Source organism: Erithacus rubecula (genome assembly GCF_903797595.1).
Source record: "Erithacus rubecula genome assembly, chromosome: 2".
NCBI classification, from domain to species: domain Eukaryota; kingdom Metazoa; phylum Chordata; class Aves; order Passeriformes; family Muscicapidae; genus Erithacus; species Erithacus rubecula.
The window spans coordinates 91,187,679-91,259,767 of record NC_136685.1 but is presented as its reverse complement, the minus strand read 5'-3'; the positions used below and the strand labels follow the sequence as shown (position 1 = coordinate 91,259,767).

The 72,089-nt window shown below is 38.9% G+C and overlaps 1 protein-coding gene across 2 annotated transcripts; it reads right to left on the bottom strand.

Annotated features, from left to right (window-relative positions):
* Positions 1 to 42,385: 42,385 nt before the first annotated feature.
* LYPLAL1 (lysophospholipase like 1) lies at positions 42,386 to 66,721 on the bottom strand. 2 transcript variants are annotated; one of them, XM_079299073.1, is made up of 5 exons: positions 66,462 to 66,619; positions 63,625 to 63,724; positions 53,470 to 53,639; positions 43,260 to 43,375; positions 42,386 to 42,640 (listed from the first exon to the last, which is right to left on the bottom strand). In XM_079299073.1, the coding sequence occupies exons 1-5, from the start codon at positions 66,544 to 66,546 to the stop codon at positions 42,401 to 42,403; spliced, it is 711 nt and encodes a 236-aa protein (XP_079155199.1). In that variant the 5' UTR covers positions 66,547 to 66,619; the 3' UTR covers positions 42,386 to 42,400. The 2 variants fall into 2 exon arrangements, with proteins under 2 accessions (XP_079155199.1, XP_079155198.1); XM_079299072.1 differs by lacking the exon at positions 63,625 to 63,724 and having other exon boundaries at positions 66,462 to 66,721.
* Positions 66,722 to 72,089: the final 5,368 nt, after the last annotated feature.

Here is a 72,089-nt window from a genome sequence, read left to right as displayed (position 1 = left end):
CCAAAGTGCAAGGTTATTTTTTAAACTCTGCAGTTCACTCTTCCAAAACCAAATGTCCCCATTGAGCCGCTTCCTATTAAGGGGCTGCTTTTTAAATTTGACTTTTGCATTATGACCCATGGTAGAATCCCCTTCAGCTTGGAATAGACCTGTCCACAACTTGGAGTCAGAGAAGTCTCAGGGGAGGCCCTAACTGTCTCTTCTGCTTGCTTTGAAAATCTATCAAAGCATAAAGATATTAAGAGCCAGTTCTGCTCTGGAATAAACTGCAGTGAGTGGCATAGTGTTTACCATGTCAGTGTTTCCACTTGATATATGAAAACTTCCATATTAATGTCCTTTTTTTTTTTTTTTTTTTTTTTTCTAAGAGGAGAGGTAACCTAATGAGTACAGGCTGGTTTAAAAAAAATTGAAAATTTACTCTCTTCTCATGCTGATTGCCAGCTGACAGGTGCTACAGCCCACACTGTTCACCCTTTCCATCAGAAAATGCACACTGCCTCCACCTGTACCAACAGAACCACGTTTGCTAGAAAAGGAAAGAAACATGATGCTCAGAATTCACACTGAGAGGAAGTCTAGCTGGGATGAGACCTCTCTGTCCAGCAGCCTAATCTGAGTTGTATAGAGACCTCCAGCTTTTTGCTTACAGCTCTCCTGGAAGGGAAGTCACCTGCAAAGGGCAACTGAAAAAGGAGCCCCGACACAAATGTGCCCCAGGAAGCTGCTGAGGGGCATTAAAGGCTCTCTGGCTGCTGCCTCTGCTTTCATCTCCTTCCAGAGAAGGCCAGGCTCCCCAATGCTGTGTGGCTGGCTCATGCTCAGCCTGTGGATGGTGCCTTCCTCTGAGGAAGCCTGACTGCTGATGTGGCTTCTCCAGGTTTCTGGTCAGAGCTGCTGAGATGGAATGTTTGTGACGAGCCCTGCACTTAGTCCTTGCTGCCAGCTGGTCATAGACAAGAGCACAATGGGACTGAATTCCCTATTTCCATTTCTGAGCTAGCCCAGGACCTAGGGTGAACTCAGGGGATAAGCTTTGCTACCTCTGCTTGCCTGGAAATAGGAGTTGCAAGAAGTTCCTTTTTTAAAGAAACCTGGAGCAAGTGTGAGGGTTTCAGGAGCTGGGCTGATTCTCTCACAGCTGAAAGAAGTGGTTAAGAGGTTAGCAATGCCAAGACTCAGCACTGGAAGATGAACTCACACGTGACAGGAATTATTTCATTTGGCAAAGATGAAGGAGGCAGAGGAATGAGCAACCCCAAAGCCTGTGTACCTGATGTGGACTTGCAGGTCAGCTGTTTCCCTGAGATGCTCTATTTGCTACTTGGAAAGAGAAGGAGCTGGGGGTGGAGGGAAAGGGAATGGCCAAACTTAGACAGCTGCAATGAGCACCTGCCAATTTCTATATGATCCACTGTCCACCCCCAGCAAAAGATGTGTGAAGGAGAAGGAACATCTGCACTTCCCTCATTCTTATCTCACCCTCTGGGACTCATAGACAGTTGGTCTAAAGCTGTTGTGACTTATCTTGGGTGAAAGATCAGCACATACAAGCTGCAACTGGCACCCAAAGTGAACCCAACTTGGTTTTGGCTCTCTCTGGTGAATAAGAGAAGAACTTTGATTTTAATCCAAATAACACCTCTCTGTCACTAACTTGAGTCTGCTCAGATGAACCTAATTGTAAACTTCTGTAAAAAAGTAGCCAGTGAGTTTTTGCCAAAACCAAACACACTTTCCTCCCTGGGTAATTCTACTGTTCAGCAATGGAAAGTCATGAACACCTCATCATGCATCTCATGGATAAAAAGTGACATGCTGTGAATCACTGGAATCCCCTGGTCTGCTTGAATATTTCATTTTTATCAAATGTAACACAAAATGATGATACAGATCTTTCATTTTTTTTTTCTCCAAAATAAAAGGCTTTGTTTACAGATAACAGACATAGTTATGCATCTTATGTGTTTGCTTTGTTCTTAAGGCCATGGTATGTCTTTTCAGCCACACTTCATATCCTTTTCCACATTTCCTCTTTTTTGTTTTTTTTTTTAATTTGCCATAAACATGGTGCAAATTTTTTCTTTTAGTGCACTGTTTAAAAAGAAGGCCATTGACAACAAAACACATCTTCTTTCACTAGTGATCTTCAGATGTAAAATACAGCAAAAGTAATTGTTTTTCCAATGATAAGAAATCTTTTTAAATGTATCTGGCACACGGGGAGGTTGCTATATAAACCTTACTTTTTGATTTATTTTACTTCACAAGTAACTTGTTCATTTTAAAATCCCAAGGCTATTTTCTTCAGTGGAGAAGGTCATAGGAGGTTCAATAATGGCTAAAACATCAGCAATAATTAGGAAAGTGTACTGTTCTCTGGAAATAGTGAGCCTTAGAAAGAAACTGATTTTGAAAGTCTAGGGTACTTTAATACTGAGGTTAGGATGCAGTTATGGAATAAACTTAAAACCAACATCACAATTCTCAGCATGACTAATAATTAGCCAAAAAAATATAACTAGTAGTTCATCAAGGCTCTTCTTGTGTTTAGAACAAATACAAGTGCCAGGTTTATTTTTACTTCCTCAGGCATGATGTAAGGTTTCTTCCATTGGAAAATCCCCTATTAGTATGTTTGTCTGGATTATATAATACTGTCCATGGGGCTTTTTCTCCTTCTGATGACTTGTACCTACGGAATTCACTTTACAAACAAAGCTCTCAGAGTGTGGCTTCAGTGGTTGCTGTGCTAGGAGTGACCCCTCTGTGACACACTGTGCCCAAGCTGCCCAGTCCCTGCCGGGAGCAGGCTGCTGGCACTGCCCACAGAGGTCTCTTGACTCACACAAATGGACTCACTTTCAAGTGCCTCTGCTTGAAATTTGTTGAGAAAGACTGAAGGAAAATGTGCCAGCTGACAGTGGCCCACCTTGTTCCATGTCTGACTCGAGTTTGGGAGATGACAGATGAGGAGGTTGGACACAAAAAGGGGTTGCAGTGGCTCTTCTAGAAACAGGGAAGAGGCAGTAGGTACTCCAGGGAGGATGGCTGCTTGTGCTAGCTGCAGGATGGGCTGCTTTTCCAAAGAAGCAAGACCAGAACTGGGCTGAAGAGACTGGAGATTTGGTCTGCAACAATAACCCAGCCCAAACAAAAAGCTTGAGAGGGTATTAAAAACTCTATTATATACAGTGAATAGTGTACCACAGTACTGCATTTTTTACACAACCTTTTTTACAGGTGATCTTAAAAGGACCTTTCTAAGATCATTTATAAAAAAGCATTTTCCCCCAGACTTCACAGGTCAAAGTTAAGAGAAGCCAGGGTTTTTTTGCATTGCATTTTTTTGACTGTATATCAGGATGACAGTTCTTCATATCTGATCACCAGCTGTACTGTGCTAGAATTGGGGAATTATGATGTTAAATTTTAAGAGACATAAAAGACAGGATCATAGCTATCTCTGTTTCACTGAGTTTAATCATGAAAAAGAGTTATGATCTTCAGAGGGAAAAAGTCAGTTTCTGTTTTCTATAAATGAAAGGGGAAAGTGTGTGACGTGGTCCAGATAGATCCATTCTGTTTTCATGGTGGGTGGAAAAGGGTCCCTTTCAGCCTCAGCAGTGGCAATGAGTCACTGTAGCTCTGCTGGATTACTGTGACCTTGGGTTCAAAGGCTAAAAATCTTTTTAGTTCCAGATGCAGGACTCTGGCAAGAAGTGCAGTAGGTTACTTATTTCCATTGTAGGAATAAATGTTTCCAAATGCAACTATTAGAAGCTGCAGGTATTTAACAATCAGATGAGGATGGCTGTGATAACTGCTTTGCATGACAGATCTCCATCTTCTCCCTGCACTGGTTTGCAAAATTTTCCACTGCAAAAGCCTGAACAAGTGTCCTCATAATAAAAAGTTGCCTTTGGCCTTGCCTCTAGGTAAGACCAGCAGAGCCAAGACTGTGGTTTTGCCACATGTCCTAGAAAAAGAGTAGCAAAACTGGGCCATTTTAGGGCTAGTGACCAATTTGTTTCTCAGTATTTCCTTCCTCCTCAGGAAGGTGAATAATTTGCCCCAAACCTGGCCAGCTGCATGATGTTTTGGGCAGTGAACCTGAAGCCTTTTCCTTGTCTGCCTGGGGGAGTTTCTCCTTTTGGCTCCCCTACAAGCCACAGGTGCCCTCAAAGCCAAATGCATCACAGACAGCAAGGAAGATGATCTGCTTTCCATGCAAGGGCTTTTCCAGAGAGGAGAGAGACAGGAAGGCACAGTTTCCTTTCCCTCCACTGCTGCCTTGAGTCCTGAGAACACAAATCAGAGAACTGCTAGCTCAGGTTCTGCCATCCACAAACCCACATGGGGCAAGGGAAGGTCAGAGGTGAGGAGCACCCCACCCTCAGGGCTCCCCACACCTACCAGCAGCAGGGCTGGACCCAAGTGGGTCTTTAAAGAAGGTTTAGGCATCCCCAGGGATGGTGCCATCCCCAGCAGTGCCCATCTTTGTGAAGCAGAGCTCCCACTGCCCTTGCTCAGCCACCACAGGCTCATGAAGCTCTGGCAGGACCCAGAGGCACAGCTTGACCCTTCCCTTGCACTCTGGCCCAGTTGTGATGTTTCCCTCCATTGCAGCACTGGCTGCTTGTCATTTATCACCCTGGTGGTCATTCATTAAGGTTGCATCACACCTCCCCTTGCCCCGGAGCACTTCCCTGGAGAGTGATGCGTGCCCCAGCAGTGCAATAAAACAATCTTTCCCCCCCTTTTCTGTGGGAAAAGAAAGTGTTGTCCCTGCCAAAGGACATATTTCATGACTGTGTACTAGGAGGGGACTCATAGGCCTGGTGATTTTTTATTGAGCACTAGTGAGAACACCCCAACCTCCAAGTGTTGAAATAAATTTCCAAGGAAAAGTTTGCTGTGCACATCTGCAACCTGCAATGGGCCCTCCAGGTAAGACTGATGCCATTCAGCTCTCTGTATTTGAGCCTGCAGGAGAGCTAGGAGGGTGGAATGGGCTCCCTGAATCATTCAAGCCCCACCTTTTTTGTTTAGAAAAACTAACTGGGCTGTGCAAATACTTTGCTGATCACAAAATCTACTGGCAAAATTCTTGTATTCTTCATTTTGTACAAAAGGGAAAACAAATGCTGGCAAGGATCACAGTGTGGATATTTATGTCAAATCCAATAAAGGCCAGAAAACCACAAGCACTAGTCAGCATCTGAACTGATATGAAATCAAAAGTCATTTTTGTTAAAGTTGGTTGACATAACCTAGAGTAATTCTTAATAAATCCTTTCAGCCAGAAAGGGGTAACGAGTTCAGTTCAAACTGCAGGGGATTGCTTCACAAGAATAAGAAAGAAAAACTGAAGTGCAGCACAGAAGGTTCTATGAAAGTATAAAAACCAAGAATGAATAAAGGTGTTTTAAAAGGGAAAGGGAAAGAGCAGTGACAATGATAGGAATTTCACCCATGGAATAGATGTTTCTCAAACACACGGGTAACATCATGGTCATAAACATTGCATCCATTTTCCTGGGGGGGCTGGGAAAGGTTTACAATAGGAGAAAACATGTTGTAAGTGACCAAAATGTGAATGTTCTTTCTGTCCCACTGCAGTTCAGGCTGGTTTACCTTGGCTGCTCAGCAGATGCTGCACTGCAATTACTGCTTTAGGTTTCAATACTGTGGGATAAAGCCTTTCAATTGCCCTTCCAGCCAGAAAGCAGCTACTGCCACCTTAAAAGATCCAGCTAGGTTACATCTGATGAAGATCTAACCAACTTTTGTTTCAAATCAATAGAAAAATTTGCTTTGCAATTTAAATTCTTAGTTTTTTGAGAGAGATCAGCACCCTGCTTCCATCTTGTTTTTTCCTTAGGTGTGACACTATTTCATGGGACCTGATGTTCAAACTCAGGACAGAAAATGGAGTGTTTCAGCCTCAGTCCACTGAATTTAAATATTTGAATTTGTTAGTTCTTAAAAAATTCTCAGTTTTTCCAGAAAATGTATTTTTGTGGTGGGTTCCAATTATATCCACATACTGACTGACACTTGGGCAGAGTCACCAAGGAGGGGATGGCATTTGAACTGCCTTGTGACTAACCCTGGCAGCAGGAAAAGTTCATTGTGTCCTAATCCATAAGTCATCCTTGTTTTTTTTCTGGAGCACTTCTTCCCAAAGACAAACTGACTCGACATGATGATAAATGCTCCTGAACTTAAATCACAGAAAGGAAAGTACCTTTTAGAATTCTTTTTTAAGACTCAAAGAAAAGCAGATGACCTTTCCAAAGTCCAGTGGGATGAGGTTCATATACCTCAGAAACAGCTTGTCCTTTTTTAAGATAAGTAGGTAGGCAGATGAAGAAACCTACAAATCCTTGTCCAAGATGTATAAATTTATCAGTTATGATATAAAGAACAAAGATTGAGCAATATTTTAAATTACTTTTTTACATAATTGTGATCTGTGCTTCTCTCCTAAACTTTCTGTGCTCCACATCCCATTGTTTTTTTGTTTGTTTTGTTTTTTTTAAATAGACCAAATGTTTAGTAGGACCTTTTTTTTAAATCTGTGACTAACCCATTACTAATGAGCCAATGTGCAATACAGAAGATAAGGGTTTTTTCCTTTTTTCTTTTTTTTTTTCCTTTTTAAATTAAAAATGCATCCTCTTACTAGACAAAACTAAGAGAGAGGCAAGGGAATTTCTGAAAACCACAGCCACAAAAGTTCAGGTTCTTGTTACATGCACATATATGTCTCCCTGTCCAGATGGAGCTGCTGTGAGCTAAAGCTCCTCTAAAGGTTTTAGTCAGTGGGAGTGATATGTGCAGCTCTATGAATTTGCTGGGAGAGGACTTTTCCTGCCATCTTACCATTCTTCAACTTTAAACATCTTTAAATCAGTTGAGTATGAATCTTCAGCTAGATATGGCTATAAATTGTGGGGAATCCCTTTTGGGACACTGCATTTGTTGATGCAGGGCTAAGTGACTCAATTTGTTATTTATTTAAACATTCCATTCACCAGTACATAGCCACATAAAATGTGGAATCACATTCTTGTGAAAATCCTAGAGGACAGTAGGCCCCTGACCCATGCCAAATTTCACTTGAACCCAAGCCAGATTTGTTCAGCTCACAAACACAATGGATAAAAAAATTAAATCCACAAGTTACAGTAGATACTCAGCAACCTAAATGTATTTAACATGTATCTCAGATTAGGGTCAAAATATTCCCCTTCTTCTCTGCAACCATCTGAGAATGAATGAAGAAAAAGGAAGCACAGCTTAGAGCATTTCATTAAAACCAAGGCAAGATTTAATACCAGCTAAACTTTTCTTGCAACCTGCTCCTGAAATTCTGAAGTACAGCAGCATTCTGCTGCTAGACAAGGGCAGCCCAAGGAACCCTCCTTTTCTGGAGAGAACCTTCAGTGCAGACAGCACCTCTTTCCTAGTATTGCATGACTTAAATACATAAATGTTGTTTGTGAGGTGTCATCCTTCCTCTGTAGGTTACTTTGGTGCAAGACTCCAGAAAGTATTACAAAAATAAAGTCATGTGCTTGGCAGTTTCACTAAAACAGTTGATGAAATACAAATTTTAGAGAGCATTAAAATGAGTGAAATATTTAAGATCTCCTCACAGGACTTTCTATTATTTAATCTGCTCAAGGTAGGGAAAGATCATTCATATGCTTCAGTAACAATTTTAAACAAACAAACAAATCAGTTAATCTCCCCTTCTATAGAAGCTGTTAATTATTTTGCTTTTCTTTTGTCAAAGAGATAATTAAAACATGCACTTGCAGAGCAAGACATTGCAACTGAAGTTAGAGAATGCTCTGAGGGAAAGCTTTAACTTTCAAGAGGGAACTGTTTTCAGGCTGGAGAGTGTGAGTCCTTTTGAGCTTCTAGGAAGGCAAAAAATGTTCTCACAGTGTAAGACATGCTCTTAATAGTAAGTTTCCTTCATCTTTAAAACTCCAGCTATAAACACATACTTTCAAACAGGGCAGTGCTTCCCTTGCCAGGGTCTGCCAGGTGGGAAGGCAGTTAGCAGACACAGACTCAGGAAAGCACTATGTGAATCCTCTGCTGTTGTAGGACTTGCTTGTTAGTCTGAATCCTTAGAATGATTTACAGACATTTCACAAAAATTTAAAATCTGGTCCCAGGATCTTAGAACTCACATTTGACTCTCATCTCAAGGATCTAAACATTAAAAGTATATTACTGCCTTATATTCTACACAAACCATATTTTACAACAGGAGGTACAATATCAAAAGGTTGTGACTTTATCTTTCAAAAGCCAACCTCCCCATTTACATTTCAAGATCATTAGAAGTTGGTTAAAAAGAAAACACATAACAGAAATTGAAGTAGAATATGAGCTAACATTGCTGGCAAATAAATACACCTTCATTAATAACACTTAAAAAATGCAAAATGTGGGAGAAGGTAGTGGGAAAATACAAGAAAGACAAACAAAAGTAGCATCTCAAAATGCAGAATTTTGGAAAGTGGTATAGACTCACATCAGAGAGACAATATAAACCTGCAAGAAGAAATGAATTGCCTGATACACTGAGGAGAGAATTACAGACAGGTATGACTGATTAGGAGTAGAAGAGGTAGGGTAGGCAATTTAAAGAAAGAAAACCAGTTTAATCAGAAATGTCTGGCCAGATAAAAGTATCACCCAGCAAGGTCTAGTAGCTGTAGAGGGTGAATTGTCTCCTGGAATGGGGAAAGTGGAAAGAAGCCCAAGGTGCTCTGGAAACAGGAAAATTTATAAGTTAACAGAATTACCTTTGGACGCTCTCTAATAGTTTAATATCTTTCTTACAGGGTCTTGCCCAAAACTGCACACAATATTCTAGGTGAGGCTGCACCAGTGGGAAAATCACCTCCCTGGACCCACAAGGTGTTACTTGTTTTGGTGTCAGTTCAGCCTCTGTTTCTCTTGATGTTTCTGCTCAGTGATTGGAACTGAAGAATTTCAGTGCAGTCTCCTCTTGTGTGTTCTGGCAAGAGAGCTGATTGCCATGGGCTGTGTGGGAATTCCAGCCCATGGGGGAGCAGGGCAAGGCCAGTAGTCAAAGGAACTGAAGAGATGGAGATGCTCTTGAGGGTGCTGGGCAGGTGGCAAACTTCTACCAGCAGCTTTTCCAAAATCTAAAGTGCAGGAGTTGAACAGCTCCCATGGTGGCAGCTTATAGCCCCATATAAATGTACTGGCAGAATGTTTTTCCTAACAGGTTCCAAACTGCTGTACTTCCATTTGAAAGATGGAAGAAGCCAGTTTCTCCTCTGCTCTCAACAATATCAGCTTGTAATACTTGGTACACACTTTTTACATACCTTACACTCAACTTACAGAGATGAAGGTAAAAGTTATTTTGAATAAAAATAATTTCTGTAAAGTAGCTCTGCTTACACCTTTCTTCTCTGACTTTCTCTGGGAAGTGTGACACGACCAGCTCAATCTTAAAACGTCCTTCTTAGATCTGGGTGATCAGATCAACACTTTAATTGTAACAACAACAAAATCCTACTTTTCTTCCTTTATCAAACACTCTTTGGGCTCCCAGATTAATCTTTTAATTCACAGAATAGCTGGTGCACTTCATTCTCATGACTTCATCCTTAGGTCATACATAGCAAGCAGCTCTTGGACACCAAGAATTTTACACAACTAGGAACAAGGAGAGACAGCCTTGCTCAAATATCTGCCATTGTCAAGGGTTGGTCATCATGGCATTTAGAAAATGGTACAATTTGTTACAGAAATCATCATACACAGGTTTATAAAAGTGATCCTTCCTATTTGGATTTATACAGAGATATAGAAATAGTTGTATTTTAAATGCTTTCACTTCTGTGAGTTTTTTTTCCTGTCAATATGAAAGATGTTGCAGTATTCCTAATGAGTCAAAAGTGCCTTGTTTCCTTTATATGGAAAAGTCATTTTAAAAAAAGAGCACTCACTACTGTAAAGATCAAGTGTCTATCTCTGGGAGATTGTTACATTCCTTTTTCAGGAGCCAGGGCTTAACAATGCTGTAGGAAAAAAAAAAAGGATCTATATGGCAAATCTTGTAGTACAAGTTTTTGTGGTTAATCGAGGAACATGTCATGAGTCAAGCCTTTGGAAACAGTTTAGTAATTAAAGACAAATGCTATGACATAACCATTTACATGCAGCAGAAAGATTTTTAGATTAAATCTGGCCTGACCCATTGCTCAGCAAGTGTTATCTGGGATACTTGAAAGTCATTCATTTATTTACATATTAATTTGGCCCACATGTTTTATTAAAAACAAAAGCCTACATTTCTCAGTGGAGTGAGCTCTAGTCCAGGTCTGGTTAACGAATTTGGTCAAGCAAGGTATGGACCTGTTCCAGTGGGTGCTATTTGAAGAAACTCATGAAGCAGCTGAGAAAGTTTTGGCTTTCCTCCCTTAAAATTTATACTCTTTAAGTGCATTTATTTCAGGTAGATGCATGAGTCCTGTTTAGTGACACTACCAATCATGCACTTGTGCTCTACACATGGTACATAAGCTGGTCCATAAAACTAAGCTGTGGAGAAAACAGTTAATTTGGTTAAGGCAGCTGGGCCCTCCTTGAAGGGGAAAGAAGTGTTTGAATATAACCACCTGATACCTCTTTTGTGCATGTCAGTATATTGCTGGATGCAAATACTGCTCCATGTAATCATTGAGTGCAAATCTGCTTCCCTCTTGTTCAGTCAGAATCACCTAGCTACCAGCTCAGCTATGTGAATTCCTTCTGCTGGGGATGTGCTGAAAAGAGGAAAAAAGCTTTATATGGATGGGGTTTCAGAAAGAAATAATGCAACACTTGCTGACAGGAAAACACCAACAAGAGAAGATCAAGGTGCAAGATCCTTCTGACCTGGCATAGACAGAACCAGAGAAGTAAAGCTGTGAGATTGATGACTAAAAAAATTTGAATAAAAATAGAGAAAGGATTTTGGCTGCTGGACTCTGGGCTGCCTTTCTCCCCTGCTCTGCTCTTCTCTTTTGTCAGTGAGATGAGCAGTGTGAGCTAATGGAAAAGAAGTGACTGGAAAACAGCAAAACACAGGAGATGAAGGAGGACCAAAATTGATGTTTCTGCAGAATAGGGAGTTTTTCCAGATGAAAACAAGTTGCCCAAAAAGCTTTTTGCTTTCCTAGCCAAAAAGTGATCATGCTCCTTTCATGCAGGGCAGTGAATTTCTGAAGCAGTGCTGCAATCAGCTGTCAGGAAGGAAAGGTTAGACTTTATTGTAAGTTGGTACTCACACATAAAACAAGCTTTTAATGACCTGTGCAGCTCCCTCCCCTCAGCCAGTGCCTACTTCCACAGAGACACAGACAGAGCAGCACACTGATGCTGAGCAGGCACCCTTGTGCAGGCAGCCAGGGTGATCTCTCAGCAGGCCTTGGGGAGCACCAGCTGCCAGTGCTTGTGTGGGAAGAGAAACACTTTAGGAGATTGTCCTGGTTTGGAGGACAGGTGTCCGCTAAGTAAGGCAGGAGCCTCTCTTTGAAATGAAGAATGTAAACCCCCTCTCTCCAAATTATTATAATTTTGAAATTAAGTCAAAGATGTGGGAAAAAGGAATAAGAGTTATTTACTAGGAAAATTAAAATAGAAATACTGTATTACAAAGAACAATCCCAAAACACTGACAGAGTCAGAATACAACCTGAACCCTGTCAGTCAGTCAGGGTGTTGGTAGCAGTCCCATTCAATGGTGGCTGCATCCTCCTGCAGTGGCAGATGTGGTTCAGCTGAAGCAGTGCTCCTGTAGAAGGTGCAGTTTTCCTCCGAAGGTCCAGGGATGATGTGGAAAGGTGCAGCTTTCCTCTGGAATCCAGTGGGTAAGGGCTGCTTTTGTATTCCAAATCTCATTTTTTATCAAGGTAAGAAAGGCTTAGCTCTTCCCCCTGGCTGGAGCATCTCCCAGTGGGATGATGTAATTTTATCAGTCACACAGTGGGACTCAATGGCCCGTTAACAGAAGATATCTTCCTGGAGGGAGGATGGGTTGTGAAAATATAAAGATCACTGCCCCACCTGGTTTCAGCAGATGGTGATCAAATACATATTTTTGGTCACATCTTGTATTGCAACCTAAGACAGAGACACAAGCTGAGTAGGAAAAAAACCCCAAACATTTCTCCATGTACAGGTGAGTGCACAGCTGGACTTGCCCCTGGGATTGGAGCTGGCTGCTCATTCCTGCTCACGGTGAGTGGAAAGCAGCTGGCAGGGTTGAAGTCACAGGTGAGGACAGAGAAATTATTTCCCTCAAGCCCCAACCTGTTTGGACCTTTTTGCCCTTAGAGCACTGCAATTGTCCCCCCTTAGCCCCGAGGCAGGTGTGCTGGCAGCAGCCGTGACTGGGGACACCTGGCTGGGCAGCTCCAGCACCCCAAGGCTCACTTCAAGTTAAAAGAGGAACCCCACTCTTCAGAGCAGGTGTTTTTGCAGGACCACACTGACACTGGCACAACTCTTTGAGCAGAAGGGTTCTTGACTCCAGAGAATCACAGAATGGTTTGGGCTGGAAGGGACTTGAAAAATCATCTAGTTCCAAAAGTCAGGACACCTCACTGCAGTGTGTGCACACTTAAACTAGGGGCCCTAGGCCTAAAACTTCACAAATGGCTATGAAAATGATTGCAGCATAAGGCAATATCTTCTAACATGTGTTTTTCACCTTTCCATGCATCTGCAGATCAAGCAGAGGGGCAGGAGAGTGGCTTTCCCTATTAGACAGTGCAAATTTTCTTTAATTTATTTGCTTAGGAGAGGTGAAATCTGATTCAAAGATGCTTTTGCCATTAGTAAGTGCTTGGCAATAGTATTTAAAACAGCTCTTTTCTATCTGTGGCAGCTTTTACCTTTGCTTAAACCCAAGATTTACAAGCTAATGAACACTAACTGACAATACATGGATGATACCCTGTGCACTGGCTCTTTGGTGTAGATAACTAAGGCTTGTGAGTTTACTCTCAAACTCACTGCCTAAGCCTGGATATCTGCTGAGATACTTTATCCTTTTATGAGGGTGAATCCAGAGTGCACTGAGTAATGCATAATAAAATTAGTTTGAGAGGGGAAAAAAGAGAGCAAAAAAGATAAGCACAGTAAAATAAGCTCAAATGACTTCACTGTTCAGTAATGACTCCTACCAAATAACTGCATTGTAGTTTTATCTTTCCAACCAAGACTGTGTTAATGCTCTAAAATTAAATCTCTTGTGAAAGTTATCTGGAATTTCTCAAACAAGTTTTAAAGGGGTTTATTTTTTCATCAGAGGTCATGCCTCAAGAATTTGTAGGAATTCCGCCTGGAAAGTAATAATCAGTGGAAACTGGCAGTCAAAGCTAATTTATATTACTCTTCCAGATAAAAATTCCTTCCGTCTTAGACCTGCATTTCAAAAAAGATGATTATCACTCTTGAGAGAATAGATCAGTGAAAAAAGAGAAGGAATGACTTAAGAGATGTCTCCCCTGCATCTGTAGATTTGGGGTTTAGGGTGGCATTTTAAAATCTTTCCCTCTGAAATGTGTGAAGGACAGGCAAAAGAGCAGGAAAGGGAGAAGGAGAGGTATGTGTGAGGAGACACCTAAGCAAGCTTAAGAAATCAGCTGTCAGGTAATTCCCCAGAAATTTCATAACAGGTGACTTCAAAGCAGATTCTAACACTCTTCACCAAATAGAGAAGCTAGAACCTTTTTTTTTTTTTTTTTTTTTCTAAATTATTGGGGTTTTTTTTATTCTTTTTCTCTGTGCCATACCATGTCTGTCATTACTGTATCTGCCTTTCTGGCAACACTCAGTTTGATAGGTTATCTGCTGCTAGAGGAGAAGTTAAACCACCTCTTTTCACCTTAACAAAAATTTCCAACTTCACATGCTGGTGGGACACTTGTCACTCAGCATCTTCCCTCTACCACTGGCACCCAGCAGAGGCTGAACTGGAAAAGCTCCTGATGCATTTGGAGAGCAGATCCAGGACCTGTCTGACCCTGTGTGTGAATGAGATGCAAAGGAGTGTGCACTCACAGGGTCAGAAGAGCAGGAGTGGGGATGAAATCAAAATGACAGCATCTTTGGCAATGACACCTTAGAGCTCTGTCACTTGCCTTCTCCTGTGCCTTTTCCATGTGCTGGCCCTGCTGGCAGGCACTGCTGCTTTCAAAGTCCCAAAAAGTGGCAAAAGTGGCATCAGTGCACTCTGGTGATGTGCATGCTCTCCAGGAGGGCAGCACAGGGTGATGGGCAGAGCAGCTTGTCTTGGCTGGTCAGCAAGAAGCTGAAACACTGCTCAGCTGACAGCAGCACCAGCTAGCAGGATCTGCTTGCAGAAGAGCATTTCAAACAGCCCCACAAAAAGGCAGCATGAGGCTGTTTGTTCACAGGATCTTAGCCTGAGGTGCTGCCAAATGCTACACAGCTCATGTGCACATTGCAAAACAACAGGGTTTTGCTGCTCTCCTGCACAGTCATGCTAGATCACATATTTTCCTGTTCAATCTCAAAGCAGAATATTTGTGAATATAGGAAACCATCTATTTATTACAAATTTAATCTTTTCTATTGTAATATTTCAACAAGTTTTTTGGTTTTTTTTTCTTTAAATCTGTCGGTGTCACACACATATGCATGTGTATGTATTTATTTTTTCCACAGAATTCCAAATCATAATTTTGGTGTAAGGCCATCAATAACCCCATGAGCTTCAGAGAGTAGGTAATCCTTTAGGAGTGGAAACAGAAGACAGATTTGCTTCCAATGGTGAGCTCATTCCTAGGTCACCATTGAAAGCTGAGAGAGAAACATGCTCCAAAATAAACAATGGTTTGAACTCGAAAGCATTTTTCTTTTTAGGGTGCCCAGCTTTGCATGAAGGAATTCCTGTGAATTCTCCTTGACTGTTTTGAGGGCTGTTTTGTTTTCTCAGGTCATTAATGTGCATTTCCAAAAAACACTGCAATGATGCACTGACTCTGTGATACACTTTGAAAAAGAGCATTTTAAGGAAATATGTAAACAGGTCCCTCACAGTTGCAGCTACTTGGGGGAGTGGGAACAGAGGGGTGAACACAAAACCAGCTAAGAACAATTCAAAGAAAGACCATGACATAGTGAATGAGATAAACCTCAGTGAGTGCCAGGCAGTTTAGTTTCTTCTAACCTAGAGGTCAGCAGCAGCTATTGGCTAGCAGATAACTGTGTGGACTGCATTTTTAGACACCTGGAATTCTTTTCCAATAAATAAAATATTAAACGAGCTGTATTGAATGCAGACTCAGGTAGGCAGCATAGAACCAACTTATGAAAATTCAAAATTGGTTGCCATTAATAAAGCAAGAAAAGGCACCTGCTTGTGAAGGCCACTCATGTGAGGAGCTCCAGGCTGTGCAGCACCATGTGAGGGCTTCCTGGGTGGATTCCTTACCAGACTGGGTGATTTCTGTGGCAAAAGAAATCCCAGACATTAAAAAATCAGGCAGTTTTCCAGTGGCCTTTTGGAATTCCAGGTCAGTGACTGGTAGGATATGGTTTTAAGGCAGATAGTTGAAAACTAGGAAGCAGCAGGAGAAACCCCCACTGGCAGAATGAAGTGTTTGGTTTCTAAAGAAGGAGAATAAACATTTGGATGAGGTCAGACATTCCCAGTAGAGGACTAAAATACAGAGAATGGGTGGACTCATCTGCAGTGACCAAGCAAATCCATCCTTGGTAATTGAGGTTAGGCAGGAGCCAGGATTCACCTCCAGACCAGCACAGACAGTGATTGTGGAGGAGTTATGGTCCTTTCTCTGAAGGGACAGAGGATGGGAGGGAGTCAGCACACAAGGAACTAGGTGAAAGGTTTTTTACCTGTATTTTTAGGTGTTTAAAAATTAAGGCACTTAGATGCTGTTTGGAAATAGGCAGTCTTTAATTTTTCTTTAGAGTTGGATTTCAAATTATGGGAGAGCTCCTTTCAGAAAAAAAAGCAGATGTTCAATGATGGTGTTCCACTGATTTGTCTTGGCTTTATGAAATTGGTCTTGCTGATTTTTTTTCTGAAGTTGATGTATTTCTTTCCTGCTAGTTTTGAATGAAAATGTTTTATTATTTGATAAACAATACTGCTTTTCATTTCAAATATCACCTACTTTTAATAAACTAAAAAAAAAAGTGTATTTGAAACAATGGAAAAAGAAGCCAATGAATAAGAAAAGTTATTCATACATTTGTTTCAGAGACCTTAATCTCAAATTACCCTCCTGACTCATGCTCAGCTTTGTCCTGCTTAGGCAAAAGAATGCTTATGGGGTTGAAAGCTGGGTCCACTGGGGGCCTCCTTCCTCCCTCCTGAATGGAGGCACAGGAAACTTGTCTTGAATGTATTTCCTCTCATCCATCCATCTGCTTCAGAGACAAAAGGTGGCCTCCATCCAACTCATTCAGTGATCTGCTCTCAAAGGTCTTTTAAAATATGCTGTCTAATAAACAGATTATTTAACTCCTGTTAATCAAATCAAAAAACGTGTAACTATCTTTAAAAAAAAAAAAAAAACACTTTCTCACATAGTGATTTCTTCATTCCCAGCTCTCTAATTACACCTACCATCACTGTCTGCCCCTGGCAGAGCCACACAACTGCTGGAAGGAGGGTGGATTGTCTTTGCAGTCACTGCTGGCAAGGGGAGAAGTACCATAAGGTGATGACTTGCCACCTTGTCCTTGCCTTTTTTATTTTTTGGGGCTTCCTTTGTCACCAAGGTTCCGCACATTACTGTCAGTCATGATTAGCTATTTTTTATTGCCTCACTTTAGACAGCAATCAACCTTCTTTGAAACATTCTGATCACAGGAGCAAATAGTCATGGCAAGACTGGGTAGACACACTTTGAATTTCCCAGTATATGATAATTGGTTGGGTTTTGTACCAGTTGCAATTTTCTGGGGTAAAATGGAGACACCAGCCATGACTAATGATCTTTGTAGGTTCTTTGTAGACACTGGGACTGTGGGCTGGAGACCTGAGCTTCAACCCAAGCTCTCATTTCTCCTGCTGCTGTGCAGGTCTGGTCTGCACCCCAGGGGGAGCAGGAAGAGGCAAAGCAGCCTCTCAGATAGGCAAATAAAAATGCTGTTTTGGGACATGTTTGCAACAGGTTGTTACTGCCACAAGCTTTGGATGATCATATAGAGGATTTAAGAAGCTTGGTAAGTCTAACAAGCAGTACAGACAACATCATGGTGAACATTCAAAAACCCATTTTAAGTGTGTTTCTCTGTTTTCATAGAAGACAGCATGTGGGACTTTTTTGCTTTCTAGAATTTTCTTTCTTCATTCTCTTCCCTGAGTACAGTGAAAAAATACACTGAACTCTTCTTGTGCTGGCCTCCCACTCTCCAGAATGTCCAACTTTGACATTTGTACCTGCCTTCCAGCAGAAAGCTGGACAGTCAGCTGAACAACCTCTGTTCTGTGTCTATTTACCACCAGAGTGCTCTCAGCAAAGTCACCACTCAGCATCAGGGGAGAGATGTTCACCCTGGAACCTCTGGCAAATGACTTTATGGGTGATATAATCCAGTTACAGATCCTGATTTATGGAAGGGAACTGGGCTGCTTTAGGGATTAATTTGTACTTTCCTGAATGTAGTAACATTTTCTTGATAGGGAATGGGAGAGGAAGAGAGGACTTTTCCCCTTACATTAAGATATTTTTGAAAGAGGGCAGGTAGGGTGAAGAGAAGTCAATACAGTTCAGTTTTGGGGTATTTTTCTGTCCTTTGTAAATTCCCACCAGTCTGTTATTTTCACTCCTCATTTCTGCCTGTTCCTAAACTGTTCCTGTCTGCACCAGAAGATGAATCAGGCTTTTCCTTTGTAATCACATCTTAATAAAGAGTCATGGGTACATTGTCTCATACTGTCCAACCCCATTCTGAATCAACTGGTAAAAACTTCTGTGAAAACACCTGAGACACCTCTAGGAAATTATGACATGACAATGATAATAAGATGATGATTATGTTCCAGTTCCATTCTGAATACCAGGTGATACATAAGGGGAGATAAGTCAGATCCTGTTGTAAGAATTTCTGCAACCTCAAGTTATTTTCACTATTTGTTTCTGTCTAGGTTCAGGACCAAAGATGCCATTACATCATTTAAAATTAATTTTAGAGGTATTTTAGGAAAGGGAAACTAAAAAAAAAAAAAAAAGTTTTATATATAAATGTAAAAATGTACTTAAAATTCAGCAGTTATTTCTTAAAAGATGGAATTTGTAATGTGCTATTAAAAGCAAAAAAAAATATAACTGAAATAAAAATAGCAGACCCAAAGAGTTTGTTATTGCCCAACTCATTCTAACTCTATTTTTCAAAGCTTCATCTTAGCTATTGTGCCATAGGAAGGTCAATATCCGGATTACAAAAGAAAAGGGAAAAAAATGAATAGTAAACACGGTTTCTTGAATGAAATCTTGCTTCAGATAAGAAGTGATTGTGTACTTTTTTAACATTTACGTGTAGGAAGAAGTAAAATGATTGCTGCAGCACTTAAAAATAAGCCATATGATATTTATTTTGGAAAAGAATCATAATTAGATTTGAGCAATTAAATTGTGGTGGTAGCTCTGCCTCAGGTTAGTACATGGAGCTGTAACAAAACCCCTGGTTTTAAAAACCTGATTCCTCCTGTGATGCATGGACAAGTTCCTCAATATCTCCATTCTCTCAGGAAATTTTGTAAAAGGTCTCACAATAATAGCAGCACTGGTAGCTGAGTTACTGACATTTCCCAGGAGGAGATGCATCTGTACCTTATTTTCCTTGTCTGCAAATTATTAATATTATCATCTACCTCATGCAAATGTTTGGATATTCAGCAGATTAATGATGGTATAAAAAATGAAGCAAAACTCTTTTGAGCAAAGGTCAGATGGAAACTACCACATTTAAGGTAGAAGGTGTTAATCATGGTTTATCATTAGTACTTCATGATTCTCATTGAAGTTTAATGTACAGACCCCTCCCACAGTCGAGGGCACTCTGAAGAGTTCAAACTGAGAAAATCTTATTAAAAGCAGCTAAGGTGTTGTTTTTAAATAGCTGGAAAAGTCTGCAGTGAGTGGCTACACTGAGACACTCAGCTTGCCTTGCAGACCAGGCAATGACCACAGTGAGACATTCATGCTCACAGAAACTGGCAACAGGGACAGAAGTCAGTGGGCAAAGCTGCTGGGGTTTGGATGACTGGCTGTGGTCACTTCACGTTGTTTTCCATTGCACTCACCACTTACTTTCAAAATATCCCATGGCATGCAATAAATTAAAAAAAAAATAAAACAGTTCAGAGCCTTGACAATGCATTTTAAAGCTTATACCAGCCCCATGAGGTTAGGAATTGATTCACATTAGTTGGGGACTGAAGAATTTCAAATGTCTGTAGGAAGAAAGTAGTTTTTTATTTTTCATTAACCCATCGTTTGTCAGTACTGTATTTGTTCACCGTATTCCTTTCACTCATTACCCTTAAAAGGTGCTGCTGAGAGGACAGAACAAACCAAAGAAAATGAATGCTATTTTTTAAACTTTTTCCATTGCAAGGAGTTCTTAGCTCTTCATTACCTAAACAGTTTCAGCCTTTAATTTTTGAGAGTTCTTGAGGGTACTCCATGAGGTGGTGTTTTACAATCTGTATCACCTCAATGGATTTTTCTTTCACCATGAGCATTTTAGAATTAAACTCCTGCCAAGGCTGTTAGATTTGCATGAAAGTGATGTTGCTTTCCTTTTTTAATCAGACTTAGTAACAACTCCAACGTTTAAATACATTCTTAAATACATTAAATACATTCTTGCAGCAAATATACTCCCTTTGGAACAAAACATACTCTGTGTGGAAGATGACAATTTTCTGATCCTACAGAAAATGTATGCTTCATTTTCATGGAAATATATAGTGTCTGTGGGAACTAGATTTTGAACATATTAGAAGAACACATTAGAATTAATTTTCAGTGCTTTTTAGGTACTTTTCTAAGGATGCAAACATGTTGGAGCAGGTTTTTCAAAAGTGTCTAGACATACAGGAACATTTCTCTGAAAGAAAAGTTCTGTCTCAGTGATCAAACATAAAATTTAATCTATAAAATCTGGATCAACTGGCTTTCCACATAAAATATCTCAAAAGATGCAAAAACCTTTGTAAGACGCAAAATTCCTGTTTTCTTCCTCCACCAAAATTTCCTAGCTTCTGTGAACAGCAGGGTGAAATTTTGGGCTGAAAAAGATTTCCATCTTTATTTTACATTGAGTGGGTAAAAAAAAATCTGTTTTTATGGAAAAAGGACAGTGACAGTTAAAAACCTCAGCCTCACAGAAATCTTATGTGATTTCAGCCACTAGGACCTAAGGGAATCAGGGAAGTGAGATGTGGTGTTTTCCCACTTTTTAAACTTCCAGTAATTGATATAAACATACGGGTGCCTGTCTTGAGACATCACGGATGTTTTAGAAAGATTTAATCAGGGAAAAAGGTTCATGACAATAATCTAACTGGATCTGTGACATGTTTTGTTGTCTCATCTTTGTCCCTGTCTCACTCCTCCTTGGAGCTTAGGCAGCACTTTGTAGTGCTTTGTCCAAATCCCCCTGCACAAAGGCAGCTGTGTCCTATTCACTGAGGGGCTGCAATCTGTTTGGTGTGGGGCTACTAATGAGCTAATGTGCTGCTGCTGCTGCTTTGGAAAGCTGATAGATGTGCCCTGACACAGCCCTCAGCAGAGCAGCCATGGAACTGAAGCTGCTTTATTGCCCTGACCAGAGGTTTTCCCAGGAAGGAGGCAGGCACACAATGGGGATGCTAATCTACTGTACTGCTGATCTCCCCTGAATGACCTTACTGCTACAGACAACATTCTGTGCTTATTAATCCTTGCCTGTGCCCAAATCATGTTTGGTTTCAGCTAAAACTGCTTTGAAGGGTGCAAATTAGCATTTTGCAGATAACTGAGTTTGTGATCCTGCTATTTATCCAATGAGAAAGTGGATTAGGATCATTAGAACACATCTGCAATACTAGATGGAAAAGATCATCATTCACAATGCAAATACAATGTCATAGTGTAGAGTTTTCATTTCACACTCTGCAAAAAAACCTAAGTCATGCAAATATCTTTGCCTTTTTTTTTTTTAATTTCACCTTAATAAAATTTGAGAGCACTTGGCCAGCAACACAGGCTCTTGGCAAGTTAACAAATATGCACAAGGAGCAGAAAAACTTAAGGGAAAAGAAATACAGCTCTCCTGTCTTTTTTCTTCCTTCCTTCAACAAATAGTTTTGTTCATTGTAACTTTATTCAAAGGTTTTGACTGCAAAATAAAAGTGCAGTGATTCTGTTAATTTGATATTTTTAAAAAATCAAAGCATAAAGACACATGAAAGGCAATGAGAACATTGAAGAAGGCAGTAGGCATCACCACCCCTGTTGTGACACTGCTGCTGCTATTCTGCTCTCTGTAGTACAGACCACAGGCTGGGGAGGGACTCCTGGGCCACTCAATAACCACATCATATCAGCTCCTTTCACAGCTAACCATGCTCCCACTGAAACTAGGTCAGTGTTTCACCCACTTCTCCTGACCAAAAACTGCTCCAGACTATGTACTTAAGCTCCTTCCAAAAGCTTCGTTTATTCATTAATTGTTCAGGCTCATTTGTTCATGGGCCAAGAATATCCTCTAAGTAATTCTTTCCTTTCCCCTTAATCCTCATGACTGGCTCACTCAGATCAGTCATCTTTCTCATTTTTCTGGATAAACCAAGGTTTACCCTCTCCTCCCAGAGCATGGATGCTGTAATTTAATTAATCTTTCCAGAACACAGACTACCAGAGCTCTGGAGTCAATATTGATGCCAGCTCACCAGAAACCTTCATGGTGGTGGTGGTAGTGATCCTAATTCTGAAATCTTGTGAAGCAAATAAGATTGAAAGCTTCCCAGAATTTTTTTTTTAACAAAGATACAAATATCAACCAGCTCCTTACATTCTAGGGAATTTTTGAATTGTGAATCCCTACTGCCTTGAAAATTCTTCATATAGTCCTACCCAGACCTGTACTTAACTGAATAATAAGTCCCATTATAGGCAATTTAATTATTTTTTCCAGTTTTACCTGCCATTTAGCTATGGGCCAGGAGTTGGAAGGCAAGCTTTGCTCCCTGAATCTGCAATGCTCCAACAGCAGCATGGTTTGGAACCAGCTCAGGGATTCATCTGAAGGTAGTTGCACAGAAATAGTCAAAAGTTCCTGCTGTATTAGCTTTTCTCTTAGATCAGCAGGTGAATTTAAGGACAGAAAATAAGTTAAAAGGCAAATATATTCCAAGAAAACATTAAAAAAAAATCAAGAAAGGTATTAAATAAAAATAAGATTCATAAAAATAATCCAAATTCAACTGAGAACATTTCCTCCACATAAGAAGCAATGAGTGTTGCTTCATTCTTTAGCTAAGTTTTTAAGACACTATTTTCCTCTAAAGGCTGAGATGGAATTTTAACTGAACCTTGTTGATGAGTTAGTCATGAAATGTGGCTAGCAATGTAAAATGAAATGTAAAAATTGATTCTATTTCAAAAAGTGACAGAGAAAGGCATTTCTCAGAGGAAATCTTGCATTTGAAAATTTCTTTCAGAAAAAAATTTACATCATGTCCCTCAGTTAACTATGGACCCTCAAGTGTTGTAATCCTTTGTTAACCCTCTTCTAAAAGACAAAGGATAAAAGCACCCCTAACCTGTTACAAGAAAAAAAAACAAACCAAAAACCAAAAAACAAACAAACAAAAAACCATAAAAAAACCACCCTAAGCTTTCTATTTGGCTCTCTGTTGTTCATGAACACAGGTTTTATGAAAACTGCTTAGTCAGTATATAAGTCAGGTTTGATTAGGTGTCAATGAACAAATGGAAAATGAACACAGTTTTACACATGTAGAAATAAAAAATACTCACTGGCAAGACTTGTAGTTGCAGTTGTGACTATGCAAAAGAGGTTTAAATAATCGTTATTGTATTTGGTTTATCTTCATCTTTATTAATCTCATCAATCTCTCTCTCATAAGATGAGGCTTAAAAACAGCCAGAATTATATTTCTTGATAATTTGTAATTTTTTTTTTTTTTTCTTTTTAAAGCATGTTGCCCTTTGTTCCCCTCTTTCCTGATTTACTGCAACAAAGCCTCAGGAGCCATGGACTTCTACTCTGTTTACACCTCCATTATTTTCCAGGAGAGAGGCATTTTAATGCAGAAAATGCAGAAAACTTTTCATAGGTTTTCAAAACTTCACATCTTCAACCAAGGTATTGAAATACCTTCTAAATATTCCTTTGTGGTCCTCAAGGAAAACACAAAGCACAGACTTTCAATCATAAACTGTAACACAAAGCAGGCTATCACAGACTAAAAATGGAAGAGAAATAAAACTCAAAATCACACATGGCTAAGCTCATGTCCAAGCTTGCCTCCTGACGAAATGAGGCAAAAGGACAGAAGACAAATTAAAGTCTTCCCTCATTGTTTTTAAAGCACAGGTCCTGATCACTCCTGGAATGAGGGGAAAACAATGAGATGCAAATTCATTCTGTGGACCATCACCATTGTACAGTCTATGTTGATGCTTCAGTGGCTGCCAATGCCTTTTTAAAATGTCTGTGTTGCACCAGAGCTTAATGAGAGAAGGGATTTAACCAAACCAAAAAAGTTCCTGTTCCACAGACCCTAAAGTTTTGAAGGGTTGTTATAAGTGGATAAGAGTGTTTTTGGTTTAAAATAAGTGTTCCACAGCAATCAATAAATCAAAATTGGTTTTGGTCAAGACCATGAATGGTTTGGTTTTGATGTGACCTTAAATATATCCAGTTCCAACCTTCCTGCCATGGGCAGGGACTGCCTCCACTAGACCAGGTTGCTTAAAACCACATCCAACCTGGCCTTGAGCACTTGCAGAGATGAAAGAAAGCACCCAGGTCATAGAGTTACCTCACTAGTGTGTACTGCTGGCAAAGGATTTCCCCTCTGCAGATCTGTTGGCTATTGCAGTTAATTAGATTTCATCCTAAATTGTTTTTTTGCTAGACAAGTCCTATACTTAAACCATGACTCTGGCTTCTGTTTGTAAGACCAATGACAAAGAGAGCAAACAATTGCTTTATGCTGATCCAAAGGAATTAAAAAACGTGAGATTCCAGCAGTAAGCAAATGATGCAGCTGAAGAGAGCACACAAAATATTCAGTACAGATGAGTGCACTACATGGGAGAAAGGGAAATAATATGGAAAATTGAGGAATTTATAATCCCTGCTTTTCTACAACTCTCAAAAAAAAAAAAAAAAGGTAATGTGTTTATTGTGATGTTTTCTAATTTTTATTTCAAATATTTTTTGCTCAACTTATCCTTAACTTGCACTACTTGTGTGTAAGTCTGTTTCAAAAACTTGCAGGAGCAATGCACTAGAAGGTTTATTCTGCATCATACCAAGTAGTTACAGAAGTATGGTAAGGTACAGTAGCAAAACCAATTAATGATGTTGAGGGAACATGCAACTTTCAGACACAACCTTTCCAGGAATCAGAAATGTGCAGTCAGCTGGTTCCCAGTGTGACACAAGCTTATTTAGTTTAGAGAAGGCATTTCTGATATTCCAGAAAGACAAAATGAAGGTGACTGTTTTCTATTACCATTAGAGAGATGCACAGAGACTGAAAATCCTGTGAGGTTCCCAGAATTTTCTTCCTTTGGAGAAAGTAACTGAAGCTGCATCAAACACACAAATCAACAACTGTCTATCACATCCAGGATGAAGTAAAATCTACTGAATATTAACCTAAGAATTACTCAGAACTAGAGATTAAGGAGCCAATGGACATTTAAGTATCTTCTGAAGCATTTCAGGGTATCTAAGCACAGATTAGAGGGCAGAGTTTATCAGTGCCTACTGCTGAGGATCCACCTCCTGAACTTGTCTTTTGTTTCTTCTCTTGATTTTTGCTCCCTGTTGTCAAGGATGACTACTCAAGCTCAGCTGCCATGGTTCTTCTTCTGGCCTTTGCAGTAAGTCATCCTGTATTTCTTATTTTTCCACTTTGTCAAAGCCCCCCATTTTTATTTGCTCTCAGCCTTCATGCTGTAACTGAGGGCTCCACTGTATGCAACACCTCAGCCCCTACAACCATATTATTTCCCTTTCATTCCATTTAGTATTTCCATTTCACCCATCTTCATTGCAACAAAATTTCAAATCTGTTCCTTTCTTTAGATCATAAACTTTGTCCTCCTCTCATCAAAATGGCATTTGGCTACCTAAATTCATTCCTTTCTCAGTGACTGGAATACATACCACTAATTACTGGGAATAACCACAGCTAAAATGATTAACTGAGATCCCAGTCAGAGTTTGGACCACCAGACTGTGAGATAACAAAAAGGCAGTTCTTGTCTGGTGGAGCTTGAGTAGAAGACTTTAGTGAATGACATAAGGTAGCAAAAACTGCAGAGAGAGGTGGAAGCAGAAGAGTGATTAAGATTGTGAAGCTGCATTAGAAAGAGTAACCCCAGAATTAACGTTTCTGACATGGAAGGACAAATCTTGCTCTTATAGTTCCTATCCCAAGACTGATGAACTAAGAAGAATTTGTGGGAAATTCTATGAAAGAAGGTACTAAAGGGTCCCAGATTAAGCTGGATGTATCAGTAGAGAAGCTGCAATGGTCACCAGAGCTGAAATGGGAAATAGTGACCCCAAACCACATAAAATAAGTAAGTCTAGACAAAGATCAAGTTTGTTCTGTTTGGTCTGGAGTAAATGCAACAAAGGGGATTACTCCAAAGTATCTTGCTGCCATGAGGTAAATTACTTTAAAGCCACAAGGTCATGCTTTGGAGAGCATAAAGGCAATAAAAAACAGAGAGAAAACTCTGCTGGCCTGTCCCACTGGTGCCTTAAGCTGACAACAAACATGCTACAAACACACACAAATCATATGAATACCACCTTTCATAGACCACCTTTCACTGTCTGAGGGAAAAGTGAAATCACAATGAGGATCCCCATCATGAATGAAGGGTATTGAAGTGGCCTACACATGCCCTGGCATTGCCAGATGACATCATAGCAGAGCTCAAGATGGATTTCACATTGATGTAAAGCACTGCTTAATTTCAAAAGTGTAGGTATCTAACAGCTCTAAGACTTGCTTCATGGACGTTAAAAGAAATGTTTACTTTTGCTAGCAATTACTTGACTTTCCCAATTATCCAGAAAATGACCTCATTGTAGCACATAAATGTGCATTGGAGACTCTGTATGTAAGCTATAAAAAATATGGCTTTTAAAAATAGATATGCAACAGGAATGAGATACTGGAACCCTAGACACATGCAGTAGTGAGAATAAAAGGAACTTTTCTAGGGTTGTTACCAACCAAACTACAATGAACATTTATAAAAAAATAAGATTATCTCCTAAAATTTTTATAATGGTATCTGGTTTATCTGCAGATAACCAACCAGGTTCATTAATTCCATTTACCTTAAAACTTTCTGCAGGTGACATTTAGTCATTCCTTGTTGTAGGTTTAGTAGGAAGACAACAGCTGTAATGTTCTCCTGTGGAAAGGTATTTGGTGCCTCATACACAGTTTGAAAGGTTGACAGAGCTTCTGTATTTACCCACAAGGCAAGCACTGTTTGAAATTATATTTTTTGGACAAGAGGCTTGTAATAGAAGCTGCTATAAGGCTAAGTAAAGGTCTGCCTGAAATAAAATGAACTTATCTGTGTGAGAGCTGCTGTAAAGTGAAGATGCTAACAGACACTTCCTAAAAATTTATTTTTCCTTACTTCCAACCCTCCATCCACCTCTATTCAGCCATAGCCTGTCTTGTAAACCCTATGGATTGAATCTTTGCAAATTAGGAAAGAGTAGGCAAAGGCTGAGAGACAGTCAGTGGTGCCAGCTACAAATTACATCTCACAGTCTTCAGCAGCCTGAAAGAGCCACGTAGGCAGTAGGTGCATGCATGTGCAATACGTGTGTGTGAAAAAAATGGGTCATGAATCACCCTGCTAAATATTTATAGGGTTCAGATCAGTCCTGTAGGTATTCATTCTTGCATGAGACATTGCATATATTTTCCCAAATAAAATAATACAGTGGAGACTGAAGGGATAAACTCATGGGTGGCACTGAAAAGTATGATGCAAACATAAGCTTTCACTACTGTCACCTTCTAATGCCTCTCTGTAAAATATTAAAAGGAAAAATTATCATCAAAAGAAGTTTGCATCCAAGGTTTTGACAGGGCTGGTTAATATGCACAGTTGTCCCAATAAATCATTAAATGTGTTTGCAGTGAATTCGTAAATCACTATGTGAGGCATTGAAATAACTGGCACTACTGTTTTGGCTCAGTTACCAGTTTTACATCAGGGACTTATTTTCCAGTTTTTTTCCTCTAAGTCACTGTAATCATGTGCTGCAGTTGAATCTAAACTGAATGGCATGCACAATAAATGTGCTCCCTCACTGAGATCATGCAAGCACTGTAAAATGTAAAAGAAAACAGTGGAAGGCACTGAAGTGGTTCACACTGTGACCTTTCATAAATCAAGAAGAGAAAAACAGCAGAAGAGCAAAATTTGTCAGATTTATCTCCTCTTTTTGGCTCAGTAACAGAGTCTGTTTGCTTGTCTTGTGAGGACATCTATGGTGCAGGAAGGAGCCTTACCTGAGCAGAAAAGAAATCCCAGCTCCAAGTCTTTCATCCCCTCACAGATGCAACCCTGCTGGGTATTTTTTTACAGAATCTTCCATCTAAAGTGATGACCCTTTATGCAAAAGGAGTCACTGGAAAGAGCTGCCACTGACTTGCAAAGTAAGCAACTTGGAGCCTAAAGGCTCATTCTGTACCTCAACAGCAATCCTGCCTGTCACAGCTCTGTTACTGCTTGATCTTATGCCATGTAAAACCCACAAATCTTCAGAAAACAAAATAGCTGCAAATGCCAGAAGGGACATTAGCATCTCTCCAAATGTAAACAGCTACAAATCAAAAGCTGAACTTACAAAGTGCCCTTATCAGTGTTTAAAAACAATCAGGATCCTATAGCACAAGGTTACCTGGTTTTGGTTGATTTTGATTTTTGCATTAACAACAAATACACAGAGCAGGCCAGAGGAAAGTTTGTTGGACCAGCCCAGAGAAGACCTGGTTTCTGCTCCCAAATATGTCTCCTGGCTTTCTGTACAAGGTAGGCTCCACCATGAGCACCATGGAACAGCTACTACTGTACCCCTGGCTGTTCTTTCCTCTGGACAAGTCTGACTGTTTCATAGGCCAGGTGATCTCTTTGGCAAGCTTTGGAGTGAAACCAATGCAAAGTGACAAGGCTGATTGCTGTAGTGAGGAGGTCTTAGCAAAGCCCAGCTCTCCACATTTCTTGCCCTCCACAACTATCCTTCAGCTGAAGCAAACAAAAAAGTCACTATTAAGTGTAAACCACCTTAGCTTTTCATAATGCTATAAAATCTTTTGAGAGTTCTATTTTCCAAACATCCTATTTGACACCTCCATGCTCACAATTTTTGAAATGCAAAATGATATTCATTGACTGAAAATGCATACATCAGTTTATATAGAAACACACATTTAAACAAAAGCTTGAAGAGTGTAGCTTTTGTACTTTTCACGTGTATTAAGAAACATTACAATAATTCTCTGCTTTGCAATGGAAATATACTCTTCTAAAATAATGGTTTACTTCTGAAAAACAGGAGCTAAAAATATTAAGCTCTTCTGATTTAGATGTATTTCCTTCTTTTAAATTATTCTTGATTTTATTTTCCAAAGGAAAAGTAAACCACTAAAAGTAAAGAGCTGGAAACCTGTTTTTCTTGTTTGGTCATACACATACATGTATGCTTCTCAATTCCTCAATTCTGGTACTTCTTCTTAATCCATACTGATGCTATCTTTGGTAAATTGAATTCAGACTCACAGAAAAAAAAAAAATAGGTTGGAAGTGATCTAAGGAGATCACCTGCTCCAACCTCCTCAGAGCAACACCTGCTACAAAGTGGGCTCTGGTCTGGTTGAAGCTCAAAAACCCCCAAAGAGGGGCTGAATTTTCATGGTGCTTTGCCACTCTCATCACAAAGAACACATTCCTTGCATCCAAACACAATTTCCTTTGTTACAAATCATGATCATTGCCTCTTGTCTGTCTGCTAAGGTGTCTTTCTGAGAACCTGAAAAAGTCTCCAAAAACTCCCTTGGATAATGGAAGATGGCAACCCTTAACTGTAACTAAGCAAACCCTGTTCCATCAGGAATTCTAGAGCCTCTCATCTCCAGCCCTCTAACCATTGCAACAGCTCTCCTCTGGACTTGCTCCTTTTCATCACTTTCCTTACTGGGGTTTCAACACTACACAGTTTTTCAGATGCAACTACTGAAATTCTCCTACAAAGTCAGATGCAATATTGAAGGCTAAAGAACTTTTCCTGCCGCAGATTATGGAGCTGTCAAACACTTCCATCCAGTAAAGACCTACAGGTACTGTAACTTCTGGCAAAAGGTGTGTACAACTTTCAGCCACATCTAGACAGGAGTGTTTATCTCCTGACCTGGATCCTTTTAAAAGGGTCTTTATGACATTAAGACTAATTTTTAAGCACCTATCTCTTGTATCATGATTTAAAATCATTTCCATTACAGTCCAAGGAAGTTTACCTGCTGCCCAAGGAGAACCCTGGAAGTTCCAACTGCTCCAACAGCCCGGGGAGCTGTTACAGGGCTGAAGGCAAAACTGTCCATATAAAATAGGTAAATACAAACCAGCTAGGAATATATCATGTCCCAGAGTTGTTCATGCCAGAAAGCACCACAAATCCATTAGGATGAAGTTAAAGCAATAATAAACAAAACATTTCATCTTAAGGAGGGACCCAAACCAGAAAAGCAAGGCTACCTTGTTTGCTTATGCCCTGGCTCCACAATTTGTGACAGGAATACCATGGGGCCAAATGAGTGCTGTTGCAAGCCTTGCCCTAAGGACTGAAGTAGCTAAACAGATCATTTGCAAATGGCTATAAATAACCCACATGTTGATCTTCAGCTTCCTGCAGCCCGCGCCAGTATGAGAAATGACTCCAGGAATAATTCCAGAAAAAAGCCCTGTCCACTTGCTGACTTCCATTCTGCCTTTTGCTTTCATATCCACTTTCAGATAAAATTGCTCCTGTTGGAATACTCTAGCATATTGCAATGCTATGAAAAAAATCACACTGCTGCTCTGTTTCTCCTGCCTTGGGAAAGAAAAACAATCCTGATATTCCCATCTTGAAGTGCTTTTTCACCCACTTGGTCAATGGGTTTGGATGGAGTCTGACAGAACATTTCTATTCTGCAGAACAATATTGTAAGAACCCTTATCACTTCACATGTTTTGTGAATCCCACAACGCTCATTCCAACCCCATTTGCTGCAAATTTCTTCCATAAATCTTCAGTGTAGCTTTCCTCAAGCCAGCATTACATTCCCCAACACCCTCTGCCCCAGAAAACAGCACTTTGAGCATCCCCATTGGTAAATCCACCGATTGAACGAAACCAATCGCAGTCAATAGGAAAAAGTCCAATGGCAACATAGGAAGTCAGGAAACACTGGACAGATCCAGCAGAAATTACTGGGGGGAAAATCAAATGCCTGTATGGAAAGTGTTGTAATTTAGTTTTATTCCAGGTCTAAAAGTGGAAAAACTTAAAGCTTCATACTACTTTACAGCAGCGCCGTTCAGTGTCTGCCAATGTTTCCATTATGAACTGCAATTTTCAGGGGTTTATAACTCAGCCATAAAAATTTGCTTTGGTATGAAGCTAGAAATAAAAGCTCTCCACCCAAAAAAATAATTCTCCTCCCTGCCCCCCCTTTTTCTTTTTTAAGCAGAGAGTTAAATTGAACTTGGTTATTTTTAAGCCAAGTCACTTTTAAAAAGGTAAATTTTTTTGTTACTTTTTGTACTACCACAAACAATAGATGACTTTGAGGATTTGGAGTTACACCATATGACAAACCACATACAATTCACTATCATTACACTGCAAGAGGGCAAAGCTCTTTTTGGTTTGCATTAAAAATGTGAACAATATTCCTAAGAGGTGGGCAATAATTATTCCTTATAACTTTGCTATTGCAAGATCTCATCCAGAGGACTCTAACCAAGTTCAACATCGGGCAATAAAAATTATATAGACCTACAAAACATGACATAAGGCAAGGCTGAAGAACTTAGATTTCATCTAGGAACTGAATATCAAGGAATAATTGACAAACATTTCCCTAATATGAAAAAAAGAAAAAAAAATGTAAGGAGGATGGTGATCAGATATTTTCTAGGTTCACCTCAAAAAGTGCAGAAAAAAAAAAAAAAGGTTTATCTGCAAGAATGAAGTTTTAAATTACATGTCAGTAAATCCACATGGCAGTGAAGTCATGCAGTGGAATCACCCTCATATTGACCTGGTCATATTACTTAGCAAATATTCCTCTTGAGGCTGGATAATCACTTTGAAGTTGATGGTGAAATTTAGCACTCAAATACAGGTTGCTCACACACAGCACTCAGATATATATCCTGAAGTTTTATGACCAGCTTAAGAAATTCTCAAATTATCTTTTTTACTAAAGATAATTCGTGTTTGGGTTGTTTTTTTTCCTTTGCTTTGAATTTCTTGAGTATTTAGAGCATATTTTCAATTATCATGCAATTCAGACTAAAAACCTGAAATGCCAATAAGTAAAAACCCTCACAGAGTAATGACTTTAAATGAGCTACAGCTTTATGAAATTCATCAAAAATTGTGACACTTGCAATAGAACGACACAAGTTTTTAGTTCTGCATTTAAGTCCATTATTGGTTGGTTCACTTTCCACATTTTATTTGGTACAGGGCAACCAGACTGAGCAGTTGCTTTTTTTACAGTGGGTCCTTTGTTTCACTTTGCTAAACTAACACACTTTCAAGTGTCTTTTAACCAGCAGCTTTCCAACCTTTACCCAAAGAATAATACCCTATATATCAAAGCAGCAGTTATCCACACCAGTTTGAACTGAATTCAGGCATCAAATTTTTCAGTCTTTTGGAAAAGAATTAAGAACTTCTTCTGAAATTATTAGCAAGAAATATTTGCTGGCTTCTAGTGTTTTATCTGGTGGCTTATCACAAAGGCTGGGAGTTTATGGTAATTCTAATACAGTGTAAAAACAATGATTTACAATTTAAAAGATTACAAAGCTTTGAAAAGCTTCTGACCATGTTTAAAATTTGGCTGAGGGATCAGCTGACAATGCACTTTACTTAATGCACATCACATAAATTTTAAATATTTCTGATTCTTTCCTAAAGAGAAGCTTATCTCCAAGTAGTGGCTGGGGAACAGATCATAACCTTCTGGCCCTCTCAAAAGCTTCTGACATTTTCTACTGCCTCTCTTGCCCCTTAAGTATTACATCTTCTCTGAAATGTGGTTATGTCCCCCAGAGTCTTTCCTCTGAAGGTTATTCACCATCTCTGCTGTCCTCCCTCACCCCCTCCAAGCATGTCTCATTCCTTACATCATGCCCGGTATCCCTGATATCTGATTCCAAGTACTGACTGCCAACCTCAAACACTGTTCTGGCACCCCACATTATTCATTGCTTTTGATCCTGTTAAAAAAACCCCAAACCCCAAACCAACCCACAAAACAAAATAGTAGTACATGTCATTTGTCTTCCAAGGAGGTCGAATCCTCTGGGATCCTTTTTCTCATCCATGCACATTGCTATGACAGCTCATCTCTCAGTGCACCTGAGGTCTTAGGATGCAACACCAAATCCAAACACACTCAAGACCTAGAGGTTTTATCTCTGAATCTGGGCTGTGCAAGGACAGCCCAGCTCATCTCTGACTGAACAGGCATGATCACAAACTACTTGAAGCCACCCAACTTCAAATCATGTTGACAGGCTCACCTTAGTCTGATGCTCACCCCACAAGTGATACCCTGGTCATCCATGTGCCAATCATGCCACTGAAGGCAGGAGAAACTTCTTGAACATTTGGATCCTGCCCTTTCACTCTCAGCTCCACTCTGAATCCAAAACACTGCTCAAACAAAGAGAGTCTCTCCATTTCTGCCATGGAAAAAACTCAACTCCAAGACTAAAACACTTTGGGAAGGGACTAGATAACTCTTCCCAGGGGAGACCAAAGGGAAACTAGGGTGAGTAGCTGAATAATTCAGCTTAAGTGATATTTGACAGTAGAGACTACAGTGAAAGTTTGGGTTTGCATTGAAACATTTCAGTCAACTGGTCCGAGACACAAGCCAAAGTTCTCTTGCAAAAATATGAGTTTAAGTATAAAGTGCCAGACTTGATGCAAAACTTTTACCAGACTTGCCTGGTAAAAACAGTGCACAAAGTCCACGTGCCAGCAAACCTGTGATGACTGAGGTTGGATGTGCACAGTGAAGTCAGAGAGCTGCACAGATTCCTCTGTTGTGGGTCCTGCTCTGGACAGTGCCCCACAGAGCACAGTGCTGCAGTGCAGACACTGCTCCACCCTTCACACAGGACTCAGTGCCCCAGGCTGACCCCACTCCTCATTATCCCCTTCCCACCAAGGTTTTAACAAAATAGACAGCAGGCTGTAGTAGCTGCACAAAGCTCTAACTTTTCAGCCTAACACTTGAGGTTCTCTAGACCACATCTCGCCTTCAGCAAAGGAATTTTCAAGAGAAGCAACAAAATGAAAAAATACTATTATAAGCAGACTTTGGGTGGGTTACAAGTCATGCTGCTGATGACTGAGTAACTTTAATCACCTTCAGAGCCCTGCAACTTCTCTGAAATAATGCAAAACGTTATTATGAAATGGAATTTGTATGCAGAAAGCAAGAAAAACAGACTTTCTAATTTACCAGACTTACAACTATGATTAGGACTACAATGGTGGGTCAGAATGTTCTCATTACATCAGTGGGTCTATAATTAGCCCTTAACTCTGTTTTTGAGGGAGTAAGAACATCTTTCAGCTTGCCAGCAGTGGCTGCATGAATGTGAACACAAGTGTCCCTGCTTCAGCTGTCAGCATTATGCCACTGTTTCATCTACATTTTTTGAGGCTTCTAAGAAAATAATAATAAAAAGCATATTACTGAACTTTTTGACATCATCTGCAGTATCCAGGAGAAGCAGATCCTCAATTGGTCAAGCCCCCAGTAACTCCACTCCTGTAAGGACATTGTCTGATGTATTTTGGCACAGTTCAACTGGTCCTAAATGAGCTCCACCAATTTACAGAAGGAACTGGCACAGACAACTCTGGTCTACTCTGTAGAGCATTAACAGGTCCTCCTAATTATTTATTGAAAATATTTTATTTTCCTGCTGCTCTCCTAAAACCAAGTCCCTCCAAGGTGGTCTTTATCCAGTGCCTGGAACTGGATGTAAAGCTGTTTTTAAATGCCTGAAAGTTCTGCATCAGGTAGCCTGACCAGGTCTGGCCATCCAGCCAGAAGCTAAATGTGTTCAAAGCTCTCAGTTTATGTTGGGCACAAATCTAGGAACACAACTTGTGGCATTTAGTTGACTCAGTAAGCCAAAACACAATTTTGACTACAAGAGACATCAGCACATACAGATGTACAAGTAAATCATTGTAACACACTCTCTTGTGGTTGTAGCACTGGAGGGAATTTGCCAAAGTAAAATAAAGTCCATCCTTTTTAGCACCACTTCAGCATTTGATTAAGTACAAAGGGAAGGTTTTAAAGAAACTGCAATGAGTTAAATTTAAATGACTTGAGGTAATTACAGTAATTTTTAAAAGCTACTTTAATAGTGACTGCTATGAAGGAACACTGTATTAAGTTTTGACACAAGTTTCACTACAAGAAGGGAATGACTGATTTCAAATACTACATCCAGCATGAAAAGCAAATACACACAACAGCAAGATCATAGATGAGGATCTATGCTATTACTTCTGCTGCAAGGGCAATGTAATCTGTTGTGACAATCCATGAAAGTCCTGTGGTTAAAAATATGATGGCTGAAGTGGCTTTGTCAATACCACTTCCTATCACAACTAAAATTAAAAGACAATATTTTCTGAAAAAAAAATAGTTTTTCCAAAATACATATATTCCTAAAGTAATAATTTTAATACTGTAAAGCAGCAAAGAAAGAATATTTACCTGTATTACCCTGTCTTCTATTTATCTCCCCTTATATCAATTTTCTCTGGTAAAAGGAAAGACCTAGAAGAGTTCCCCAAAGGAACAAAGAACCTTTGTGGCTTTTGAAGATAAAATAAAACTCTTTTCCAGGGTGAAAGGAAGGCTGTTGGGGGTGGGGGGAGTGAGAGAAGAAAAATTTTAGTGAAGCAAATTTTAAGAAAACCCCAAAACTAACAAAACACAGATTGTTGCACCATTAGTTGTATTTCAAACCTCATACAATAAGGGCAGCCAGCCTGCAAATCTGGAAGGGAATTCAGCCCATGTTATTGGTGGATGATTTCAACATAGCCCCAAGGGGAATGCATTTAAAGATCCATATGTTTGCTTGGCACCAAACCAAGTTCCATCAAATAACACTGTATTCAGCTACACAACAAATTTACTTACCATACATTTCATATGAGAACTAATTTGTTTGATAGCAATATTGCTGATGTTTATATTGGTTTACTGTAATGAAAACAGTATTTTCCAAACTATGAACAAATGCATACCAGTAGTTTTACAGTGGCTTAACCAAAGTACTGGTAGTACTTCAAGAAGGGAATTTATACAATATGTAGGTTTCTCAGTGCTGCTCATGCCAAACCTAGTAAGGGGGTTCCACTACGAGGATGGAACTTGCTTTTGTTACCAGGAGAGCTGATCTAAGTCCCTTCATGGGCCATAGGAAGAGCTGCTGAGGCAGCAGGACTACAGGCAATTCCAGGCTTGACAGCTTGCTGGGTCCAAAAATTACTTAAGGAAAACCAAATATTCAGAGCTGGTGAAGTGGAGCATGACACAAGTCTCTCCCTTCTCATGACATTACAAAAATTATGAAGGCAATCACTTAACTGCTGCTTCAACTGAATGTTAAATCCCTAATTGCAGATATGAAACCAAGGGCCTTTATGTAAAATGTGAAATTCACATACCATCATCTATCTGGTCAAGAAAGCTGCCAAATATTTTCATATACACAAAAACATTGACAACCGAGTTGTGCTATAAAAACACTAAAACATCTTGAGGATTTCACTCAGTAATTCCATGCGGTCTGGCATTAATCAACTGGACATCTTCAGAAAAAATATATTTCCTTAGTGAGGAAAAAAATCCAGTTCTTCCAAGAAAGTCACCTTCAGTGCTTCAAATGTTTATATTTTTGCTTAGAGAAGCATTGTTTAAAAAAACAACTGAGAAGGAGCCAAGGATGATTTAATGATGCACTTACTGAAACCTCTGCAAATTGTCTTTTGTCAGCTTTCGAGATACAAAATCTGCCCTGGCATTTCTAATATTAATATCCATTCTTTTCACCAGCACAGTTCTGAATTCTGGATATGATTCATGCTAAATTATAAATACAAACAGAAGCAGGGGCCACATTGCTTCAAAAAAGCATATTACTATATTATTATAAATATTGGCAGCACTGTCCTTCATTTGCCATCCAGTTAATTTTTCAGGAAATTATGTTAAATTATCATGTGACACTCCACACCACCTCTGTACATGCTGGAAGTGGCCATAGTATAAAAATCTGTATGGTTCCAAGTGTAAATCTGATGTGATGCGTCATGAAATGAAATGTTTCTCCACAGGCTGATTGCCCAAAAGGAGAGGGAACCTACTTCTAAGCAAGCTTGCTCCCACTTCCCAAACCAGTGGGAAAGAAAAGGGGCCAGTCAGACAGGCATCTGTAAGTCCTAACTGAAAAATACTCTGCTGAAAACCAAAGAAAGGTTTAATTCCATTTTTGAACCCTGAGTTTCTCATTGAGCATTAATTTCTCTGAAAAAAGCAGGCTCAAGACTTAAGTCAAAATGGGTCTATGGGTAAACATGACTTAAATTATTGTGTATTTGGAAAGATCCTAGTGATGAAAATGCCATAGTTCTTGCCCAGAAGGTCATCAGTCAAACATTACTATTTCTGCAGTGCAAAGACAATGAAGGGAAGCTCTGTTTTAAGTGTATATGAAGTTTGTTGCCTAAATAATGCATCACATTAACCTGCAAATTATTCCAACTTCATAAACACAAAGGAGAAACTCTCCTCTGATATATAACCACACCTTATGTGGACTAGAGATTAGCTATGGAAGGGGAGCACTCAACCAGTCCCATTACTCTGGAAGCATAGTATCACTGCATTTGCAATTTTGGCTTATGAGTGTGCCTAAAGATTCAGAATTATTTAGGCTGCCCCTCACAACACCCTGGCTACATCAAAATCCTCCAAACTCAAACAACAAACTCCATCTTTGAATCCAGGCTTTCTACTAAATCCATCAGTGGGAACCATAGGCAGCAGAGGTTGTTCATATGCTTGAATACCAGTATTTGGCTGAAATGTGCCCCAGAAAGCATTTTTTCTACTAAGGCAACTATGACAGCAGGTAATGCTAGCAGTCTAGTTAATCTCTGCATATTTTAATGGTCAAGAAGCAGCAGAAATCGTACTTTTATAAACTTTCTACTATATACATGACATAACATGGCTTTGGTGGCTTTCTTGATTCAAACTATGATCTGACATATTTGATATCACTGTCCATCCTCTGTGGTGACATACACCTTTAAGCAACCAAGAGAGCATAAGCAAGCAATTAATTTTTCTATGCTTTTATTAGGGGTTGCAGGGTATTAGATTATTACTGTTTCATGTTGCATTTAATTTAAAAAGTAACTGCTTTTAAGAAGCCAGGGTAAAATATCCACCAACCACAAAGTACTGGCCCTATGAAGTGGTGAAGAAGTTTTAAGTACACTCTCTGGTCTATTTTGACAATCTCCACTATGTATTAAGACACAGGTTACAAAGCCTCATTGGCTTTGTTCTCTGGAATCATGACAAATGACAAAGTCCTTGTCATTAGCAATTAATTGTCCAAGAGTAATGTTTAACACTCACTACCCAGCTGGTTTTAGCACTTAAATCAGGAGATACCAACTTTTCCTTGCATTTTTAAAGGATCCTACATATTCACACACTGAAGATTTTAGATTTTTAGAAGATTTTAGGTGCCTCCTCACCAAAGCAGTGCCTACAGCTCTCAATGCTTAACAGAAGAGTGGAATTTCTGTCCTTCAAGCTCACAAAACTTATGTTGATGACAGCAGGTTTGCTACAGTACTCAAGCTCAACGCTGTGCCATGGTGAATGAGAGGCCTTTCTGGATTCATGCCTGGCCCTTCTTAATTATGATTTTTAAATCAAACTGTTCAGACAACACAGAACTCATCCAAGGCACAGCTGAATGCTAAGTCCCAGTGCAGTATGCTGAGAAACATCTGAATATATTGAAAAGAGAACTGTTAGTGTCTCTTCTGAGTAGCAATATCAGGTCCATATAGTGAAATAGGATTTGGAAAAGAAACAGAAGTAGGAAACTGAATTAGTTAATTGTTATTTCCTTTCTTTAGAGCACCCTTAGCCAGCTGCATCTTAAATGAAGGTTGAGTCAAGGTGGAAAAGTTGCAGAACAGATTTCTCTTCTGTGATCTCCCAAACAATCTTCACAGCTGTTCTAGAACACGTGTCAACTGCAAAGTAACCTCATATCCATTTCCTCCATATCTTAACAAATTTTGTTCTAACATTGTCCACTAGGTTCTCATTTCTTTGTTTTGCCATCTGGATCCCATCTTTAATACAAGTTACTTTCACCCACTTGGCTCACTTCATCTGCAGAGAATTGTTAAATAGCTTTAAAGATGATTTACTAAAAAAGCAGTGAAAGATCTAACATGAGAAGAGATTAACTTAAGTAGAGAATTTCTTGCTTTAATGTCAAAATTATGTTACCAATGACTTCTGGCTTCCCATATTGCTCAGCCAATTTCTGTCTTATTTGTATTCCTTATATATCTGTACAAGCAGATGAATTACTCAGAAGGCATCCACATTCACAGCAATGATCTACTCACAAACTTCAAACATCTGAAATACAAATGTGTAGTGCCAGAAAAGCAGAAAGAAAAAATGTCCCAACATTAGGGCTTTGTTTCTGAAGCACTATGGAACATACTAACTGAGCCCAGGAGTTAAAGATTTTATTAAACTAGTTTTCTTTTGCCTACTGAATTGTGTATTTCACCAAAACAATACCAAGCTCCAAGAAAATAATATCAGTTATTCCAGTTACATTTTTAAACGGTATTAAAAGCTTGTACTTTAAAGCCAAACTCTTATCTAACTTTGAAAGAAAAAAGGTACCTTAAAAGAGTTAGAACAGTAAGAACATAAACCAGCATTGCCAACTAATTGTTCTTGCCTCTTCTGAAGCAGGACAGAGCTGCCCTCTTTCTAGTTTATGTTCTCATATCTTCAGTAGCTCAACTTGTACAGATCCAGGCTTGGCATTTAAATTTTGCAATCTCTTCCTCAAAATGCTATTCAAGACTGTATCTTTAAACAGGACAAAGCTCATGTACAAAAGGAAAAGAAAAAAAACAAGGAAAGCACCTCAAGTCGATTCCTCCTAAAAGCAAAGAGCATCTTTCACCTTAACATTATTGTATGATCAGGAGTGCACATTAGGGATGAAACAGAAAGGTTGCATTCTTTATCATTCTCTTAATCTGAATCCCAATTCAGCTGGTAAAATATACCAGTTCAGGGCTCTGTATGCCCTGGCACAGGAAGTCTGTCCCAACAACAGGCAATCATTCAAAAGGGAAGTATTTTTGATTTTTAAAGACTCTAAGAAGCACTTTAAACTCTAACCAGAAATCAACAGGCAGGTCCTGGAGCTGCAGAGGCCATAAGCATTGCAGAGATGCCTTTTTGGCAAATAAACCCTTACTCTATTTCCAATATCAAATTAAAAATGAAATTTTTAAAAGTGTAATAAAAAAGGGCCAGGTTAAAAAAAGAGGCCAATCAGTCAAAAAGCTGTCTGAATTACTTCTGAAACATGCTGTCAAGCATCTGGCCTAATTTTGACTATTAAGGTTTTCATTTGACTAGGGATCTAACAGCAGGCCCACTGTCTTCAAGGACTAATATTGCCTCTGGCTGCTTCTCAATACCAACCAGCAACCCAAATTTTTCTGGGCTAAACTTAAATCTGTTGGTCCAGTATGAGCTTGGCACCATCTGGGACACAAAGCCACACCATCCTCAGCCTAAAGGGACAGGCAAGTCCCACTGTCCTGACTTCCTGCAGACTGAAGGAAAGCCTGCCACTTTCCCATGTCAACGCACTTGTCACCAAAACGAATTGCCACCTTGCATTAGGTGTTCAAAGAGCCTCCTGATAGGAGCTCAGGAAGAACAGAAAATGGGGCAAAAGTGATGCATTATCCCTAAAATGCTGCTACTTCACTTGTCAAGGATTGTAATTAGAGTTGGGCCAAGGCAATGTTAGCTCAGCTGCCTCTGAACACACCTGTTTCAATTTAATTTGCAATAATTAGGAAGCCTGAGGCACCAGGAAAAACTGCTGTTCACTCACTGTTTCAAATAGCTGAGTTTTCATGTGCCATTTAAAATGCTGTTTTTCAGAACAGACTGCTGACTTGCTAATGCTAGGAAAATGAAATACAGCAAAATATTTTTAGCAGCAGGAAGTTGTTACTTGCTACTGCCAATTACATGCCTTGTACTTGAACAGTGACATTTTTTTCCCCTTGCTTACTCTTTAAGATAGGTAAAAGCTGGCTGAGGTCTTGGGGCATGAGGATTTGAACAAAACTTAGTCCCTGGGAGCTGGCTGATATTTCTGGAGTCATAGTCAGTACTGGCAGCAATCTGGTGTGACAGAGCAAACAACAGTGTCCCAGATCCACTCATCAAAAATGGGTAAAGGAGAGGATTAAGCAAGAGACTTGGATCTATTGGCCTTGGCAAAAGGCTGAATAGCATGTCATGCTAAAAAAATTACAGAAATTGGGGAGTAGAAAATGGGGCACAGGGGGGAGAAATAAAAAAACGCATTACATTTACATAATAGGTATTTATACTCTGAGTTAATTTATCAAACTGACAGAGAGATGAATCATTCACCATTAAAATAAGAGGATACAAGTTTTCTTTATATCACAATCCTTATTTACAACTTTTAAATATTCACGAAGGAGTCAAGTATCCTCATCTTTTAATTTAAAATGTGGTCTTGCGGGCCAAGAGAAAACTCCTGGCAAAAATAAGTTTCTACAGGAACATGGCCCAAAGAATGATTTCTTCAAAAACAGGAAAGATCTTAGCAATCATGATGGTACTTCTTTTTTTTTTTTTTTTAAATCTACACCGCAAACCACAGTGGGCTCAATAAACTCACACAAAGCTAAATCTCTGAGTAACAAAACAATGAGAAAGGGCAATAACAGGGGCCTGGGGTACAGCTGGACACAGCTACTTAGGGCTTTTTAAAATATAACACAAACCTGATTATTTTTCAGGTGACACAGCTCTTCTTTGAGAGCTGTATGCAAATTTGCATTTTCATTTGCATTTGCAATTGCTTTTGCAATTTCGTTCCCACATGCTGAGAATCCAACTGAAACAAACACAGTTCCTCTCACTAAATTTGAATAGATGGGTGCATTACCACAAGTAAAACTGCCTTATTTTAATAATTGGACTTTTTTTTTTGCTGTAATGCCATTAAGAACAACCATGCCACTGCATATGTTTCCATCTTAGAACACCTCCCTGCCCAAACACCCAAGCTCCCCAAAAATAAATTACCTAGGAGATTCACAGCAATGCTTCCTGAATTCTGCTTTGATTATTTAGGAATGGTTTTAATATTATCAGTCATTACTTTTTGTAGACTGATGCATGCTTAAAAACTAGACAAGAAAACAGAAAAAGAAACCCATATAATAAACTAAGGTTTAATGGTCAGCACCCTTTTTTCATCACTTAGGTGAACTTCATGGAATTTAAGTGTCTGCCTGAAGCTGTGCATATGTAAGGGATATAGGATACCCACATATATTTCACACATGGTTTTAAAACTATGAAAAATCAGAAAGTATAAGGCTGGATCTTCATTTATTCATTTGTCTTTGGTGCTTCAACAGGCAATTTCTTTACAATCCAGGATTTTAATTTTTCTATTTCAGTTTTGTTCAGCTCATGATTGAGGTTTGGAAAAGTATGAAGTGATGCTGACACTCCCAGAGACTTTAACATCTTGTTGGTCTCTTCACCCCATGAGTACAGAACTAGTTCATCAGCAGTTCCATGGCACTGAAATAATTCTGGAAGAGCACTTTCATTTCTTTTCAAAGCCTAGATGGAAAGGAGACACTGTCAGACATACTGCCAAAAATTTTGAATTAATATTTACAATTCCAATGGGGTCAATTTATTGCACTTACTGATCTACATCTTAAGGGTCATATTGTACTATCCTCATAGAAGTAAACAAGAAAATACTGGAAAAAAAAATGCCCTTCAAATTCCAGTACAATAAATCTTGAAAACGATAGGGTTTCCTATAAGGTCTATACCCCTTCCAAATAAGAGAAGCAGAAAAAATTCATGACAGCAAATGGATTATAATGCATCACACATTTTCAAAGAATAGTTATGCTTACAGAGACTCTTTAACAATTAAGGACAACTAAAGCATTGCAAAGCAATGTAATAATTAACAAAAACATTTCATTTATTAATCTCCTGCATTTTAATATTGTACTGCCTGTGCAAGAAAGTGCAATAAAACATTATTTAAAGACAGCTTTAAAGCCTTGATTTCCTACTATTCTGATTATCTATTTCCCAGAAATTACCTAAGTTTAGAATATCAAACAACTGCCTCGGATGTATAAACATGTAATTTGAATTTAAGTCACCACGTTTTCCATATAGCTATGCAGGTTTTCTATAATATCTACTACACACTCACCTGGTAAACAGCAGAGTCTTTATTGAGAAAACTAGACAAGGCAAAGACTCCTGCCAGATCCTGATGAAATCTATATGCCAAATGCATTGCCATTCCACCTCCCATTGAAAAGCCTCCTAGGATGCAACAAAAGAAACAAAGATTGGGTTTTTCTACGTTTTTGTAATCCAGTGTAAAATTTATTATCTTCAGACTAAAATTTTTTATACATAATTCAACAAAAACCCCATCTTGAGTATCCTAAGTGTTACAATGATTTTAGAATCACAGAATCACTTAGGTTGGAAAAGATCTCTAAGATCATCAAGCCCAACCTATGACCTAACACCACCTTGTCAAGTAGACCATTGCACCAAGTTCCACATCCAGTCATTTCCTGAACACCTCCAGGGACAGTGACTCCAGCACCTCCCTGGACAGCCCATTCCAATGTTTAACAACCTTTCTGTGAAGAAATTCCTTCTGGTCCAACCTAAACCTTATGTGGCACACTTGAGGTTTCAATCAAAGCATGATGCAACTAAGACACTGGAGAGCTAAAGCAGTGCTGAAGATTCATTACTGACAGAGGACAAAAAGGAAAGGCCAAAATGCCATTACTGCAGAAGCTATTTGTGTATGGTCCCTACCAGCTAGCTGAATACTGTGGCCATACATACTCTGACATAAACAAAGTAAAACTCCGTGAACAGGTAATTCTCACTGCTTTTTGTATTCAAGTTATTTCTCTCCTAGGCTAGCAACATTCACACATGAAAGCTCTCTATTGCTCATAATCAAAGAGCATTCACATTAAACTAGCATTGAGGATATTTTTCTTGTTATACCTTGGAATATATAATAAATAGGGAAAAAATGCAATGTATTCCCCCAAGCTCTAACAGGATTTCTGAATTAATGCCTTCTGTGATCCATATGTCTCTTCAACTACACTAATTCCTTACCCTCAGGGTCAGATAATTCCTCAGGGATGATTTTTGTATGACAAATGCTTATTCATTAGGAAAGAAATCCAGATTACCACATTACTTCACAAGGACACAGTACACAGGCCTTTATATTGACTGTATCCAGATAATGACTAGAGTGAAGTTTCCTTTATTTTCTTATGCACAATTTGGTCACTTATTTAATTTCCTTTTGATCATTCTGAAGAATGTCATCATCCCTAAACCCCAAAAGAAGCATTTGTACTCTAAGGGATCATTTTGCATTTACTTACAAATAAATACAGACAATGCTCTGTCAACATATAAAATGAATTCCATTTTAAGTATTTCAGATTACAGAAAGAAAAGCTGCATTGAAAAGTCATTACTAGTTTGTAAATGATTTAATCTTAAAATTTTGTACCCAGTTAGTCACAATCTGGCACACTGTCTGCAATTACTCACCAGCAGTCTTTGACAATGCAGTCACCTTCTGTTTAGAAGAATATTAGGTAATGGTTCTTTCATGTGGCTCTTACTACTTCAAGCAAGTCCAATACAAAGGACTAGCTCTTTGAATTTGATTTGCATTTGCACCTGAAGTTTAGCACCTGATACCACAACAATCTCCAAGTAAATGCCATACGGCAAATGCTTCAAAACCAACAATTTGAATAAGCATTTATAGATGCAGACTGTTTTTTTTTAATTACAAAAACCATTTCAGTATATATTTGACATAATACATAAAAGACGTTCTCAGTCAAAAACTTCTACAAGAATTCAAATTTTAGATGAAGGAAAAATAAGAGGCAGATATTACACAAAACAATAATATGAAATGACAGAGCATACATAAAGTACATGTATAAAGATGATCTCAGCATGAAGAATACATAAACTGTACAGCATTGCTAAGCAGATTGTATCAGGAGTGTTAGAATCAAAATGACACAGCAACATTTCATCCCTAGATGGGCAGAACACTGCAAGGTCTTCACCCATCTACTTCCAAGACATGCAAAGACTGCACATAAGTTCAGAGTTTGCCAGCAGCTTTTAAATTTAAAATTATGTTCACTTTCAGTTTTCCCCTCATACCTATTCTAATGAGAACTGTGATTAATGCTCCATAACAGTTAACCAGGGCTGGCTGACAATGCTCAGGATGACAGTTCAGGAAAGCACCTAACTCCTTGTGTTAACTTTTCTGAGTCACAAAGGAGGTTTATGTGTAGACTAACAGGGGAGCACATGCAAAAAACTCAGTTATATAAAGTACTCCCAGTTGCAGAGAAAGTTCACTCAAGGATGCATTTATGACCTCAAATCTGCTTCAATGTAGTGATGACTTTTAGATAACCCCCTCTGCAATAAGAAAGCTGTTTGTGACTCACCTCAATAGCTGAGAAAGTTTTGATGAAATCACACAAGCCTCACACTACCAAATTAAAGAATTTGAATCAGAAGGAAACTTTACTAAAACTAAAGCATTATTTTCTGGAATACAGTCTGTAACTTAATTCAGGTAATCTCAGGCACGGGATGATGTAACACAACATAAACAGAAACTGAATTTCTCATATGGAATTTATTCCTCATTGAATAAAACTGAAACCTTCACCAGAGTTGTCATTTTTCAGTGATAAAACATTCCTTTCAGAGATTGTAAATGGCCTCAGGAGCCTTTTAAACAAAACTCCAGCTCACTTTTGCAAAAGATCTTGATTTGTATTAATTTGCTTCCCATTTGCATTTGTCTGAAATAACAGTCTGGTCCATGATGACACTTGAACATTATATGGGATTCAGGAAACTAAGTATTTACTTACTGCCAAACTTCAGCTTCATTTGTTTATTTGCACTTTGTCTAACAATGTCTGTGTTTGCATCTAAGAAAATACTAATCTCATTATCCATTACAAAGGTTTATTTTGCATCCTCTGTCCTATATACATAAGAGAATGCTAAAAACCACCTTCTCCCCATGCATCACTTTAGTGGCTGCAATGAGCTATTCCTGAATTCAAAAAGTTCTTTAGATGTTCAACCTAATTTACAGAAAAATCAGCTCTCTTGCACACACAGATTTGACATTGCCAAGTGCATCCTGAATCATACAGATCTGACTGTAAAATGCCTCAGTCCATTTGTCATAATGATTATGGAATCAGGAAACAACAAACATTACTTTTTCACTCTTTTCAGTAAAACTTAAACACATGCTCAAAACTGCTTGCCATACTAGAAATCACAGCCATGGGGAAAAAACATAGTTATGAATCATACCTAGTGCACAAATTTTGAAGAAAAAATGGAACAGGAGAGGCTAAACCCCAGACTTTGATGAGATTAGGATTTGGACTAGGGTGTAGGGCTGCAGTTTGGGGTGTTTGTTTTAAGCAACATTTCTTCATTAGTTTCTCTGTAGTAGTTGTTCATCTTTCCTGCATTTCTTCACATTTGTCAGTACAGTAACTAAGTGGCAAGAAATGAATCCTCCAGCACACAGTGCCTGTGCCAGCACAGCACAAGACAAACACTCTTCTGTTGTATAAGGCTACACCAGCACAGTTAGAAATTGTCTTGGCCTGTTCTGTTGTTATTACAATACCTTACATACTCTTACATACTCCTGCCTCCTTTTCATTCCATTCTCACAGCATTTTTTATTCTCAATTTCTCCTTTTTTAGTATCTCAACTTAGAGTTGCTTTAATCAGTTTGTTATCAGGAATTTCTCCCTAAAGCTGCATTCCTTCCCCTCTCCCTAAGGACTCTGTGATTTACCCTCTATTAAGGGTAACAGCACAACCTTGTTCTATATCATCTGCAAAGAAGCTGACTTTCTGTTTTGACCTTCCATTTTTATCAATGAATGGAAGTATTATATACATTTAACAGTGTTCACAAATGAATATCAGCAAAGAGTACAAATGCCAATGGAACAGCAAATTCCCTTCTCCACAGAACTCCCTGAACACTGCTCCTGTGTTAAGTGCTCAAACGTGTATTTTGTCTCAAGTGAATTTCCTCACAGTGATCATTTTTCTCCTTTTAATCTCTTCATGAAACTTCCTCAAACAAAACCCTTGCACACCAGCAGAACAGCAATGAACAGTTTCCACCTTTGACAGCCTTGTTATTCTGACTGTTACTTAGTCTTTACAAGAGCAGCAAACTTGAGTCTTTACAAGAACAAAGGCAGCTTCCTTTGAGTGGCTCAGCCACTTGCTCTTGTTAGGAACATGAATCAATTTGCTCCTCAACTTTCTCACCAGTCAAAAGACATTTTGAAAGCTTATTTAAGTGGTATGAGTTTTACTATTTTCTTGTAAAAACAAGGGTACAGTTGTTTCTAACATATCAACTCGCAGTAAAACCAGAACCAGTTGCACTTTTATTTTCAACTACTGTGGGTAATAGAGAAGAACCCAACATGTGTACCTAAGGGGTTGTAATTTTTAGTACTGGAAGGAAAATAAAATCCATGAAAAGTCTCAAATTGATTTTTATTAAGATGTTACTCTGCCAATCTATGGCTTGCCTCATTTACCCAGTGTGTTTTCTTGGCTGTTTCTAGAGAGGATGACAGCACTGCCTTGCTGCAACACTTACCTGCCATTTTTACAGTCAGCATAACTGCACAACATGGGAAAGAGGAAGAGAACAACCTATCCTTTATGCTCACAGTATTTGTGACTAAACTGAATCACAGAAAGTGGAAAATAGGTCTCTAAAGAAAAGAGTATTGAAGCATAGAAACAGGTTTTTGTTATGCAGAGCTGTGAATTTCTGTTAGCAGAAATCTTTCAGAAGAAGTCAGAAAAGCAATGGTAAGGATTTTCCTAAATAGAGCTGAATCTGCACTGGCATATGACAATGGAATAGCAAATGTTGTGAAGTCTCACTCTTCTACAATTCTACTGGCACAACTGTGAAGAAAGTACAGGTTAATTTGTACCCTGTGGCATGTCTGCACAACTCTCAAGCATTCTAAAAGCTCATCCATCCATTTAATCTTGCACTGAATTCAGGCATTTATTAAAGATGAGTAAGGACATGTTTTGAACAGAGTTCCTAGTAAGTCTGAAAAGATCAGAACTTGATTCACTTTATAATTTTTTTCTTAGTGAAGTGAATTTACTCCTAATCTACACTATTATTTGCTAAGCCTGTCATTAACCATACTGAGAATGTGTCACCTTTCACTCTTTAGATACATTTATATTGACACTATCAAATTCTGGGAAACAAAGTAACAAGTAATGGACTACTCTTGGTTAAAATTAGCATTGTAGCTCCTACTGAAGATTTATGAAGGAAACAGAAAGATTACTTTGTTAATGTCTCTTTTTACTTCCTGATGTGTGAGCTAGATTAGTAGAGATCCAAAAGAGAAACATGGTCAGTTTAGATACAAAAATACCCCCAAAACCAAGAGAAAACATTTACCCCAAAGTATAAAAGCAAAGTAAATTTACACTGATGCACTGAAAATTGTTAAAATGTTGCAGTATTATGGGGCAGATGTAGCGCTTTGATCCCAGCACCTCAGGTCCAATTTAGACAGACTACAAAGCCCTGTAATGGGAGGTACAGAAAGAGAAATCTCATTTGAATTGCAGAGACAAACAGCAAAAAATCCATGAATTTATTCCATAAGAACAAGGCAGTAAGTACCTCTTAATGGAAGACAATGTCCTAATAAATACAGAAGATACAAGATAGGATGAGTGACAGGAAAAGGCTTAGAAGCCAAAAACATAAAATGCCAAGACTGTGGGTGAAATAGTTTGCTCAGTACTTTAATGATTTATTGTTGGAAGTTTTTATCTTCATGTATTTATAGGATCCGCTCTCTGGGGTGTCAAAGCCAAAATATTTCCCTCCATCCCATTCTCACACACACTGAGAGAGAAGGAAATGCTAATATTTACAAGAAGCACAGAGCTTTCATGGTACTTCCACTGTGGTTCAGTAGCTGTGTAAGAAGTCTAGCAATAAACAAAAAGTGGTTGTGTGTGTCGTGTTATTGTTACAGCACAAGGGGTCAGGAATCATGCATGTGTTTTTTGGCATTCAGTCAAACCTACAGGACTGTTATGGAAAGTTTGTTTTCACTGGCTGCTTACATGAGTGACTACAGGTGGCAGAGACCAACGTGCTTGGATCAGCACTTCTGCAATACACAAAAAGTGACCTGTGAAAGCAGGAAAGCAGTGCTAAATTAAGAACAAAAAAAGAACAAAAAGACTGCCTTTCACCAAAGTGTACTTGACTACAGTGACCCCTATCAAAATGCTCAAAAAACAAGAGGGCCATTTCTTTCAAGAGCTTCTAACATATTCTTGAATAAGACTGCTGAAATCTTAAACAGTTTTCACTGAAGTGACTTACTTTACAGTGCACTATGACTATGGAAGCAGTTAAAAAACCCCCAAAACAACAGAAAAAAACAAAGAGAACCAACACAAGAAAACAAAAAAACAAAACCACCACCACCTGAAAAACCAACTTAGCTCTAGATAGAAAAAGCAATTATTGTCCCACATTTTAAACTGTGGCTTGTTTGGCCCATTTAGCAATGAATTCAGGCATTTATAAAGAAGAAATACATCCTGTTTTTAAAGAAAGGATACTATCAAAGCTCCAAGTGCCAAAATTTGACTAAATTTATAACACTCTTTTATCTCCAAAGTCAATACAAACCTACTTACAGGACTATTTACAAGGCATGCTTTAGCCAGGAAGACCAGTAAGAGTAACTCAACAAGAATGTCTGGCTAAAAACTAAGAACCATTATCAAATTCTGGGGATTATATAATTATTTTTAATAATTATGTATTGCTTTTAGTCTCCCTTCCTTCCTCCTCCAAGGTCAGGGGAAATAAAGCTTAATCAGAAGTTTACTTCCTTCAAAAGACTTGAGTTAAAAGGAAAGCAACTCATAAAACTGTTAGGAGATAGGAATGAGTAGATGAGTCATGTCACAAAATTAATAAGGATATTTTAAAAATATGACTTCCTTTAGATTCTAAGCAAGTAAATTAAGTAATTTAATTCTTTGGAAGTAGATTCATAGAGCAGTTGTTAAAAGTAAGGCTGCACCAGCATTTTTCTGATAAAGAGGAGAGGAGTAGCACAGTACAACCTGGACTCCATGCTTATCTTTAGAGTTCTGATCTGCAATCAGTCATTTGTGAATTTCAGAGGTAGTGAAGCAAACAACACAGGCTATAATTTCTTTCAGAGAAAATGCTTTTAATGTCCCACTGCCCTGAGCCTTATGGAAAGTCTAAATTGGCTCAAGAAGGGGAATCATCAACCCCCAGAACACCAGGGCTTCTAATTTTCCATGTTTGAGAGCCCACTGCTGCTCCCTGTCTCTTCCCACTCACCCACCTTTGCACAGTGCTCCCTCAGATCTTGCTTTCTTATCCCACACCTCTGAGCTGTCAGCAGCTGCCCACCTTCCTTCTCACCTAACACCTCACTCACCCTCATCCAACAATATCTGACACTCACCCTCAGTAATTTCTAGTCTTCTACTCATATAAAACCATAACCCTCAATCTTGTTATGCTCCTCATAGTCATTTTGTTTTCTTTCCAGTCATTAAAACTCCCACTTACTACAAAACGGTCACTCAACCCAATTCTCCTTCAAGCCTTTAAGGAGGATTTAATTCCCTCTGAGTATCTTCATAAGACTGCTCTGCTCTTTGGTTTCCTCCCCAAAAAGGCCCCCACTGCTCTTCAGAGACTCCCAAGTTCTCCAGTTGCTTCTCTCAACCTTTTTTGTCTGTTTTTCATAATAAGATATGTACCAGTATTCCCACTATGGATCTCCAACATGACTCAACAGCACTGAATGCACTATGAACTCAGCAAAATTTCACCCTGGTCTCCCCTGCTATAAATGTCTTATTTTTCCCTTTACCTCACAAAGGCTGCCTCCTCCAACTCCATGGTACTAGCAGTGACAAATCCACTGTCTGCACACCACCTGCTGCTTTAGGCATCATCTTCTTGTATCAGATAGATATTCTTGACATTTTCAAAGAGAAATCTAAAAAGATCTGATAGAACTGAATTATCTGACATTCTAAGCAAAGTAACCAAACCTTCCATTATCTCCTGTACACTAATCTCCTAAACTCAAAAAAATTTCAGGCCACACATTTCTCCTTTTTGAATGGACATTACACGTTGGTGCACACATATGGAATTGTCCTTATATTTTCTTTTGATCAAAAAAACACAGAATAGGTTTGGGTTGGAAAAAACTCTGAAGATCATTTGGTTCCAACCCCCTGCCATGGGCAGGAAGTCCTTCCACTAGACCAAGTTCCTCAGGGCCCCAATCAACCTATCCTTGAACACTCCTGGGGATGGACATCCTCAGCCTCTCTGGGCAATCTGTTCCAGTGTGCCACCACCCTCAAAGTAATGAATTTCTTTCTAATATCTAATCTAAAACTACACTCTTTCAGTCTGGAGCCATGCTACCTTGTTCTATCATTACATGGCCTTGTAAAAAGTCCCTCTCCAGCTTTCTTGTGGCCCCCTTTAGGTATTGGAAGGTGCCACAAGATCTCCCCAGAGCCTTCTGCTCTTCAGGCTGAATACTATAAATCTTCAGAGTGCCTTTACAAAAGTCCTAATTTCCTGTAAGAAAAAATGCCAGCAGATGGACAATTACTTGCACAAAGTCCTATCTAAGACAATTAATGTCACTTTTCTGCATAGAGACCTTAGGGGATCTCTGAGTTTAATTCTTCACTGCATCACACACTGGTTAATCATCAAAAACAGAACAGAAAAGGCACAAAGTTCTTGTGGAAGAACACTTAATCTTGTACAGCCACAAGTGATACAATTTTCCACTACCAAGTTTCTTATGCATCCACATGAGTGCCCCTCTGTACTTTGGACAAAGTAACTCAGGGCTGCCTTATTTTGCTTCTTACATAAATATTGGACTCAACCACAAGGATGTATGGTTGTAGCCTCTGTCAGGTGGTGAAACAGAGCTCTCAACAGTGACAAAACAAGTACAGTTATTTCTGGTTGATATGTGAGGAATGCACACACATGAAGATGGGGACTTCCAAAGAATCTACAGGATGAAACACTCAGTACATGCCAACTTCCTTATTCTGCTTATGACTTGGAAAACAACCTTCATACTTTGCAGTCTGGATAGTTCTAATTTTGAAGGCTACAGAGGAAAGGAAAACAGCCTAGTAGCACACTGGATCTGTGCACAGAGCATCTCCCAGCTCGCCCAACAGCAAAGCACCTGCACTTCTCCAGCTGCTTCCAAGCCAGCAGGTGTAACAACACAGGAAAGACAGATGAAAGGGAATCTGTTGACAGCCATCCAAAACAATGCACTCTGCAGCCAGGGCAATGAGCCAGAAAGGGAAAGCAAGCAAAGGTCTTCACAGAGCAACATGGGGCTGGACCAGGAAAACACACCAGGCTGAATGGTAGTGGCTTGACCATGCAAGATATTGAAGCATGACTCAGTTGGACATAAATTTATAAGATCCCACTTTAAGAGTTTTTTCCCCAACCTGAAATAGTTTGTGGTCTAGAGATAGGACAGGGAGCCAAGGACTTGAGAATTCGCATTCCATGTCTGCCATAGCCTATTTCATCACCTTTAACTCCTGTGCCTCAATATCCCACCATCTATTTCACTGAAGTACTGTGGAAGTTATTGGAAATATGTGGAAAGAGAATTAAAGATAGGCACATGAACTTTTACAGCTAATACTTCATTTGTTATCAAATGTTAACATTTAGTGCTATGTAACATGCACATTTTTCCTGCATGAATTAATTTAACCCAAAATGATTAGAGCAGTAAGGAAAAGTTCATGATTATTTATATACTACATCTCCTTTCTCCAAAATGCACGTCATTTTTGGAAAGTGTACTTTTCCATCCTTGAAAAGGGCTTAAAGGAAATAGTAAAACTATGTACTTCTCAAAGTAAATCACTGCCTGCTCTATTTTAAATAATGATTATAAATGACTGTTGACAATAAAAACAGTTTTACATTTTGAGGATAATGCTTACAGCTAGCCACGTTCCCCACCTGATATGGGTTTAAATAAGGATTCAATATTGCTGAGGATTGGCTACTGAAAAGGCTGTTCAGCAGTTTCAAGCCATACTCATGACCCTCAGATAGATTAAATTCAAGGAGGATGATCTCCAAACCATTAAAAACCCACCAGAATAAACACATTATAAATGAATCTCTTACCTATGAGTATCCTGTTCTTGGCAATGCCGTTCTTAACCTCATCATTGATCAGCTCTGTAAGGCCCTGGCACATGGAATCAATGCTTTCAATGTGCTCAGGACAGTCATTACAGATCTTATACCTGTCAAACCACACATTGGAAAAGGCTCCTTTCATAGGTGTATATGGCCTGGAGTGGTAAAAGGAAAGAAAACAAATTATTAACCAAGCACAGGATCAAAAGCTTTGAACATATGTAATAAAAAAAAACCCAAAAAACCAGTATATCTCCAGCAAAGGAGAGAATAAACCTCTCTGAGGGTTAACTCTATTTACATCCAGTCACACAGCATTTCCTTGCATTGAAGTCATGGTCCTTCATTGGAAATAGCATTTGGAAGCTATGCAAAATGCATTTTTCAGCCAATTCAATATTAAGGTTGGTTAGGTCAGCTAAGCATTTTAAATCTTAAACCTGTCAAGAGGTTCTTAATCCTAAATAAGGTTAGGATTGAAATCCACACTGGAACACAACAAACTGAAGTAACTTCTAAACAAGACAGCTTTGCAGGAGCTAACTTTATGGAATTCAATTGCCTAATTCTTGACAAAACTGACAGGGGATGGGTATTATGAACCTCTAGGTATTAAAAAATCCTGCCAATTTTTATTTTTGTCAAATAAATACAGCCATCGTCATCTTAATGGGGCAGGTATCTCATAAATATAACTGAAAGAAATGCCATGTGCTTACTGGACTGGTGCACAAATAAGAGATATGATACTCCTCACCATAATACTGTGTTGTTGCAATGTTATTTTAAGTGCATCAACAGGCTGCCCAAACCTAAAATAATCATGAAACCTTCAATTCAAAGAAGCAATTTCTTTGGTTTTAAATAGAGATGATTAATAGAGCCCTGAAATCCCAAGAAAGGTGATCTAATTGCCTTGAAATGGCTCTGCAAAATATTACAAAACATACTGCTATGACATTGATCATCTCAAACAAAGCTCCTTGAAACCCTTATTTGCTATGTTCCTCCACAGCAAATTCTTCATTTTTACTTAAGCTTAGATAAGATTACAATCATCGTCCACAAAACAGACAGCTTTTGAAACATTTCTGGATGGGAACACACTGAAAATGCTATAGTTGACTTCTGTGCTGTCTCTGGAATTTTTTCAATACTAGAATTAAACAAAGCACAACTAACCTAAAATCATAAAGCCTTTAATTCAGTTATTCTTAATGAAGGAACATATTCTGCGTTTATTAACACCAGAGAGGCTTCACATATGTAAACAGCTCTAAACCAGTACTGCCACTAGGATGAGTGTTCAAGATAATACTATTTGCACTATTCAGTCATTAAAGTGAAAAATGAGAGAACATAGGTTTTCTTCTGCCTGCTGTCATGAACACAAGAAAAAGAGCCCATGGCTTAAAAAGTTGGTCAGAAGAATATACTGAAAGAGGCAACAAACAGCAACAGATCAGTACAAACAGAAACACTACAGTTGATTTTTTTAGCAGAGCTTCATGGTACCTAAAATGTACTATTATTGAAAGTGTCATACAATATATGGCCAAGTACCTTAAATAACCCCTTATTTCTTCAATTCAAAACCAACTGTATACTTAAGCACCAGAATTTAAAAACTGAGCTATTAGTTCTCAGGTAGCCCTTAATTGTCTATTAAAAAGTTAACTCCAAAATGAAAGGAAATTCTGTGGAAATATCTTGGATACCCAGCAACCTAAAGCTATGTTTTAAAAATAGTATTAAAATGCTTTTGCTTCTCTTTAGAATTCTGTCTCCAGGATTCTTCCCAAATGAATTGATCAACACTTAAGATCACAAATAGCTAATTCACAAAAGTCAGTTTCTAAGAGGAGACATTCCAGTCAAATCTATCAAGACCAGAATCAATTTCCAGTTTCTGGAAGTCACTTGGACAATGTGATGTACAATAGACTAAACGCCTGGGCAAACTGCATTTAATCCATGATTTTAGTTTCTCTCAAACACTCCTGGTTAAAATACAGAGCAGTCAGAGTGCTTAATTTTCTAGTAAAATCAGAGCACCTAATGTTTGTGGAAGAAAAGATGTGAAAGGTTTTAGTATTACTACAGCAAGTTGACCTTGATTTATTATTACAGCCTGCTGATGTCCAGAATTTATATGGAACAAAGATACATAAATATGCTACATTACAACAATTTACTTTTACATTCCATAAATATTAAAACATGTTTCCCCACAACTAAATGACATCATGACATTTAAAACAGGTCAAAATTCATAGTGAGATTATAATACTTGATCAGATGTTGAAACTTCTACCTGCTCTCTTTGCAAATTCTTCATAAGACTGATGAAAGACCAAAGTCTTTCAGTCCACAGGAAGAGACTCCTCTACAAACAGACAAGTGGCTTTCAGCTGCCTCAAAAACATCCCTGCAAGCACTCCTGATTTCTCAGAAATGCATTAAAAATAACCTTTACATAAAGCTGAGAAGTAAGATTCTTTTAATGGTTCACCCAACTGGCACATCTGTTTTAGTCATTCACCTTTTTTCTTTAAATAATCCCTTTATTAGCTGGCACACTACAACTCAGACATTACCACGGTAAACAAATATGTTTGGCATGGAACCATATGTACAGCTCCAAGAATACAGCACCAAATTTTTCATACAATTAGACCACAAAAAAAAAAAAAAAAAAAAATCCCTATGTTACAGTGACATGAGAAGCTGGACTGCAACATGCAAAAGCAAAAAAAAAAAAAATAGACTGGAGTGAAAACTCCATCCAACAAGATCAACATGGTCAGTTAAGGACAATGTCAGACCAAGTAATCAGCTTTAAGTTTGGAATTTTTTTGCTTTCTTAAGTTTAATTAAAACCCATACCATCTATGTCTCACTTGCTTTATTCTCTTTTAAAAATGATACTAGAAATAAAGGTCTGTGTCTCTAATACTGTGTGCTATTGAAAGTGGGAAATACAGAGTCCTTGAAGTTGTATGGGCATTTGGTTTTGGGGGTGTATGTGAGTATGTTTTGCTTGTTCTGGAGCACATAAAAGATTCAAATCCATGTAAGAAAATAAGAAACAAGAATCCTCTCTCTGGGTAGATCCAGCTTCCAAACTTGTATCCATTTTTAGGGGCCAGTTGAAAGAAAGTTCAATTTGTATGAATTTCTCTTGTAACATTTAAAATTTAGGAGAATGGACAGCAAAGGAGACAAGGCTAATATCAAACACCATTTATAAAATTGCAGGAATTAGGAGGATTAGAATTTTTAAAATGCTTCCCAACATTCCCAAATCACTTTAAATCATATTTTCTGATTATTTTATAGCTCCTATTTGTAAGGGTGTCATTGTAGATCAATACACCTCTTTCATGAGAGTGCAGTCTCAAGATCCTACACAATACTTCAACATCTTAAAAGGAAAATATATCCTGCAATATCTTTGTATGTACTTATCATCCTTTCCATCTCAGAAGTAATTTTCACTGTTGATTCACTGCAAAGTTTCAAAGCAATACATATCATTACAGATTTGACAAACTCAAAATAGATTAGCCTCTGCTGACCTGTGCTCTGTAGTAATTTAAGAAAACATGATGAAAGTAGGAGCAGCAACACCATCTATTTCCACCTTTCTGATGCATGAATATATCCTCTAGACCTTCTTACTCATGTTTAGAATTGTGCCAGCTAGTCTGAAATTATCTTAACAGAAGTGCAGAGTAACCCAATGATGCTACACAAGGTTCATCTCAAACCACAGCAAATCCCATCTGCAAAATGATGCAATTAGCATAGTGATTCACATAAAACTACAGGTGGTTTTGTTCATTACCCAATAAATCATTGCCCCTATCCAACATTTGAAGTCAGAAGACAAGCCAGCAGTTCTAGCTGCTATAAATAAGAGTAGAAGACAGCACATTGATAAATATTCTTCCCCCAACTCTTTCTCCTGATGCTCAGTTGTATCACTGCCTTCATGCTCAGCACTGCATCAGCCTGCATCAGCAGACACATAAACTCAGACCACTGGTGCTGGCTTACAGGCTTCCAGACAGAACTTCCCGAATTTTCAGACAGAACTGGAAATTTATAGTGAAGTTGGGCTTCAAGATTAAAATAAAGACAAAGATAAAAAATACTGAAATCCTCTATTTTTTTTATTTTTTTTTTTGCTTCTCAAACCCATCTCCTCTCAATTAGGAGGTAGGGCCTATCAAATTGTAATGTTGTCTTTCAGAAGACTATGAACCCTTCTGAAAAAAATCTACAGGGCACCACAGTAGTTCTACATTGCTCTGATGTGACTCCAGCTGGAGAAGTACATCCAATCCTGGAATCCTCAGAAAAGGAAAGACATGGATCTGTTGGAGCAGGTCCAGAGGAGGGCCACAAAGATCAGATCACCTCTCCCCACAAAGAAAGGCTGAGAGTTGGCCATGTTCAGACTAGATGAGATAAGGCTGCAGGGAGACCTTATAGAAGCCTTCAAGGGCCTATAAGAAAGATGGGAACACACCTTTTAGTGGGACCTGTTGCAATAGGACAAGGGAGAATGAATTTCAATTTAAAGTGGCTGGATTTAGACAAGATATAAGGAAGACTGGTTTTTACAATAAAGGTGTTGGTACACCAACACAGGTTGCACAGAGGTGGTAGATGCCCACCCCTGGAAATATTTAAACACAGGTTGGATGGGATTCCAAGCAACATGATGGCCTGGTCCTTGTTGGGGGGGTTAAACTACATGACCTTGAAAGGTTCCTTCCAATCCAAAATATTGAGTGGTTCTAAAAGCAAATCTTGACACTCTTAAAGCTGATGGCAGGTTTTTTGAATGACAGCAAGTTATTCTCTAATCCCAAATTCTCTCAAAACATAATGTCACTGCTGAATTTCAGTACTACAATTCAATAGAAGATTTAGGTCCAAAATATGCCTTTTCCCACTGTCTGCTTGAAGCAGAAAGCAAATTTTAAAAGAAATGGAGAGGAAAGCAGAGAATTCAGCTAGTCAAATAAGAAGGATAAATCAGAAACTCTAGTCCAAGATACATCTTGTGTTAAAACTGAGGGTCAACATATCTTAACAATGAAGCTTTGTGGTATGGTAACAGCATATGATGTGTCCAAAATTCAAGCAGCTTTAACTTAGAACTATACTTTAAAAAACAAAAATTACCAGAAGGAAGATAAGAGTCATCTCCACGAGGAGCAATTTTGGCTGTTCTCCAGAAAAGGCTGTGCCTGTTCACTCAACCACATGCAAATGGTTTTGATAGAGTTGTTCTGGATGCCCATTGTCTGAAATGAGAGCTGACTGAGCTGGTACAGAGTGGTTACCTGAAGAAATGCTATGCTGACAGCTTTTGTTACTTGAGACAAATCTTATTCATTCAAGACAAAAGGAGCTGCAATAGAGTCTAGCATAAAACTCAGTGGGAGAAATTAAGTTTGCTTCTGTTCCTTTGTTTCTGTTGGTTTGCTGGGTTGGTTTTGTTGTTTGGGAGGTTTTTTTGGGAGAGGGTGGTGTAAATTCTGGGGATTGGTACTAATCAGAGAACATAAATGATTTTATGGTTGAAAAGACCATAAAAGACCTTTAATACACATTGCTAGTTCCTTAGCAACCAATAGTGGTTGCCTTATAAATTCACTGAAAGAAAGTGGCAAGAGGCAGACCAGGGTCCCATCTCCATCAGTTCTCCATTAGGGGGTCTGAAAAGCACTCTGGGATTCAAAGTGACATCTTTCACAATCTGGTGGCAAACAACACTGAGATGGATGAATGACACTAGCTAAGCACAGAAACCCTTGAAAAGACAGTAAAGCAAGAGCACAGAATGGCACATAACTTAGAAATTCACAACTGCTTGCTGGAAGGGTGATATAAAAACTGCTGCTGCCAATTCTTCTGTACTGGAAAAGGCCTGAGAGAAGAAAAACAAGAAGAAGGATGCCTAAGGGCACAATGTAGTAAAAGGGATCAGAAATTCAAAATTATTTCCATCGTGTTCTGATTTGTTTTCCCCAAGCATGACTACAGCTATCTCTGACAAGTGTTTAGTGCATCCCATATGCTATTCAGCATCTGATGTCAGCATTATATATATATATATATATATATATATATATATATATATGCAGTTTTCCTCACCTAATTCCAGAGTAGAAATAAAAGGAAAATACAAAGTTTATCCAAGCATACTTCCAGCATTATTATGCAGAACACACTGAATTTCTACTTCAAGGAGATGAAAGAACCACCCCATGATACCAGCCCAAACCTTTCCCATTTCTCCCTCAAGTTCCCACCTTTAAAAAAGGCTCCTTTGTGTTAAATTTATGAATGAGGTTAGGGCTTACAAAAGTCAAGGATTAATAACATTTGCTTGAGCCAAAAACAGTATGATAGGCACAGTGCAGCTCCCCTCCAATCCATCTCAAGTCCGAGCTGCAGTACCCCTGCTGCTTTTCCAATCCCAGGCCTCTCACAGGCAGAGGCTGCCAGTGGAGCTGAGTGGTGCCAAACTGTCTGGTGGTTTTGTGATAGAGCCAGATGGAGGTTATGGTGAGATGAAGCTCATTTCCACCCATGAGCTGAGCAAAGATGTGAATTTAGGTAAAAAGATGGAGTAGTGGGCTTTTTAGTCCTTACCAGTCACATAAAGATAATGGAAATTAGAATAAATTGGGACCCAACCACCATCTCAGACAACAAATTCTGCAGAGACTTACATCCCACAGAAAGGTTTGTTGAATGAAAGTCAAAAAGATCCATAAAATAGCCAAAGTAGTATTTATAGTTGAATTTCTGCCTTGCAAAAGAGGAAGACTGTCAGAATGGAATGCAAGACAATGCAAAGAATCTTTGGCCTAGATTTTTTCAGGGAATTATAGAAGGCAAGGTATATGTATTAAAACAAGCAGAGCCTAAATGGTTTTAAATTTACCACGTTAGCTCCTGCAATGCCAATTTAAACTATCACTTTCTATTAAAAAAATAAAAGTTTAAATTGGGTGGTATTCAGTTCTGATTTAGAAACTCAATAGAAACCTAATGTTTAAGTCACAGTTGTAGCAGCTGAAACAGTATTTAAAGTTGTAGGCATCCTGACCCAAATAAAAAGGGAAAAAGGAAACCCTTTCCTTTAAAACTATTAGTGTAGACGTGGCTTTAGGGATTGCATCAGCTACTAGGGCTCTAATTTGAGCTTGTTTTTTCTTTTAAAGATATATATTAGCATTATAATAGAGAGAAAATAGAATTCTGTTGTGTTTAGCAAGTTTAATCCATGTGCAGAAGCCCTAACAATGACAGAAAGCTAGATACAGTTAAAACAAGTTCTCTACTCATTTTTAAGTATCCCAGTAGACTATATTACAGAAAAAAACCCCAAACCTCCAAGCAATGTGTAAATTTCTTAATTTGTAAAGCAAAATTTGTATACCCCAGGTAAATGCACTTAATTTCCAAACATATTCCAAATTCAGGTGTCAATACTCTCACTACATCACATCAAGCCTCCAAATCCACAGATTTTTTCCATTTTATCTAAGCATGTTTTTTACCATATGCAGTTTACTTTACATTTTTGCAATTTTTTCTTTTTTTATTATAAATTTCACTATCCACATTCTGTTGCTTTTGCTCAGGAAACAACCAAATATGAGACTCATTGCACTTTCCAATGTGATGGGAATAAGTGAGACAAAATGCTGCCCTGCCTATCCAGGGGGCATCAGATGATGATCAGATCTGTACAAACCCTGAATATCACAAAAATTATTAAAGAAAAGTGAATCATTTTTATAAAAAGAAGTGACTTTTTACAGAGACCTACAGAGAAGTGTAAAAAACAGTTATATAAAATGTAGTTCAGTAACATTCCATTGCTTTTACCCATAATCTTCTCTAGTGTTTGCTGAAATCAATGCTAGTGAAGCCAAAGAACATATTTCAGAATTCTTCCTGATTATATGCTGAACTGTTTTTCCAAAATAATTTAAAAATACATTGACTCTTGAAGCAAAACATGTCTGAACCTCTGATGCTGTACAAATTAAAAATATGCATGTTTCAGCACCTGGGATAAAATCTAAACAAAACATAAGTATAACCCAAATCCTTCTTTCACAAAAGTAAAAAAACCCAAAAAATTCAATGTTGTGTTGAAAAATGTGAATACCACTGCTTTTCAAAACTCTTGAACAGAAAGAGTTGAATTGTCATGTTGAACAGACATGAAAAATGTGTAAGACCATATCTATGGATCTATCTGCAGAATACCTTTCATCAAAAATGTGAGGAGGTATTCTTCACCTGCAGTCTATCCTGCCAGCCCCCAGCTTTGCAGTTATATCATCAAACCTGCTTTTACTGGCATAACTATTTTGACAGAGAACATTCAATGTGCATGTGCAAAGTTATCCTGGAAAAGACAGGAGCTCAGAGCATGAAGTACATCCACATTAACAGCACTTTGCCAGAAGAGCACATCAGCCAATCCTAGGAGGGTGCTGCCAAGCTTCAAGCTTTTCTTTGATTTCATCATCAGCACAAGAACCTGCAGGCAAGTTTTGCACTGACAGTGAAGTGGCAGGTTAGAGATCCACAGAGGCTCTCTCTCAGCAGCCTGACTTTCAGCCAGCACATTCCTCAGCCTCTCTGTGGGCAAAGAACCTGGTTTCAAAATTTTCTCAGCAGATCTGCATGCCCACAAACACCCAGCTGTAGGTGTCATTAACAAGGATGCTGAATTCCTCCCCTGCTGCCAGAAACATTTTGATTTCTTATCAAAGCACATATGTATATAAATATAAGCATACATAAAACTAACATACATATTCAAGTTAATTACTTTAATGTCTGCCTTTCAAGTTTGGAAGTCCAAGGCCTTGCTTTTATTTTCTGTGAAAGAAAGGAAGGCAACTGTTACAAAACCATTTCAAAAAAAGCATAGTGTGGTTTGTTTTTGAATACCAAAACAATATGAAATCGGTCTGTAAATGCTTCATTATTTGGTTTCAACCAATGACATGTAACATGACAAACTTCAGCATTGCTGCAAACAGTGGCAAACAGTGCTTAGGAGCATCTGTTTTATTTTACTGTGTCAGCTAGGGCTGTTTATCAGCAGCAAAGGGCTGTACACAAGAGTGCTTTGCCAGTTAAAGACAAACAGTATTGGTATTTTATATTCTTTGAATATACAACTTTACTGTTTTGCTAAAAGCCACTTCTGAATCAGCTCATGCATGACTTTACCTGCTCTAGAAAAGGAGCCACAGACACCTTAAAAAATCACATTAAGAAAAATTAAACTCCTCTGAAATTTGGTATTATGTATTTAATATATGTTACATACATAATATATGTAAATAATTATATATTCTATATTTAAAATTATCTTTGGAAGCTAAGTATGAGCATAGGTGTCCAGCTTTTTGCCTCTAGGATTGACTGCATAAACGTTCAAATTCTTACAGGAAAAAATTTTATCTGTATTTCCATCTACCACTCAACACACAGTGTCATTTAATGTCATTAAATTCACTAAAGTCATTAAAGACTTGAGCTTACAGCAAATGTTGAACTCAATTCTCTTTGAAATAGCTGGGCCAGAATTCAAACAAGAAGTAAAATGAATTTTTGAATTCCCAGTCCTTTTTCCAGGAGCTGAGGATCTTTGACATCCTACTGGCCAAAAAGACCAACTACCTTCAGTACTGAAACCTGGCATTAAATACAATGTAATATTTTAATAGTTGGTATATGGGGGTTATTATGGGTAGGATTATGATCTGGATCATGGCTCTTTAATGCCACTACAACACACATTGCAGGATCATCTGCTATTTATAAGAAGGAAATGGAAATCTACTATTAGGACAATACCCAAATTTCAATCAGAGGCTGTGACTTCTGGGAACGATTTAGAGTCATAAGCACTTAAAATCACAGATCCTGGACAATAATGTATGGTTGAGCTTCAGTTTTGTCAAAAAGTATATACATGAGAAAGAAGAAAGAGTTGTTAAGACAATCTGTACCAATACCCAGAACTGTATTTTACAACTGGAACTGACAAATTTAATCCTACAGTTACAATATATTAAATGGTACCTGGCAGGAGCTGTTGGGTAAATTACTTTTATATGTTGGAATGCCATGTCTTGATTCAAAATTTGTTTTATCCATGCTCTTGCTCCTTGGCCACTATCACCTGTATCACACAGAAGAGTACAAGAATTAGTTTATGCATTTAGCAATAATATTATACAATGTTAAACATACTTCAGATTGACTTAATTTCAAATTATGGAGTTAATACACTAAAATGCTAAAAAAGAACTTTCTAGAACAACTTCAGTTCCCTTTCCAACAGACTCAAAGCTTCCTAGAAAAAGACTATTTAAGAGACCCCACAATATAAGCTTAATCAATACTTTACTACATTCAATGACTTGAGTATTTCCCCAGCAGAAACAACAGCCTCAAGGCTGTTGTCACCTCACTTACAAACAATGTATCTTAGTCAGGCTTGAACTAACAATTTTCTTTCCTATATTGCTTTTTGTTCTCAGTTAGAAAGCCAAGGTCTAGGTCTTGCAAACTTGCTCAGAATGAACTCTCAGGTAAGTCAACCAACTCCCTGAATGATTTCACAATCTGAACTTAGGTCTTTACAAATTCCTTAATGATGTAGGATAAATCATTATTCTATTTATTCTCACCTCTTAAACCTTGCAAAAATCTGTAGAAACATTTACTGCTATTGAAGACAACGCAAAGGTGCATGAAAAGGTCACAGAAAATCCAGTAAAAGAAACTTTAACTGTGACCTTCTGTATATCAAGAACCATCATGGTCCAAATGCTATTCTAACATATGAGCACTTGTATGCTCAGATAATATGTTTTGATTTTCTAGGAACAGAACTTGGAAGAGAGGGAGGAAAAGAGGAGACTGTGACATCAAACAAAATCCAACAAACCTCCTGAAATGCTAGTCTTTCAGCATTATATATTCTGAACACTACAAAAAACAAGCAAATGATGGGTGATTCTGCTTTGAGTTAGTTCACAAACTGAAAAAGACTGATGGCAGCTATATTATTTCTCCCTCCTCAAGGACAATGTTACTTTCTTTCCTTTCAAGTACATTTTGCATTTCCAAGTTTTCTTTCTGTGCAAAGTTTAAATTTAACATGTAACAACATGTAGACTGGACACTAGGAAAAATTTGTTCACCAAAAGGGCTTTCAAGCACTGGAACAGGCTGCCCAGGAAAGTCACTGAGTCACCATCCCTGGAGGTATTAAAAGATGTGTAGATGTGGCACTTAAGGACACGGTTTAGTGGTGGACTTGGCAGCGTTTGGTTAATAGTTGGACTCGATGTCCTAAGAGGTCTTTTCCAGCCTATGATTTTGTGCTTGTTACAACATGCAAAGTTGTAATCCTCTAAAAAGCTATTACATACTTGCTATATCCATCTGCCTTCCCTGCCAAGCTACCAAATGGAACCTCTACCTAAATCTGATGTACAGTACCCGGACTGTTCTAATATTTTTCTATATTATTTTGCACTTATATTCTGCACTTGTTATAGCTCATCTAGAGCAAGCTTTATGAACAAAATGGATTAATGCCATTTGACTGACACTTTCCATCCCAAGTGCTGTACTAAGGTTTACAACTCATGTTTAAAGACCCACAGCAACAGCACTGTGGCAACTTCTGCTCTAAATTCTATTCTGTGAAGCAAATAAAACCACCCTATTACAAACATTATGAACAAAATAATACTAAAAAAAAAAAAAATTGTAGAGGACTTTAACCACATGTGGAATCAACCTCTAACCATAATCTTCCCTTACTCCTCCAATATTAGAGAAAATTATTTCCTCAAGCATTACAGCACTAGCATAACAAGAGAGTTGAACACATAAACTCTTTCACTTTCATTCTTTTACTCACAGAGCTTTTGAAAAGCAAAATTAAGCTTGATTATAAAAATGAAACTAATTTAGTATGGATACACATCTTTGCTAAACTAAGCAGAAGATAAAAGCAAAACTAAGCAAAAGACAGGGAAAGTGTTGAGCATATAGCCATATGCATGTGGGCAGCTCAGTAGTATTGATTCTCAAGGCCTTGATCTAGTATAGACCCATTATTTCTTTTTAATGTCACATGGGCTTTGTTGTTATTTAGCTAATTAGAAATAACTTTTAAAGAATTAAACCCAATAAAACACACCCTCCTGCCCTCAGATAAGGTATCACAGATGTAGGTAACTCTCAGCTGCAGAGGGTGGCCAGTCTGGGAATGGAGAGGGCCCTTCTGAACAATAACAAGTCGGTAAATGAACGCTGGTTTTTAAAGGGTGCCAACAGTGCTCTCATGCCGATTCTCAAGCAGCAAGAGCCACTTCAGCTGTGAAAGTCACCCTCTGGATGCGGCTGCCCTCTGAGAGGGGCAATCCAGGGGTAACAGGAGGCGCGGAGTGCAAGGGCGGTAGCACGGGACGGTTTTTCCATTTCCCGGAGGGAGGCTGGGCACTGGAGCCGGCTCGCAGGGAGTGGGCACCGCACCGGGCAGCCCGGCAGAGCCCACGAAGCCTCTGGGCAGTGCTCCCAGGCACGGGGTGACTCTCGGCCAGCAGCCGCCCCGTGAAGATCCCGACATGTCCGTTCCACCTGAGCGTGCCCTGCGGTCTCCTGGGCGCGGGTGCTCCAGGGAAGCCGCTCTGCCGGGAGTCCCTGCGGGAGCCTCTCCGGGCACCCGCACACGGCTCTGCCGCCGCCGATCCTGCGGGGCCAAGCAGGGCCGGGCCGCGGGCACAGGGTCACCGCAAGCCCTGCCCCAGCCCTGGCCGCCCCGTCCCGCCCCATTCCCGCAGCACCGGGGCCGACCCTGCCCGCTTCGCCCGCTCCGAGAAGGGAGGGAGGGCAGGCACCTGAGCCGTGCAGGAAGATGAGCGAGGCGGTGTGCCTGCCGGCGGGGGACACCACGCTCCGCTGCAGCGCGCCGGGCGCCGCCATGGCCAGCGCTCTCCTCCTCCTCCGGGCCAGCCCTGCCGGTTCCGGGCCTGCAATCGCCCTGTCTCCACCCCTTCTGGGCACCCCCGGCTCTGCTGGCACCGAGTGGGGAAGTTCTGTCCCTGGAGGCTGCGCTCGGCTGGCAGAGCTTATGTGCCGGCATTAGCGGTGCCCTGTGACAGGGAGCGGCCCGCCCCTCTGGTGTCACGCCTGAGCGAGAGAAAACCCCGCGGCGCGCTCTCTCCTTTTATTCGAATAAAAGAACTCTTCTAGAAGTCTCCTTTTTGGACATAAAGCTCTGGCGTTGGTGGGTTTTCCTGAAGCGGTCTGTCAGGACTTCATCATAGAAGTTTTGGAGTTTGTAAAAACCAGAATACTTAAAGTAAGAAAGCAACATGGATCTAGATAAAGGGAAATATACAAGTAAACCCATTCTGTTTAAATCTCTCTGCTTTGAATATTATGTTTCCTAAACAAGTTGTATCTACTGACAGCTTACAAAACAAAGCTTTCACACAGCCCAACAGATTCTGCAGAATGAGATTTCCTGCCTTTGTGTGATCAATCACAAACTATCTGCTGAAGATCAGACTTCCCACTTCTTCTGATTTTTATCTACCAAGACCAGATGGTTACATGACCAATTGTCCGAAGAGCTGTCCAATGGAAGTTTGGAACTTTCCTTGACCACCACTGCTTACCCTGCAGAATTACTACAACAAAACAATAACAATTATTGATTACTACAAGGAAAACCATACTATAAAAAGGAGCTGCAAACCAAGTTTGGTGGAGTGTGGAGTGGGCGGTGACACCTCACATTTTCCCGAGCGCGTTGCTCGCTCTGTCTACATAAAATAAACCCCTCTAAATTTTGCTAAATACCGAGACTTTGTTTCTCATTTATAACATAACCCATACACATTCAAGGTCATAACCTTTATTTTTTTTCCCTAGTTTTGTGCAGATTAGCCCCCTGCCCTGGCTCTTTGAGGCCTGCGACAGCGGGGCGAGGACGGGGCCGTAAATGCTGTTGCCGTTTCCAGGCCAGGTGCGGCGCGGCCCGGGGTGAGCGGATTAGCTTTGCAGTTCATCACAAAACGCGTTTTGGCAAGCCACAGGCACGCACCTGCTGGTTCTTAAAAATGTAATGAAACCCTAGCCTCTTGAGGTAGCACGTTATTACCTTCAGAATGGCCCTTGGGTTAAGCAGATGAAACATCAGTGTGTGTGTAGTATGAGGAGCATGCTGTGCTTGTATTTCTGTTCAAATTACTGTCCTGACTACTCTATTCCTGTTTATTTAGGCCATGAAATCTTAGGGTGCTGGTTAAATGTAGACTAACGAACAGCGTGTTATTTTGCCCCTCTAGAATGTATGCAGCTGTATTTTTAATATCTCTGAAAGCCTTCTGCAGTGAGGCCAAGAAGTAAAGAGAAGGAAAAAAAATCTGATAGTTGGGTGGGGAAATGAATAAATTGCGTGGTGGGAAGGGATGAAAGGTAAATCTAAAATTTTCTATAGTGTCAGGTGTCCAGTTGTAGAATGCAAAATCTCAGCAATGTAGTGCCAAAATGAGCAAGTCAGTATTGATGTTTAGTAGCTGAGCCACACCTTTCTTTTCCTTTGATTTCCAGCAAAAAAAAAAATTGTGGTACTTGAGCCATTAAGGCTTATTTATTTTATTAGCTTAGAAGGAAAATTTAGTTGTTATTATTATTATAGGACAGAGTCACTCATATAATTATGCTTATTTGCAATATTTTAATGTTTTACCATTTTCATGAGCAATGTCATTTTTTGAGAGTTATTATATATGAAGAGTTTCTAAACAAAGGTACATCAGTGATGTGTGGCTTTGGAACCACTCTTTTGCACAGTTATGGCAACCAGCCATGATCAAGTTTTTTTGAAGCTTATAAATTGCCATTCTCTGCCTCTGAGTTATAAGTTTGGAGGTACAAGATTTCTTTGTGCCAGCAAATAAAGCTTGATGCCAGGAACAAAACAAAGAATAAAATATCACACCATGCAAAAATGGTACTCAAGGTTTGGAGGGGTTTTTGTTTGTTTTTTTAAAGATAAACAGTCCATGAGATTTATTCTTTTTTCTGTCAGAAAACAAAGAAAAAGCTAACTTTATATTTTCCTGAATAGAGGGGACTACAGGACTGGATTCAAGGAAAAGACAGTATTTTGTTAAAAAAGGACACAGCTGCATAGAAACTTGTGAGAGACAGGCAGCTCTGAACAAACATAAATGGAAAAGTGTGTTACAATTCAAATGACAACAAATATACTGTAATAACTTGTTACTCATACCTGAGGAAAATATTTTCTTGGATTGCTTTTGAAGTGAATTGATTATATTGAATATTAAAGATATTATGTTAAATCTAGTGATCTTTGAAATTTAATTAAATTTTTTAAAAACCCCCCAACCCCACAGTGAGAAAACCTTTACTGTAAGGGGTCTGAATCGAGTTCTCAGACTTGGCCAGTAGATGATTCTATTCTATTGTTTCTGGGAGTTTTCTGTTGTTAGAGGAATAAGAGTCCCTTCCCTGCCAGTTTTGCCTTCTACCTAAAGAAGGGAAAGGAGGAAACATGTCAGGAGTAAGAACTAGAAAAGAGTTATAACTCTTTTCCTGGGCCAAAGCTGTACAGCCAATGAAGCAGAGGGATGCAGCCAATAGAAATCATGGCTCCTAGCCTTACAAACTGAAAGGGCTCTCCTGAATGAATTTATAGTATGTTAATAACTGTAGAAGATTATAGGCAATATGGAGATGCCTTGCAAATTTTGTTAAACTAACATGTGCTTAAGTTCTAATGCTTATGGTGTTTTACAAGGCTTTCACTGCTGACATGTGACATCTCCAAAAGGAATTTACTGCATTTCACAACATTAATAAAATGTGATCCCACACCCTTAAAAACATATTCTGTTGCAATTGCTTCTCTTTTTGCTTTTTCTGGTCTTAACGAAATAAATTGATTACATTGCGACTTGAATGTGAAATAAATACAGAAATGTAAATATGTGGCCATATTTAAGTTTTCCAAAGAAAATAAATGTTAAGTGTGAGCTTTGTTTTGTTCCTTACTTAGGCCTTTGCTCTAAGTGCTCACTGATTGTGTTCTGTTCTCTCACACTGACTCTGCTCAGAAAAAAACAAAAATACTTTAATTTGCCTGAAACCATTTTGATACTTTTTCTCATTTAGAATGGCTTTGCATTTTAAAATTGACTTTAGCTGAAGGCAGTATATTGCAGAGTAATTTTTATGTTCAGCATGTGACATATATAACATTAGAAACACTGCTACAGCTGTATATGCAGAGCTAAGCCTCCTGCACTTGATATTGAAAAATAGTTTTCAGATATTGTAGAGTTACTGCTGGGTTTCTTTACTAGGTGAGTTAATCCACAGATGTTTTGCTGGTGACTGTAAAGAATTATGTCTGATTTCTAATTGCTTGTATTATGATATAATACTTATTATTATATTGCTATGTAATTATTATATGTATAGATGATTTTGACAGAAGCGGGGATTTTGGTGTGGAAATAAAAATATCAAGTGTTTGAAACTTTTCACATCCCCCCTTTATTTATTTCTCAGTAGTTTGGCATTATCATCATCACCACACCAGGATATGGCATAATTGAGTGAAGCTATCTATACTTGTTTTCTTCAGTATTGAGGGCTAAAATTAAATGCTGAATTTGACTCTTTTGTACATTTCTTCCCTCTCCTAGCTTTCTTCTAGGGCTCAAGGGTCTGTCCCCTGTTTTTACACCATCATGCCAGTTATTGTGGTCTGATAAAAACAAGAAGCTGTCCTCTAGTTTGCAGGTGGTTTCATGTATTGGACTCAGTGGCAGTGCTTTGACACAGAATTTATATTTTTATATTTCTGCTTTCAGTGTACATCTTGGCATAGTTTATTCTGTAGAGTTCTTGTCAAGAGCTCTTTGTACAACTGCCACAGTAGTGGTAGGAAGTGCCACAGAAATTACTCTTCAGGCACACAACCTAGTGGTCCATTTGTCATGCAAAGCTAGTCATATTTGAACCAAGCCAAACAAAAAATGTATTTCCATTCATAATTTTTAGTTGAGCAGTTGAGTCTTTAGCAAATGATCAACTTTCAAAATATGTAGATTTTGAAAAGTTGGTTTCTGTTCAGTCAGAAGTATGTTTTGGGGATGCATTCTCCCGTTCCTTAGTAGAAAAAAACCAAACATTGTGCATCATAGTTAGGATTTAGTGTGGAGTTGGGTGAGGGATACCAGTGCAGAGAGAAAAGCAAGTATGAATACTGCCTGGCAACATGGGATCTTAACCCAATGTTTGTAGATACCAGAACAAGGGAAACAAGTAATAAATAAACAGATCATGTTCTCCTTGGCCCAAGAGACAGACCTTGTGAGATAATTTTGCCAGCAGGAGCCAGATGTTTACTGCATGCCATCCAAATGGTTTAAAAACAAACAAGGGCACTGTCCCAGGGACAAAAGGAGGCAGTTCCCTTTTTCAGGAATCTGAGCCTGCACCTATATATCAAGCTGCCAAAACAAACCCAGTCTTTGCTATGTTTGTGGTGCCTGTGTGTTTCTTCTGCTTGTTCTTTGCAGCTGGTTTTCTGTTTCTGAGTCATTTGGATGTCCACTCAGCTGCTGCATCTGCAGGCACCCTCCAGGCAAGCTCCTTGTTTAGCTCAGAGCCTGCTGGAGCATGGAGGGGTGTTCCTTGACAAGATGTCCACAAAGAATTTCACAGACATGCTCAAAATCATATTAACAGTGTTCTCAGCAAATAGTGAAGCTACTTTCTATTAATATGTGGATTAGTGGTGTCTGCCTTTTATTTAATACATTGGTGTGACTGGTTTTACACGGGTTTGAAAGCTGCTAGCAGAGCTGCTTTATGCATCAAACAGTATTTCAAACACTCTCCTCCTGGGTGGTGAACTCACCTGAACATGGGAGATCTGCAGAAGATTAAAGTGCTGTGGAAGGGTTTGGCTCCATGAGGAATGAAAGACCCTTTATCAGTTTGATCTGTTTATGTGGCAAGTTGGTTACACCTTATAATTTTGTTGAGTTTTGGTGTTTCTCTGGAGGACCAGTGTTCTTGCACATATGTTACTGAAGACAAATCTCAGGTTCATGTTGCCTTAAAAGGACATAGGCACTATAAATGGAGAAGGAAGCTGTGAAAACATGAACCTTAAAATCCAGACATGCATGAAAGTATTCCCAAGACTGCTATTTTAAAACTCTTAAAATGTTGATTCAATTTTTTAAGTTCTGATTTGCAAAACAGAAATTCTTAAAATTAATAGGAATATAGTAGTGAGGTTTCTGCACTGGAGTCATAAATGAATGTGCCCAGAGTGCTGCTGCCCCATTCTGCTTTCATGTGTACATGAATTGAGCATATTGAACATGCCACACTCTCAAATAACATAGCTGTGCTAGAAACCCTCTCTTTTTCTCCATAGAAATGTAGTCTATCAAACTGAAGCATCTTTTGCC

Bases quoted from the DNA above. Each gene is read 5' to 3' on its own strand.
- LYPLAL1 (XM_079299072.1), bottom strand. From the start codon at position 66,706: ATGCCGGCACATAAGCTCTGCCAGCCGAGCGCAGCCTCCAGGGACAGA. The intron at 53,640-66,461 runs GTGCCTGCCCTC...TTACCACTCCAG, and splicing joins CATCTTCCTGCACGGCTCAG to GCCATATACACCTATGAAAG. The intron at 43,376-53,469 runs GTAAGAGATTCA...GTTGCATCCTAG, and splicing joins CAAGAACAGGATACTCATAG to GAGGCTTTTCAATGGGAGGT.